The 72089-nt window shown below is 38.6% G+C and overlaps 5 protein-coding genes, 1 long non-coding RNA gene, 1 other non-coding gene and 1 pseudogene across 7 annotated transcripts; 3 read left to right on the top strand and 5 right to left on the bottom strand.

The window, feature by feature from the left end:
- Window positions 1–6793: 6793 nt before the first annotated feature.
- Window positions 6794–8184, bottom strand: LOC148296350 (putative dynamin-related protein 4A). The gene has a single exon (XM_088248890.1). It carries the CDS (start codon window positions 8060–8062, stop codon window positions 6929–6931), a length of 1134 nt encoding a protein of 377 aa, XP_088105016.1. The 5' UTR covers window positions 8063–8184; the 3' UTR covers window positions 6794–6928.
- Window positions 8185–14706: 6522 nt separating this feature from the next.
- Window positions 14707–16374, bottom strand: LOC110764141 (transposon Ty3-G Gag-Pol polyprotein). The gene has a single exon (XM_088248494.1). It carries the CDS (start codon window positions 16372–16374, stop codon window positions 14707–14709), a length of 1668 nt encoding a protein of 555 aa, XP_088104620.1.
- A 10927-nt stretch (window positions 16375–27301) lies between these two features.
- Window positions 27302–27416, top strand: LOC148296349 (small nucleolar RNA Z278). The gene has a single exon (XR_015834236.1). It is a non-coding gene; the product is annotated as a small nucleolar RNA Z278 (small nucleolar RNA).
- Window positions 27417–30748: 3332 nt separating this feature from the next.
- On the bottom strand, window positions 30749–33202 carry LOC110764147 (dynamin-related protein 4C pseudogene; annotated as a pseudogene).
- An 11548-nt stretch (window positions 33203–44750) lies between these two features.
- Window positions 44751–47183, top strand: LOC148296348 (uncharacterized). Its single transcript, XM_088249429.1, has 5 exons — window positions 44751–45848; window positions 45933–46017; window positions 46089–46184; window positions 46283–46689; window positions 46785–47183. The coding sequence occupies exons 1-5, from the start codon at window positions 44881–44883 to the stop codon at window positions 46927–46929; spliced, it is 1701 nt and encodes a 566-aa protein (XP_088105555.1). The 5' UTR covers window positions 44751–44880; the 3' UTR covers window positions 46930–47183.
- Window positions 47184–50016: 2833 nt separating this feature from the next.
- Window positions 50017–50742, top strand: LOC148296347 (uncharacterized). The gene has a single exon (XM_088248493.1). It carries the CDS (start codon window positions 50017–50019, stop codon window positions 50740–50742), a length of 726 nt encoding a protein of 241 aa, XP_088104619.1.
- A 4307-nt stretch (window positions 50743–55049) lies between these two features.
- On the bottom strand, window positions 55050–56946 carry LOC110760258 (protein FAR1-RELATED SEQUENCE 5-like). The gene is made up of 3 exons (XM_088248492.1): window positions 56327–56946; window positions 55390–56221; window positions 55050–55064 (listed from the first exon to the last, which is right to left on the bottom strand). The coding sequence occupies exons 1-3, from the start codon at window positions 56944–56946 to the stop codon at window positions 55050–55052; spliced, it is 1467 nt and encodes a 488-aa protein (XP_088104618.1).
- Window positions 56947–68923: 11977 nt separating this feature from the next.
- Window positions 68924–71844, bottom strand: LOC148296346 (uncharacterized). The gene is made up of 3 exons (XR_015833474.1): window positions 71297–71844; window positions 70734–71018; window positions 68924–69220 (listed from the first exon to the last, which is right to left on the bottom strand). It is a non-coding gene; the product is annotated as an uncharacterized LOC148296346 (long non-coding RNA).
- Between the last annotated feature and the right edge of the window lie 245 nt (window positions 71845–72089).

Below are 72089 nucleotides of genomic sequence, written 5' to 3'. Positions count from 1 at the left end.
GTGGTGGTGGATTATAATATTGGGGTTGACCATAAGGTGGACAAGTATTATGTTGGCCTTGATATGGTTGATATGACCCTTGTTGAAAATTTGGATTGTCGGTCCACCAGAAGTTTGAATTATTTCTCCACTCCGAATTGTATGTTTGTCGGAAATATTCATTCATAGGCAATTCATTATGAAATGAGCCAAAAACATTTGCTTCTTCCATCACAAATTTATTGGAGTATTCTTACATAGTAAGTTCCACAATTTCAGTTGCGGCTGCCATTGGAGATGGTGGAGGTGACTCCTCGGATGTTCCTGTAAGAAAAAGAAACAAAAATAAATCAAGATAAAATGAAACAACAATCAATAAACAAAAATAAAACTAAGTACTCTAAACATACTCAAACAAAACAAATAAGCAACCGTGCCAGTTCCCCGGCAACGGCGCCAAAAATTGTTGCATTCCTAAAAGGACACAAATTAATGTGCAAACAACCAATTAAAAATACCCGCAAGTGCACGAATCTAATGAAGTATAGATTATGTAAGTACGGGGTCGATCCCACGAAGAACTTGTCGGTTTCCTATAAGTTCTAATTTGAGTACGTAAAGAACACTAATTTTACACAACACACAAACACAATACAAATTGGAAACTAAAAATGAAGTAAGGAAGATAAAAGAAATGAAACAACACAAGAAAACAAAGAAAAACACAAACAGCACTTTCTATCACCCGTTTATCACCATTTGGACAGATTCGTTTCTCTGTTTTTCAGTTTCGACCTCTGTCCAGTTTTTGACCTATAACTTTCCAACCGTTTATCCAAAATTCACGTTCTTTATACGGTTGGAATCAGCACAGAAAATGCAAGAACACAACGCGGACCAAAAGTCCAAAACAATTACGAAACAAACAAAATTCAGTGACAAAGACACAAAACGTGTCAAACACGCAACTCACACACACATTGGGGGGGTTTTTTGATTTGGTTCAAGTGACCTATTTCTATTGCATGAAAGTAAATGGACTTTGAATTTAAATGTGAATGGCAGAGATGAATTATCAAAATGTGAAATTAAAATGTAACAAACACTAGGGTTTCGGAATCCACCCTAAACAATTCTACCCATGTTCATGGATACTCAAGTGATGAACTCTAAATGTATTGATGAAGATGTTCGCAATCAAGACCATGGGTCGTGGCTCAAGACGCATTGATTCTCTCTAATATACGTAAAGTGCATGGTTCGTGCTACAATACTTGTGCCCTCCTCATAACCGAACCTAGGTATGGTTCGTACTTCGATTCGATTGCAAGGAAAACCCATTAAGTTCAAAGAGAATATGAACATCACAAGAACCCTAATAGCATGGTGTTTACATTAGGTATTCAAGAAACCAATTCACATGGATGGTTCTTACTCCATCCATCTATTGCTTAGGAAAACATGAAGATACACATAATCCCAACAACCTCAAGAAGCATGCTTTCAAAGGTAATCAACCAAGGAAAACACACATCAAGGATAGATTAATTTGGTGAATTGGAATTCATCAATTGTTGTCAAGAAACCAATTCACATGATGCTCACTTAAACAAGTTCAATCATTTGTTGCTAATTAGAAATTGTGTTCTTGGTTATCTTACACAACTTCTCAACTTTAGCTACATGCATACAACCTAAGGTGATTAAGCAAAGGAAGCAAACACATATCATAAAATTCAATTAGTGAATGGGGTTCATCAACAACATCTAGAAATTCATACACTCAAGCATCAAAACAATAAGGTAATCATGTTTAGGGCTTCAACCTAAGCCCTAGCTATGGAGTTTAGTTCCTCATAATCATTTCAAACACAAATTCAAAATGAAATTAGAAAGAGTTTACAGATTTTCAGAAAATGATGAAAGCTTCAAGATCATCAATGGTGGAAGTCTTCTTCTCCACTTTTCTTGACTGCACCTTGTCTTTCTCCTAGCTCCAAGCTCCAAAATCTGCTCTCAATTGTGTAGAATGGTGGAATACCCTCTCTCCCGTTGCAAAAACTCCCCCAAATCTGATTGCAATCCCTTTTGACTTCTCTCTCTCCTCCTTTCCAGCTTTTCTTTTAGTATAAAACTTATTCTTTCTCTAAAGCTATTGCCCATTGTCCCCTTGCAAATGATGAAACATTGTTTTAAGGTATAATCCAAGGCTCCAATTGACTCAGGAAATGCCACTCAAATGCAATCCATTGTTACCAAAAGGTGTGGTAACAAGTAGAAATAAAATGCTATTAAGTGGGGGTGAAAACTGGGCCAAAACAAACATCCAGAGCCAGCGTCAATTGTCCGATCAGCTGGATAGGCTACACTTGCCCAATGGAGCTCAAATTTGGATATGTTGTAGTTAACATCCATTGGAACAAGTCTTATGAAGATCATCACCTCATCCAAGGACCGGAACATGCTGATCCAAGGCCACGAAGTTGACCTACGAAAATGAACAAAAACAGAATTTATATCAAATAATGCACTTTTAGCTCATTTTCATACAAACCAAGGTAAAACCTATTAAAACACAAAAAAGAAGTAAAAAGCTATAAAATGTCAAGAACTAACTCAAAATAGTGGGTGAATAACATGAAAAATCATGTGTAAAAATGAACCGAACAACAGTTACAAGGTGTGCAACCTCTCAGGAGGTGTGGCAGTCTTTGCAACGTCGGTATTCTTCTCAGTCTCGATCTCGAGTACACCAATTAAAGCATCAGCTACAAACAACAAAGAGGGGTAATTTATCCATTACCGCCTATATAGATAAGATGCGCAACATCGCTGATAAACTTGTCCTTGCAGGCAAGCCAGTTGATGATGAGGACTTCATCGACCTTATACTTAATGGTGTTGGTGCTGCATTTGAAAGCACTGTCAATTCAATTTTAAGTCGGGAAAAAGCTGCGACACTTGATGATGTAACAGCTTTATTACTTAACGCAGAAACCCGAATGGAAGATTATCATTCTTCCCTTCCTTCTGATGGCACCTCTAATGCTTTATTTGCCTCCCAACCACACAGTTCTTATCAAGGACGCGGTCGTGGTGGTTCCTTTGTTTCTAGGGGCCGCGCAGGCTCTTCCTCTGGCAATCGCAGTGGTTTTACCAACTCTGGCCCAACAGTCAATCGTGGTGGCAGTTCGTTTTCTGCAAGTCGTGGTTCCAATTCCTTTCGGAGTAATTTCAATTCCTCCCGACCAGGTGCTCTTTCTCAAGGTCGTGGTGGAACTTATGGCTCATTCTTAGCTCCTTCTACGAACCAGGTTCGATGCCAGTTTTGTGGTGGCTTTCGCCATACTGCGATTAATTGTCATCGCTTGACTAATCTGTTAGAAGGTCGTATGCCTCCTCAACAACTTTCCTCTACTGCATTGGTTGCTGCATCTCCATCTGGACTTGAGAAAACAGATACATGGTATGCTGACAGTGGTGCCTCAACCCATGTTACTGCTGATTTAGGCAATCTTCAACTTCACACTCCATACCCGGGTTCGGATCAAGTGGCTGTTGGTAATGGTGCAGGTTTGGCCATTTCAAATATTGGTTCAACTAGTCTATCTGGTTTTAAACTGAATCATGTGTTACATTGTCCCTCTGTGTCTGCCAACTTGTTAAGTGTTAACCAATTTGCAAAAGATAACAATTGTTATTTTATCCTTACTTCTGATTCCTTTTTTGTGAAGGACACGCTAACGGGGAAGACGCTTTTCCAAGGCAAGAGTGAAAATGGATTGTATCCATTTCGTCCGTCACTGCCAGTTTTTAAAGCATTTGCTGTGATTGGTGAACGTACATCCTCATTTGTTTGGCATCAACGTCTAGGTCATCCTTCAGGTATTGTTTTTCAGAAAATTGCTTCCTGTGTTCCACTTAGTCATTCTGAGTCTAAATTTTGTTCTTATTGCCCTATGGGCAAAAGTACAAAGCTTCCATTCTCTTTGTCTAGTTCTGTTTCGGTATTGCCTCTGCAATTGATACATTGCGATATTTGGACTTCTCCAGTTGTGTCAAATAAAGGATCCAAGTATTTTATCTTATTTCTAGATGATTGTACTCGATATACATGGATTTTTCCTATGCGCTACAAATCTGAAGCTTTATCCTATTTTCAAAAATTTAAAACTAATGTGGAAAATTTGTTGTCTGTTAGCCAGGTGCTTCGTATTAAATCTTTGCAAACTGATGGTGGTACAGAATTTTTAAGCAATTCTTTCCAAGATTTTTTACAAACACATGGCATTACTCACCGTATTTCTGTGCCATACACTCCCGAACAAAATGGGGCAGCTGAGCGCAAACAGCGTCACATAGTTGATATGGGTCTCACACTTCTTGCAACCGCTGGCATGTCTAATAATTTTTGGGTTGATGCATTTAATACCTCTGTTTATCTCATTAACCGATTGCCTGCTCGTCAATTAAACTATATCTCACCTTATCAAAAGTTGTTTGGTCGTCCTCCTTCCTATTCATATTTACGCGTGTTTGGTTGTGCATGTTACCCATACTTGCGTCCATATAATAAACACAAACTTCAATTTCGCTCCAAGCAGTGTGTCTTTATTGGTTATTCTCTGCATCATCAAGGTTACAGGTGTTATGATTCGCAGAATGGTCGTGTTTATCTTTCCCGCCATGTCGTTTTTGATGAAAATACATTCCCTTTTCAGCAGCGGTGCGCCTCATCTCTCTTGCCTTCGGATGTGTCTCCCACGGTGGTTCTTCCTTCTCCCCCACTTATTTCTTCCCCTCAGGTAACTGATTCTCCTCCTCTTTCTACTAATACGATGTCTAATTTCCCTTCTTCTTCTAGCTCCTCTCACTTATCTGATCAAAATTTGTTATCTTCTCCACTATATGATAACCTCCTTGCTTCCTCTTCGTCTCCGCCACCAACCATCCAACCTCCTTCAGTCGTGTCCAACACACAATCTTCACCTCTTCTCCCAGCTCACAGTACTCCTTCTCCCATACCTCCTCTATCTCCATCTGGTTCCATTCCAGTTCCCCCTTCTTCCTCGCATATTGGTCATCCAATGGTTACCCGATCCAAATCAGGTATTGTCAAACCAAATCCAAAATATGCTATGCTAACCATGCCACAGGTACATGACACAGAACCCCGTACATTTGCCCAAGCCAATAGGACCCACATTGGCGTCGTGCCATGTCTCTTGAATTCCAGGCGCTACAGGATGCTGGCACATGGACACTAGTTCCCCGATCTTCTTCAATGCATGTTCTTCCTTGCAAATGGGTATTTAAAATTAAGCAGAATTCTGATGGGTCAGTCGAACGTTATAAGGCACGCTTAGTTGCCAATGGTTTTCATCAACAATCTGGCTTGGATTACACAGAAACATTTAGTCCAGTCGTGAAGCACGTTACTATACGTCTTGTTTTGGCTTTGGCTGTCTCCAACAATTGGACAATCCGCCAGTTGGATGTTCAAAATGCCTTTTTACATGGACAACTTACTGAGGAGGTTTATATGCAGCAGCCCCGAGGGTTTGAGGATCCCATATATCCACAATATGTGTGCCACTTACATAAGTCCCTGTATGGCTTGAAACAAGCTCCACGAGCCTGGTTTCAACGTTTCTCTCAATATCTTACTGATCTCGGTTTCTTTGGCTCCCAGGCAGATCATTCATTATTTATCTATAATATTGACGGTGTTCTTCTCATCCTTTTAATCTATGTTGATGACATCTTGATTACAGGGAATAATTCTTCTCGTGTTGATTGGCTTATATCCTCCCTTAGTACAATTTTTGCCATGAAGGATTTAGGCCCTCTTCACTATTTCCTTGGTCTTGAAGCCTCTCGCACATCTCGTGGGTTATATTTGACCCAAACTAAGTATGCTTCTGAGCTCCTCAAGCGTATGAATTTGTTAGCTGCTAAACCATGTGTTACTCCTGTTGGTTCTGGTTCCAAACTCAGTTTGTATGATGGTGAATCTCTTCCAAATCCAACCGAATATCGCAGCATCGTTGGAGCCTTGCAATACCTTACACTCACCAGGCCTGACATCACCTTTGCAGTCAACCAAGTGTGCCAATTCATGCATAAGCCTAGCACTAGTCATTGGTCTGCTGTCAAACGCATCTTACGTTATATCAAGGGTACCTTGCATGAAGGCTTATTTTTTCAACCAGGTGATACTCATTTGACTGCCTTTTCTGACTCCGACTATGCTGGTGATCCCGACACACGTCGCTCCACAGGTGGTTTTTGCATATTTTTTGGGCCCAATTTAGTGTCCTGGAGTTCTAAAAAGCACCACACGGTTTCCCGTTCTAGTACTGAATCTGAGTACAGGCAACTTGCTATTACAGCTGCTGACTTGTATTGGGTTCGTCTCTTACTCCGCGATCTTCAGGTCACTTCTGTGCATCCTCCTGTGCTTTGGTGTGACAATATTAGCTCTCTAGCTTTGGCTTCCAATCCTGTTTTTCATGCTCGCTCTAAACATGTGGAGGTGGATTATCATTATGTGCGTAATCAAGTTGTTGATCGCTTTCTTGATGTCCGCTATGTTTCCACACATCACCAGCTTGCAGACATTTTTACCAAAGGCTTGTCTCTGCCACAATTCCAGTTTTTGAAGTCCAAGCTCATCCGTCCTAGGCCGCTGAGCTTGCGGGGGGATGATAGACAGAACACACGTGATAAAATGATGGGAAATGATGACACCCAACATTCTCTGGTCAAAGCCATAATGCCCACTTAAAATATCTTTCCAACATACTCAATGGTGTCTCCAACATACTCAATGATCTCTACCGTGATTGGTGGATGATATTTGTATATTATTTCTCATTGTAATATAATATAAATGATAGAATACAAACGGCAAAACTCAAGTTGCTCAAACATAGATTATTGTTATCTTTCACTCTTTCACTTTGGATGTTCCAATGATCTGCGTAACAGCAGTCATGGCCTCAGCAACAGATGACAGCTTTTTCGGCATTTTGTTGAGCTCTGAAAGGTAAGAATTCAGCTTGTCGTTGATCTTCTTTACAATATCAGGCAAGTTTCTAGCTATGCTAGCAGCTTGAATTTGGACCAACTTGTCAGCCAAAACCTGAATTCCAACCATAGACTTATCAATCTTCGAAAGAAAAGGATCAGTTTCAAATAATCGATCCGCAATAGCCCTCGCCTCCTCATACGTTTCATCTCGAATCCGGTTCCTTACGCAGACATAGCCAAGACCAATATGCACATCATCAGCTGTAACCTTCTCCAGCAGTCCCTCTGGTGCCATATCAACCTTTGTAACCACAGCCAGAGTCCTCTCACCAGTTTTGTCCACACTCCGCGACATACTAATTGACTCACATGTGCTAAAATCAGCAGAAGCAGATAACACATTCAAAATGATGCTCTCTTCGGGCTTTATATACTTCATGATTATATCTTTGATTTGATCGTAGATATTCTCAGGCTGGCCACGAACTGGAACCCTAGTGATTCCAGGGAGGTCAACCATGGTCAAATCAGGCACACCATTCTTCTTCACCAACAAGGTCAATGGGGTGTCTGAAATTCCTTTACTGTCCCCAGCAATCAGATTGGTGGCATTCACAATGTCCTCCGAAATATTGTCCTCATCAGTGTGCTCAACTCTGCCATTGTACTCCAGTGAAAGCTCTGGTTCAGGATCAGAGTGGTGCTGAAGCCTCATTACGAGAGGAACCCTTGTGCAGATGCCTTGTCCACGCGGCAGGCTGATGCCGGCGAGGGACTCAAGAACACTGGATTTGCCAGATGACTGGTCTCCCACAACAACAATGGTGGGCAGCTGGATGCCTTCATCCATAACCATGAGGTTGCGGAGCTTGTCAATGGCATCAAGCATGGGGCGGATTCTCTCATTGTAGGAGGAGACAATTGGTGCGTTTTGGACAAGTACCAGTGCGTTTGATGAGGTTGGTGAAAAGCCTTCTTGATCATCTTGTAAAATGGATAAGCTTGACGATCTGCTTCCTGAATCAGTTTGAGTTCTCTTTATTTCTCCCATTTTCTGAGACTCAGATGTAATTGAAAGACAAAAAAAAAACAAAGAAGACGGGGTCCTCTGCTCTCCAACGAAGGTTGCTAGTTTGTTGTAGGTAAAAGCAAACCCCACCTCTGAATAACATAGAAAGAGGGGAGAAAAAGGAGCAAGACACAATGACATGAACATGACATCGTGATAGATACGTTTCAGAAACATATAATTCAATCTTTTTTTGTTTTTATTTAAAGAACCAAACAAAAAAGCAGTCCTTATTTAAAGGTAAAGTGTTGTACGGCGCCCTTAGTTGATTAAGACCAAAACCAGACAGTACAATAATTTTTCCACTAAACGAAATATATAGTCTTCATTTGTCAAATGAGGTTTAAATATATTTTGTTGTCGTCAAATGAATTTCTCCACATGAATTATTGGTGTAATTATACCATCAAAAATAATAAAAGAGTTAGATAATTACAACAACAAAAAATAGAGTTAGACAAAATCCAAGAGACTTAGGCGAGCCAATCAACATATAATGATTTGGTCGTCGAACTAATTAAGTAGCATACATTCCTCCCGTTATGAGCGATTAGGATGTTCAAATCCTTATGCTAATGTCATCACTGATTGATCCAAGTGTATAATTACCCGATACAATAAATTCATCACCAATCATTGCATAAAATTGATAATCATGTACCTGAAAATAATTAACATTACGAATGGATAAACTGGCAAAGTAATTATTATTATTATTATTATTATTATTTTTTGGGTGGAAACCAAGGTATCCCCGCGCGATTGCGGGGACTAACCCTCGAGGTACTGTCGGGCGCAAAGCGGGGACCTCTCCCAACAAAGTCTGCTCTATTCGCAAGCTCCTGGGATCGAACCCAGGACCTCTTGTTTAAAGGATCCAAGACCCTTCCACTTGGACCAACTCCTGTTGGTGCAAAGTAATTATTTACACTACTAGAAAACGGACTAATAAGCTACAGATTATCTGGGGCCACAACCAACCTTGTAGCTTGTACTATGGTTGATTTGTTTTGTGTAATTGATTCTGTAGGACATGGATGTCCTATCCTATAATCATATTGGCCACACCTTCGTCAGTGGAAAGCGTCATAGCTTCGTACCACACCCCACACAGATTTGTTTTATTGGAAAAAAGTAAAAGAGAAAGTTAACAGCCCTCCTCATGCTCAACTTTCGGTGGTTTTTATTCTTCCAAAACTTTTTGAAAGTTCCAATGTGCCCCTATCGTCTATCTCGTCTTTGTTTGAAATGGTGACCAGAGAAGGAATTGCGAATAGGGATTGAGTTTAGTGGAGGAACGAACAAAAAAAGTCTCTCAAAAGAAAGCTATGTCATGTGTGCGTGATTAAATTAAGGGAGTTTCACTAAAATACCCAAAATGGGGGCTGAAATTATAAAAATACCCAACACCCAAAACACTTTATAAACATACCCAAAACTCATCATTACACACACTCAAAACCCATTTATAAACATACCCAAAACCCATCATTACACACATACCCAAAACCCATTTTGGGTATGTTTCTATGTTTAAATAATGCTTGGGTATTTTTATAAATACATGTCTAGGATTGGGTATTTTTATAAATATCTATTAAAGTAATAGAAATTGTTACAAAAGTAGATCATGAGTTTCTATAGGTGTTTAATTAGAGGTGTCAAATGGGCCGTGTTGGACCGGCCCAGTTTGTTTAGAGCCTATTTAATAAATGGGCCGTGCTGGGCTCGTCGATATAAGTTTAATAGTGAAATGATATTATTTTGTGAATGAGTATGAATAAGCCGAAGGCAAACAAAAGAAAAGTCCAAAAGACACAATCACCTTTGGGCCCATTTGGTTCACGATTGTACTTTTTAGGAATAAATTTCTCATATCTAATCCCACGAGATGGGAATGGTGGGAAATGAGAACTAGGAAATGAAACTATTTCACATTTCCATGTTTGGTTAGTGCAATATTATGAATAAAAAGTTATTAAGTTTCCAACACAACCCTTAATTTTTTAATAATTAAAGGTTAATATATGAAGAGTTTTTTTAAGGGTGTAAAAGTGGTATTTAAAAATAATAACATGGGTAAGTTAGTCCAAAAAAACTGTATTAAATGCTTTCCTAAGTGGGGGGAAAAAGTTTCCTGTGGTGAGCCAAGGGCATGAACTTCGCCCCTACATGAGAAGTCCTTATCTATGAGTCCATAATTGCATTCCCAATAGTGCACTTACCAAACATGGGAATGCAATTTGAAACACACTCCCAAGCTCCTAAGCATCCACAATGGTTGTTCAATAGTTCAACGCAATAGTTTAATTTATGGCTTACTATCACAAACCGTCCCTAAGGTTTATGAAACTATCAGATTGCATCCTTAATGTTTTTTTGTGTCATTCGTGGTCCTCAAGGTTATTATGTGTGATCACAAATGGTCCCTGCCGTTAGGTTCCTTCAAAAACTCCGTTAGTTTGCTGAAATGACATATATATATATATAAATCACAAAACATCCCTGAGATTTACGCACCCATCACAAATGGTCCCTGTGAAATTTTTTTAATTTTTTCGTCATAAAATTTTGGTTTTCTTTCTAAAATTTTATGAATTTTAAATTATTTTTGAAAATATATATTATATTTTAAATACATATGACACTATATTATTGTAGATGTGGGCTCCATATATATATGCCACATCAACAAACTAGTGGAGTTTTTAAAAAATAATTTAAAATTCCTAAAATTTAAAAATGAAAAAACTAAAGGGTTCATAAATGGCCCTGAAGATTAAAATCCTTATATAAATGGTTTTTTCATTTATAAATAATTTAACAAAGAAAACCAAAATGTTATGAATTTTAAATTAAAAAACAAAAAAAATTCGTAGGGACCATTTGTGACAGGTGTGTGAACCACGGGGATGTTTTGTGATATATATATATATATATATGTGCCACGTCAACAAACTAACAGAGTTTTTGACAGAACCTAACGGTAGGAACCATTTGTGATCACACATACTAACCTTGAGGACCACGAGTGACAAAAAAAATAAAATATTAAGCATGCAATCTGATAGTTTCGTAAACCTTAGGGACGTTTTGTGATATTAAGCCTTAATTTATTGAACAATTTTGGCTTCTATGAAATTGAACTACATTTTTACTTGCAATGGTACAGTTCAATAGCTTCATATCAATAGTTATATCTAGGGGTGGGTATCGAGATCGGAAAACTGGAACACCTAGCCGGACCGGCAATTGCAATTAACGTTTTCTTCCCCTCCAATAAAATTATGGGCCTTTTGGGTAGTTTGGGTAGTGCTGCTGCCACTGAGTTTGAGAATTGAGATCATCAAGTACATACATCTTTCTCTTGTAGATATCGGAGTTCAGATCTTCACCATTGATATGCTCAGATATCCAGCTAGGTCAGTTTACACCTTAGCCTTGGGCTCTTACTATTTCTTCATTCTTGATTATATTATATAATTGTTCTGTATGTTAAACTTTGTTGTCTATCATAATGATATAAATAATTAAGTTATATATATAATGTTAGAAGAAAATTGAGTATTAATTATAATGCATATATTTCACAAATAGCTTGTTGGATCGTATGTATTGAAGTCCAAATGTATAAAGCTATATGGGCCTTCTTATATTGTAAGATATCCATGAATTATGGCATAAGATTAGCAATCCCTAAAATATAATAGGAAAGTTAGGGTATTGTTATCAATATAAAAGGGCTAGTCCCTATTCTTACAATTACACGCTAAGATATTATTAGCCCTATTGAGATATTAGCATTTCGTATTGCAAAGAATAGAAGATAGCTCATGCAGACCTTCACGTCTTCTTCTTCTAATCCAGGTTAGTGTTCTCGATTTGTTATTAAGTTTATTGGCTTATTCTAATGTGATTCATGGTGGTGTTGTTCTATTGATTTCATTTCATGAAATTTTTAACATGTGGTATTAGAGCTCACTCAACAGACCATGTTTCAATTGAATAATAACATTAAATTAATAACAGATAAAATAAAAGGATTATTTTATTATCTATGCTTTTCACTTTGGGCCTTTTTCTATTCCGTCAAGAATTGCATTGAGATTTAGGCTTTCTCTTTTTCCTTTTGATATTCAATTGTTTGAACCTAATTGCTTCCTCTGAATTGATTTCATCTATGAGTTTCTTTGAAACCCAAAATATGCTGATTGAAAATCATGAGCCAATCAAGGTATGGGTTTTTCCTTTAAATGAGTATTTTCTGTAGGCCAGTTTTGTTTTCTATGTGATTAAGATCAAGATTAATTGCTTTGTTGATGATGTTGGTTTTGTTGAGGGTTGGTTAAATCCTGTAAGATCATCTTTAGACATTGAATTTGATAGGACTCTATCTTTCAACCTTAGAATATTAACCAAGAACAGAGAGAACCCAAAGAATGTTTTCTGTATATTTCTCAACATGCCGTACAATGGCTCCTCCAATTGGTAATAAAGCCACCCTAGAGGATACAACAGTAATTGTAACAAATTCCCAACTAAAACTTGACACGTGGCTAACTGACTAACCAAAACTGTTTTACAGTTTTGCCTCCAACTCCTAATTCCTATCATTACCCCTCCCTTTGAAACTAAGTTTACAAGTATTGAAAACTCAGTACAACGAAAACAGAGGTGCTACAAAAAACGCAACTTGAGTCATCTGGAATTGAAAGCAGCTTCAACCTGGGCAATGAAATCTGGAAATCTGGCCTTGAGGTCATTGTAGTCCTCCCAAGTGGCATCCTCTAGTGTGTGACTCTTCCAATGCACTAAGACATCCACCCCTGCAGCATTTCCACGTTTGACGAGCTTCCTTTCTAGAATAGCCAGTGGCTCATCTTGCACAATACCATCTTCAGTAATTCGAGGTAATGTTAAAGAATGAGTCACGTGAGTTCCCAAATGCTTCTTCAAACAAGACACATGAAATACGGGGTGGATCTTACAACCAGCAGGCAATTTGAGTTTGTAAGCCACTAGTCCCAACTTCTCCAGTATCTCATAAGGTCCATAAAATTTGGGTAAAAGTTTATGGTAGGAGTGAGACGCCAAGGATTGTAACCTGTAAGGTACCAATCGCAAATACACCATATCCCCAACCTGAAATTCCCTTTCTGATTGATGTTTATCAGCTTGAGTCTTCATTCGATTATGTGCTGTAAGGAGATTAGATTTTAGCAAGGTCAACATTCTGTCCCTTGCAGCCAAGCTTCTGTCAACATTGGCAAATCTTGTAATGCCTGGCTCATATGGTGTAACAGTGGGTGGGGTCTGACCATAAACAACTTCAAATGGGGTTAACTTGGTTGATGTATGATAGGCTGTATTATAGCTAAATTCTGCCCAAGACAACCAAAGCAACCATTTTTTGGGTTGAGCTGCAGCAAAGCACCTCAAATAGGTCTCCAAACACCGATTAACTACTTCAGTTTGGCCATCAGTCTGTGGATTGTAACCAGAGCTCATCCGTAATGCTACATCAAGCAAGTTGAAGAATTCTTTCCAGAAGTCACTAACAAATATTGGATCTCTGTCACAAACAATAAAGCTAGGCATACCATGTAACCTAAACACATGATCCACAAAGATCTGAGCAATGGTAGCAGTTGAATAAGGATGGGATAAAGCAATGAAATGGGCATACTTGCTCAGACGATCTACTACCACAAAAATGACAGATTTCCCTTGGCAAGGGGGCAACCCAACAATAAAATCCATTGAGATGTCAGTCCACACCTGATTTGGTATAGGCAGGGGTTGCAATAATCCAGCAAGAGACACAGTTTCATACTTGTGTTGCTGGCAGGTGTGACATTTAGCCACCATTCGCTGCACATCATGTTTCATACTCGGCCAATAAAAACTCCGAGATAATCTTTGATAAGTCTTTAAGAAACCAGCATGACCAGCTGTAGGAACTGAGTGATGAGCATCAAAAACTTTGGCCTTCCAAATTGAATCAGGACTGAGGACTATTCTGGAGTTATATTTGAGGAGACCATTATCAATGTGAAATTTGAGTAAATGATTTGCTGTTGAAAGAGAATGTGAAGGAGATAATTGTGTAGGACTAGCAACAGCTAGAAGTTGTTGCTTTTTACTGATAATCCAAGGATCACCCTCATTGTACCTTCGTAAATCATCCATCCAACTGTGATAAGGATATGTAATTGCCAAATTTTCAATATTCTGCTTAGCAACATCATTTCCAGTGGCCACAGTGTCTATGGCAAAGACTTGGACTGTGTCAGTAGAAGAACTGTGACTGATAGGAAATCTAGACAAAGCATCAGCTGCTTTATTATCACTCCCTTGTCTATATTGTATCTCATAATCATAGCCCAAAAGCTTAGTGACCCATTTTTGCTGAAAAGGAGTGTGAGCCTTATGGTTGAGAAAGTATTTAAGACTATGGTGATCAGTCTTAATGATAAAGTGTCTTCCTTGCAAGTAATGATGCCACTTCTTAATGGCATGAACAATTGCCATCATTTCCCTCTCGTAAGTAGAAAGGGCCTAGTTTCTAGGACCAAGAGTCTTGCTGGTAAAAGCAATAGGCCTTCCCTCCTGTTGTAACACAGCTCCTATACCATAACCAGAAGCATCACTCTCAATGATAAAAGGTTTTGTAAAATCTGACAAGGCAAGAACCATGGGAGACAACATGAGTTCCTTGAGTTTGTGAAAGCAGTAGTAGCCTCTAGAGACCAAACAAAGCCATCCTTCTTGGTTAACTGAGTCAAAGGGAAACTTTCCCTACCATAGTGAGGAATAAATTTCCGATAATAGCCTGTGAGACCCAAAAAACCTCTCAAACTCTTCACAAAAGTAGGGACAGGCCACTCTGCAACGGCCTTTAATTTGGAAGGATCAGCTGCAACTCCTTGCCTAGAGACGATGTGGCCCAAATACTCAATAGTAGAAAGTCCAAAGGCACACTTGGACATCTTGACAAAAAGTTGATGATGCTTCAGAATTTCCAAAACAGTATGTAAATGCCTCAAATGATCTGACCATGAAGTACTGTAAACTAGAATATCATCAAAAAATACCAAGACAAACCTCCTTAAACAATTTCGGAAAATCTCATTCATCAAACCTTGAAATGTGGCTGGAGCATTTGTCAATCCAAAGGGCATAACAAGGAATTCATAATGTCCCTCATGAGTCCGAAAAGCTGTCTTTTCAATATCCTCTGGATGAACTCTAATATGATGATAGCCGCTCCTCAAGTCCAATTTGGAAAAATACTTAGCCCCATGCAATTCATCCAACAGATCATCAATAAGTGGAATTGGATATTTGTCCTTTATAGTTAACTCATTTAATTGTCTGTAATCCATGCACATTCTCCATGTGCTATCCTTCTTCTTGACCAACAAAACAGGAGAAGAAAAAGGACTATGACAGTTCCTTATAAAACCAGAATCCATCAGCTCTTTGACACATTTTTCAATTTCTGACTTTTGAAGTTGTCCATAAGCATATGGTCTAATGCTTGGTGGTTTACAACCATCAACCAATGGTATCCGATGATCATGGTCTCTCACAGGAGGTAGAGTTGTTGGTGTGCCAAAAACTGCAGAAAAAGAATCCAACAAGGCGTGCAATTCATGCTGTTGTGGTGAAGATAAATCATCTGCAGGTGCGGTCATATTTTCACATTCCACAGCACAGAGAATCAGTCCATAACATCCTGAATGCAACAACTTGTCCATCTGATGACAAGAAATAGGCTGTGGAGGCTGAGGCTTGGAACTGGACAAACAAATCTGCTCCTCCCCATACCAAAATTTCATAGTTAATTTCTCAAAGTCCCACAAGATTGGACCAAGAGTTCGCAACCATTGAACCCCTAACACAATGTCACAGCCTCCCAATGGCAAAGCAAACATATCGGAAGTATACACATAATTCCCTATGGTTAAAGGAATAGCAGCACAACAACCCTTACATTGAACTTGTCCACCATCAGCTATCATGACATCACAAATATGAGACTGATCTAACTTCCAACCCAACTTCTTAACCATGCCAATATGGATGAAATTATGAGAGCTTCCAGAGTCTAACAATACCACAACAGGACAATTCTTTATTACCGCAGTGAGTTTCATAGTCTTAATAGCAGTAGGGGCAGGAGTACCATACAAAGCACAAGCTGTGATACAACAAGCATTCACCTCAGCTACTTGTTCAAGTTGGTGTAATTCATGAACTATTTCCTCCTCCTCAGAACTATTATAACCCATATCCAACAACAAGATTTGCTTCCTTGCACACTTATGACCCCTCACAAATTTTTCATCAAAATAAAAACAAAGATTATTCTGCCTTTTATATTAGATTTCCTCAGGGGTTAATTTCTTGATAGGCATATCCTTCCTAGGAGCAATTTCAGTTTTAGCAGGAACTAAATCATTTTGTATTGGTAAAAGAGGCAATCTTGACTTAGAAATTCCAGAAGAATGTGCAAACCTCAACCTTTGGAGCTTAGCATCCACTTCATGAGCAAAATTCATGGCCTCATGAACTGTAGCAGGACGAAGCAACTTGACATCATGCTTGAGTTCTTCTCGTAATCCTCCAATGAAACAACTCAATCGAAAAGTTGGACTAAGATCACGAATTCGAGTTGCCAAGCGTCTGAATTCAGCGATATAATCCTTCAAAGGACCTGTTTGACGAAGCTTAAAGAGCGACTCTGCAAAATCCTCAAACCCATGAGAGCCAAATTCTTTGCAAAATGCCTTGGTAAAATCTTCCCATTTGGAGAAAGAAGAAGCACATTCCTCCCATTGATACCATTGCAAGGCCTCACGATCCAGATGGAAAGAAACCATTTTGACCTTTTTGTCGGACGGCACCGAAAAATAATCAAAATACTGCTCCGCCTTGTAAATCCATTCAATTGGATCATCCCCATCGTTGAATCTGGGAAAATCCATCTTAACAAAGGGCATACGATTCTCAGAAGGAAAACCCCTTTCCCTCTCTCGATGATCCCTCTCTCCTCGCCGCCGAAAGCCGTCACCATCGTCGTCATCAGATGGAGGCGGGAATGGCTGATCAGAACCCTCACGACGAGAGTCAATTGAATCGAGGCGTTTGTCGATGGATGCGAACTTATCCTCAAGATGACGCTGAATCGATTCCAAAATGAGTTGGTTCTTGGAATTAGAGGCTTCAAGCGCAGCATCACGAGCGTCCATTGTTAACGAATGAGTACGAACACGAGCACGGGTCATACACTAAAGGAACAGCTTAGAGGATCAATGGCCTGATACCAATGATAGGACTCTATCTTTCAACCTTAGAATATTAACCAAGAACAGAGAGAACCCAAAGAATGTTTTCTATATATTTCTCAACATGTCGTACAATGGCTCCTCCAATTGGTAATAAAGCCACCCTAGAGGATACAACAGTAATTGTAACAAATTCCCAACTAAAACTTGACACGTGGCTAACTGAATAACCAAAAATGTTTTACAGTTTTGCCTCCAACTCCTAATTCCTATCAAAATTTTGGCAATAAAGTTCATTTTGTTCGCTAGTTAAAACACTAGCTTCAAGATGATATCAGAATGCACAAATTGGATATTTTGATAAATTCAATTAGTCTTATATTCAGTTTTCTATATTAGAAAACAATAAAGAATCATGTCCAAAAAAAAAAAGGACTTGGTTATCTGGTGGAATCCTTGTGAGAATGAATTGGAATGTCCTTAACAAATTGGATGGTTTACACTTATTCTACAAGAGATTTTTCTGAACAAACCAGAAAAGTAATTCATGAGTTATGATGAGTTGTCTAAAGGTGTTATTACTGCTTGATCCAAATATGAATTAGTGTGCTGCAATTAATGTGATACTTGTGTCTTATATTTCTTCTTGCCTAAAGGCGTTGTTAATATATCATTGCAAATATTTAATGTTTTGGCTATGCAATTTAATGTATATGGCTGTGTCTTGGCCAAACCTGAAACTAATTGAGCCTATGCATTTTCAAGTTACAACATAAACTAATGTACTCAACCTACTGTGATTTGTAAGTAATTAAAAATCCAATTTGTTGCTCTTTTTGATAATCCAGCTCTAGGAATGACTTTCATGAATTTCTCAAGCATTGAGACATTGACTAGAAGCAACTACTAAAGCTAGAAACAAGACATTGAGATATTGTTGGGGCTCATGGACTATGATCTTGCTATTCGAGAAGATGAACCTACTACACTTACTGAAGCGAGCACAACAACGTAGAGGACCAAGCATGAGAAATGGGAAAAATCAAATAGGATGGCATTAAATGTCATGAGGAAGGCTTTGACCTCGGCTGTGAGAAGGGGGATTCCAGTTTGTGATAAGGCTAAGAATTTCCTCAAAGCAATTGAGATGAAATTTAAGGAGTCAGAAAAGGTTGAGACTGATTTGATGCCTGATCTACAAATACCACTTCAATTTCAAGATTCTACAAGTGTTTCAATACGTCCATAGATTGGTAATGTACGAAATGAGGCTGATTTGATGCCTAATCAGCAGCTATTTCCACATATTTTTTATTCTAGTGTAGACACCATGATGAATCAGCCAAAAACAAGAGTTGACACAACACCAAGAAAGGAAGAACAGGTTGATCATGTCATTCGACTTAATGAACCAGAACCTGTGAGAAGATCCCAAAGGTCACGCAAGCCTGCTATACCTGAAGACTATGTTGTCTATTTGCAAGAGTCAGATTCTGGAATTGAACTTGATGAAGATTCCCTTACTTATGCTCAGGCTATGGGAAGTGAACAAGCAGTTTTGTGGAATGAAGCTATGAAGGAAGAGTTAAAATCCATGGACAAAAACCATGTTTGGACACGTGTGCAACCAAGTTCAAATGCTAAACCCATTGGATGCAAATGGGTTTACAAAACCAAGAGAGATTCTAAGGGGCAATTTGAGAGGCTGAAAGCTAGACTACTATAGGCAAAAGGTTTCACACAAAGAGAACGTTTTGAGTACACAGAGACTTTTTCTCCAGTTTCCTCCAAGGATTCCTTTAGAATAATTATGGCCCTCACAGCACACTTCAACTTAGAGCTCTACCAGATGGATGTGAGGACTGCTTTCCTCAATGGTGATTTACATGAGGAAATTTTTATGCAGTAGCCTCCAAGATTTGTTGAAAGGGGGATGGAAAGCATGATTTGCAGATTAAATAAGTCAATCTATGGTTTAAAGCAAGCATCAAGGTAATGGTACCTCAAATTCGATAAAGTCATCACTGCTTTCGGCTTTGCAAAAAACAAGTTTGATGAGTGCATCTACTTAAAAGTGAGTGGTTCCAAATTCATTTTCCTTGTACTTTATGTAGATGATATTTTTCTTGCAAGCTCAGATTTTCAGTCGCTTAAAAGTACCAAGGAAATGCTTTCTAAATTTTTTGACGTGAAAGATATGGGAGAAGCTCGTTTTGTTTTAGGTATAGAAATTTTGAGAGACAGATCAAGATGTCTTTTGGGGCTGTCTCAGAAAACCTATATTGAAAAGGTACTTAAACGATTTAAAACAGAGAAATGCTCAAAAGTACAACTTCCTATAGGAAAGGGTGACAAGTTGAATAAAAGTCAATCTCCTACAAATGAATTAGTGAATGAGCAAATGAAACTCAGACCTTATGCTTCATTAGTTGGAAGCATAATGTATGCACAAGTATGCACAAGACTTGATTTAGCCTTTGTTGTGAGTGTGCTTGGAAGATTTCAAGCAAATCCTGGAGAACCTCACTGGGTGGCTGCCAAGAAGGTGTTGAGGTATTTGCAAGGGACTAAGTCACATATGCTGATTTATAGCAAAGTGGAGAAGCTTGAGATAGTAGCCTATACAGATTCGGATTTGGCTGGTTGCACGGATGACAAAAAATCTACAGCAGGTTATGTTTTTGTTCTTGCTGGTGGTGTTGTTTCATGGATAAGTGCCAAACAAACTGTTGTAGCTACATCAACTATGGAAGCAGAGTTCAAAGGCTGTTTTGAGGCCACTAAGAGCAGTTCCAGCAGGTCAGGCTGGGGGGGGTTTGGGCCAAAAACATGTTTCCAGCTGCAAAATGCAGCCCGGGCAGGAGGTGGGACCCAGCGAACTGGGCTGGCTTGAGGGCAAGTCCAGCCCCAGGTCCAAAACGAGGGCGAGCTGACATCATGATGACGACGTCAGTGCTACAGTGCATTGCTACAGTACTACTCTGCCATGTGTCGCGTTCTGGGCTGTCTGATCAGAATTTTTCCTCAAATCCAACGGCAGCCAATTTTTGTGCAGTAAAAAAATGAAAAAAAATCAAAATTTTTTTAAAAAAATAATGAATTTTTTTTTCTATAAATACCAACCAATACTCTTCACTTTTAACACCAAATCCTCGTACATTTTATTCTTCTTTCTACTATTATTCAAGTTTTGAAATGTATCTTAAATTTGAAATTTGAAATTTATCTGAAATTTGATTTTTGAAATTTATCTTAAATTTGAAACCGAAAATCTTATCCGATATGAATAGTATTGACATGTAGGAACCCAAAAATCTTACCCGAAAATATTATCCAAAATAATTGTTTAAGTAAAAAAAGTTGTGAAAAAAACAAAAAAATGAATAGTAGTTGCCATGGCAAGGGTTTGACTGCTGGAAACACACATAGCTTAATATGGCAAGGGCAGCCACTATTCATGTGAATAGTGTCAGCCCTAGCCCCCCCCTTGCCATGGCAAGGGTTTGACTGCTGGAAACACACATAGCTTAATATGGCAAGGGCAGCCACTATTCACGTGAATAGTGTCAGCTCTAGCCCCCCCTTGCCATGGCGGGGGGGAGGGGGGGCTAGGGCAGCCACTATTCACGTGAATAGTGGCTGCCCTTGGAAAAAACAATGTTGGTTTCCATCAGTTGCCCTAGTTTAGGGCAAACACTATTTAGTTTTTTGTTTTTTTCACATATTTGTTTACCTAAACAATTAATTTGGACAATATTTTTTTAAAAGATTTTTGGTGTGGGAAGTGAAAAATATGACTAAGGGCCAGTTTGGCATTGCTGTGCTGTGAAAATAATCGCTGTCAGATTTGCTGTCAGAGAAATCAACTGTGAGAGAAAGCAGTTTGGCGTTTGGTAAACTTTTTATTAAAAGTGTTGTTGGTATTGATTCCCGCATAATTAGGAAAAAAAAAATTGCAGCATAATCATTAAACCCAGCACCTCTTCGAAACTGATTCCTGCATAATCAGAAAATGAAAGCACCTCATTAGCTGCTTTCCCTTATAGCTTTCTCTCACATCAATTTTTAACAATAAGTGATTTTGTCATAGTTTACCAAACGGGCTGGGCTTCACAAATTTTAAAAAAAATCACTTATCACCACAAATAAGCAATGCCAAACGGGCACTAAGTATTTATTTGTAAAACATCTGAATTTTTTTGTATTTTTTTCGATTTTTTTAAAGATTTTTTTGTTGCTGACGTCAGCCCCCCTCGTTTTGGATCTAGGGCTGAACCTGCCCTCGGGCCAGCCTTAGCTGATGGAGCCCGTTTTTTGCCCAAAACCCCTCCTAACCCGAGTACAAAACTAGTTGCTGGAAATGCTTTAAACAGGCTGTTTGGATTAAGAATTTCATTACAAATTTCAAGATTGTGGACTCTATTGCAAGGCCATTGAAGATATATTGTGACAACAAAGCTACTGTTTTCTTCTCTAGAAACAACAAGAGAACTCCATCTTCTCGATTGATGGAGATCAAATATTTGCTAGTCAGAGACAAGGTCAAGGAATAGGTGATCGATGTAATACACATTGGTACTGAATCCATGGTGGTTGATCCTCTTACGAAGCCATTACCAGTGAGAGTGTTCAAAATACATGTGGCAAAAATGGGAGTTCATGAAAATTTTGATTCTCTTTATCTGTGGGAGTAAGTCAAAACTTTATGCACTTTGTCATGTTTTTTTTGGACTTATGAATAAAGTACTGCATTGTATTTTTGTTTTGACAATGATTTTGATACAGTATTTGATTTCTATTAAGAATCTGTTTGTGCCTAATAAATGTCGGCCGATGAAGCTGACCGAAGGAGCTTCCCCTCGGCCCTAGTGCCTACCCACGGCCGAACGTTGCAAGTCGTTGTTCGCTTTCTTTCGTTAAAAGCAAAGGTGAGCTTGTAAGGCAAAGTCGTCACGGCCTCGACGATACTGGCCGAGGACGAAGGGAGCGACTCCTCAGAAACACGGCCAAGATAGGAAAGCCAAGTGGCGTCGCCACGTGGCGACAAGGTCCCACGCATCATTTAATGAAGTAACGCCTCTGATTACAGCAGAAGACCCACGTCATGAAAGAACATTTAATGTGCAAAAGAAGAGAGGAAGTGATTGAAGTCAGGATATGGCGAGTACAATTTGGGATTAGGTGCGAAAATCTCACAACTTGTGAGATTAAGTCACCAACCATCAAATTAGGGCATTAAATGCTCCTCCAAGGTCCGAGACGCAGAGCCCACCGTCAGGGCGGCGGTCGGGATTTATGGAGGTCACACCACCATGCTTCACATTCCCAAATGTCGACTCGACTACCCACTAGCTCTGATCAACCTCGCCATGCAGATTTTCAGCCCCATTGTCTTCTCAGGACCTTCCCTATAAATACCGGGCTCCAACTACATTTAAAGGGTTCAAAACACCACCACAAGCCTCCCACTGAGCATATTATATTTTCCTGTCATTTACCTTCTGTCATTTATCTTCTTGTACTGCACTTTCAATACATTTACTTGTTTTCCTAGGAGTAGTGACATTTTGTAGGAAAATCCATTCATCAATATATCATACGACCCTTGATTCTCAAGGCGCCGGAGCACCATCTTTGTTACTCTCTCGTTCATTCCACATATCATACGACCGTCGCTACCCATCAATGCGCCGGAGCACCACCTAAAAACCCACCATCGACACCACCATTAACGGCCTTGTAGCTTAGGCCATGAACCGAACGGCCGAGATCAGTTCCTCTCTCGGCCACAATCGCTCTGATTAGAAGTCAGACTCAAACAGGCGCACAACTCATTTATTCACCTAATCGCATCATCCTCAAACGCACGGTAAACCGTGCTGGCACGCCCGCACACAAGCTCACCGCACCAAAGAAGGACGACCTTTGTTGACGCAGATCCCCTCGGCCCGGAGCACCAGGCCGTGAGATTTGCGAAGCCAACATAATCTTTATAGAAGACAACTTTTGTTTATACTGCCTTATTGGTTTTAATCTCTCTGGCTAAGATGATTGAAACACTATTGTTGTTATGAGAATATTGACTTCCTTAGGCATTTAGAAATTCTCAGAACTTATTGATAGGACTAATATGTGGGAGTTGAAAACCTTATGGTTCACACTCATTATGTCATAATATCTGCAACATTGTGATGTTAAGTCTTGTGTATGCAATTTCTGGAAACCAAGACTAAATTAACTTGTCTTGTGTGTCCTTAGGTTATGCACTATGATTTGACATAGACATTTGCTTGAGAAGGAAGCTTATGTTAGATATATGCCTTAGAAGCCAATATAAAATTGATAATTCTAAGGAAATAATATATAATAGTAAAGGGGCAAGAACATTGCTTTAGATACATAACATACACAAAGTAACAAGTCCATGGATTAAGATATAAATGGAAAGTGGTCCAAAGAAGTTAGATGCATGAGACCTTTCCATACATATAAATATTGTATCCTAAAATGGTCATGGTCATAGGATCACCAATTGGACAATGTTGACCCGCAAAGACTGGTACACATTATGTCTACTCAATTGGGAGGATGACTAGTCTCAAGTTGTGTAGAGACACTGAGACATATGTGTAGGTGCTCTATAGAAGATGGAGTCCACTGAACGCGATCAACTCTAGAATTCTTGTATGGAAGTCTTACTCACAAGTGTCAAACAAAGAATTCTAAGTTGTGATAATGCAAATTAATCCTTATACCTGAGACATCACAGTTGTCTTGTGTATATGTTGTTTCTCTTTGAGAGCACTATATGGTCGTATCAAAATTCTGTGACTTAAAGGTGTTCCTCAGGATTCCCAGCATGTACGCAGAGACAGGTGAATGTACAACAATGAATCTCTGCTCTTAGTAAGAAGAGAGAATACTCTAAAGATATGATTCGTGAATCTTTGGCCAAAGTATAGGATGGAAATTGAAACAAGAACATTTGCAATTTCATCAAATTGAATCATACAATCAAGAGATGTCATATTAGGGATTTTGATACAAGTTTACTATATCCCCAAAATATGACATAGAGTATTGAATTAGAGAAGGATCGAATTGCATTTTAATCACAAACTGACTAGGTTTTCTAAATGAATTCTTTTTAGTTTGGGTAGCACATGACATACTGCTAGGTGTCACTCATGGCTTGTGGAAGCCCTGTAATGACTAATTATAATTAGCATTCACCAATAAAGAGAATTGTATGGAGGGATACAATTCACATTTGTTTAAGAGTGAATCATTCATACCCACTACCTCGCTAATTAGAACCTATAAGATTGCACACCAAAAAGGAATCGATTGGGAAATTATGAAGAGAATTAATGATTTTGTGACTTGGTCAAAGTCAATGTGAAAGTCAAAGGTCAAAGTCAAAAGTCAAATGGTTGACCCGACACTTGACATGGTCATCTAAGGATGACCGGGACCAACACTCGTTAGACAAGTGAGTGATTAAATTAGTTAAGTCATTAGAGTAATTAAATTGATTAGATTAATTTAATTATTCAATTAAAGTTATGAAACTTTAATTAAAGGTCCCATATGAGTTGGAAATTCAAAAGGGATTTGACTATATGGACTTAGGCACATATGTGACACATTATAGGATTAATGTGTTGGACCAAGATAGCAAAAGATGACACAGAAAAAGGGGATATGGCTACACTAGGGTTTGGGGGCATTTTTGTCACTCTTGTGACATTTTTGAACCTATAAGTGTGTAGCTATGGAATCCTATCATCCTAGGGTTTTTCAAGTTGGTGAAATTGGAAGACAGAAAACGTCAAACTCTCTCTCCCTAACCCCTTGAATCTATCACATCAAGTGAAGGTGCTAGCACCACTCTTCACTTGTTGTCTACTCATTCTCTCATGCCATTCAATCCTTGGTGAAGAGCTTTGGGGAGGTGCATATTTTTGTACCTATTTGGAGAGCTACAAGGTGGAGAATCAACATCAAAGAGAGAGCCAACAACAAAGGGACCACTCCCTCTACTTGAACACCATTCTTGGTTTCAAGATTCGCTCCAAGGGTATGAACATCTTATCTTTCTCTCAAATAGGATTTAGAGAGTATTTAGTGCACACTTTCATAGACTTATAAAGATTGGGACCAAATGAGACTTGCATGAATCCCTAGTTTATTTAATGCTTCCACTCTTACTTTGATTTCATATTAGGTATGGCATGCTAGGTGATTCATACTCTCAAAGTTTGGTTGTAGAGTTTTTAAGAAATCTCTACACAACACCATTCCCACAATATTCCCTTCAGCTTATTACTTTAGGATTAAGTGATCACTTTTACTACTGGATTGATAAGCTATGATATGTATTGTAATTATACTCAGTGGGAGAATGTTGGAAGAAAATTGAGTATTAATTATAATACATATATTTCACATAGCTTGGACCGTATGTGGAGTCCAATATGTATAAAGCTATATGTGCTTTCTTATATTGTAAGAAATCCATGAATTATGGCATAAGATTAGCAATCCCAAAAATATAATAGGAAAGTTAGGGTGTTGTTATCAATATAAAAGGGCTAGTCCTATTCTTACAATTACACACTAAGATATTATCAGCCCTATTGAGATATTAGCATTTGGTATTTCAAAGAATAGAAGACGGCTCCTACAGACCTTCATGTCTTTTTCTTCTAATCCAGGTTAGTGTTCTTGATTTGTTATTAAGTTTATTGGCTTACTCTAATGTGATTCATGGTGGTGTTGTTCTATTGGTTTCATTTCATGAAATATTTAACATATAACACCTTCTTGTTATTAAATTACCATTATTTCTTGTGTTTTTCCTTTTTCAATTTGTCAAGATCATTAATTTGCTTAGGGAATTTAAAAGCAGGAAAACATCTCTGTGAAAATGCTTTGAAATAATTGGAAACATATTTTTAGATTAATCTTTTTGGTTCCCATTCACACACCACCACAGGAACAGAATCTCATATTAATCTTTTTGGTTCCCAAATGTTCTCTCTCTCTCTCTCTCTCTCTCTCTCTCTCTCTCTCTCTCTCTCTTTGTGGACAGATTGTTATGCATATATTTAGTATAAGGTTTCCTGCCCTTTTTTCTTCCCAAAAATGATGTAGTGATTTGTACGTTCTTCTTTCTCAAGGCCATGGTTGCGGCTATCAGCTATTTCATACCAGAAGTATTGGATCTTGAGCAAGCAGTGAAAGGGCTATCTAGTAATCTAATACTATTAGTTGGATATTATGTATGTTTTCTCTTCAAAATTCCAGATTTAGTTGGGTTGGCATAGACTATCATGGCCTAATATATTTTCAGAGTGTTTTAATTACTGGCTATTAGGGTGTGGTTTGAAACTTTGACTGATGGGGTGGGGGAGCTTGGACTTGGAGTTTTCTTGTTTTTGTGAAATGGGTTTCGGAGGATTAGGGTTTTTAGGGGAGTGTGTGAGTTTGCTGTTTTGGTGGAAGATATATGCAGAAGGGTTATGATGATGATGGGGGTGGGTTTTTGTGTTTTGTTAATTCTTTTGTTTGTTGGAAGAAGAATGGGATATTGTGAACAAATCTTCTAGGGTTTAGTGTTGGACCAACAAGTCTGAATTTTGGGTTCGCACTATGCATTTTGAATGTGCCAGCAAAGACTGCATGTTAGCTATTTTTTGGGGTGATTAATTGGAGATTATGAACATCAGTTTCAAGTATTGGTCCTTATTACTATCAGTTTAAAATATTTTTTCAAGTCTTATGAGTGAGTTGGGTTCAAAAGCAATTTTCTAAAGTCATATTTTTATTTTTTAATTATGAAAAGTTTTTGTGTCAGTTGCTTGATCTGCTGTTTTATGTTTTGAAAATCTTCTTGTTACAATTTTGATTTGAATATTTTGTTGTTCTGACCTAGGATGATTGCATCCGCTTGTTTGAGGTGTAGTGGAACTGAGACCCTGTTTTCAGGGAGAACCCCTCGGTGAAGCTACATTTCATATGACATCAATGGATTTAACTAAGGTTTTTAATCTGAATTATTGCATCAGAATTCAGTGTTTGTGTGTTTGGTTTGTATGATAAGATTAGGTGCTAAAGATGTTACAATCCAACGTGTTTGAGGTGTAGAGGAAGCGAGATATGAGGTTCATATTTGTCTTACCGGGTTGGGAGGGTTCTGCATTAGACTCTAGAGTACTTCGAGATGCGATATATAGGCCACTTGGGTTAAAGGTTCCGACTAGTAAGATTAATGTAGATACCATATAGTGTGGGTGTAAATCATCCTAAATTTGAATTTATTTTTTAATTAGCTCCTATTTATTGTTTAGATTATTATTACCTTGTGAATGCTGGTTACACAAATTGTGAGGGATTTTTTGCACCATACAGAGGAACGAGATATCACTTATCGGAATGGAGAGATGGGTGTGCACTTTTGAACTATCGAGAATACTTTAACATGAAACATGCATCAGTAAGAAACGTGGTGGAACGTTGTTTTGGACTTCTTAAGATGCGTTGGGCAATGTTAAGGAGTCCATCGTTCTATCCAATACAAACACAATGCCGAATAATAACGGGTTGTTGTCTTTTACACAACTTAATTAGGAGAGAGATGTCGATCATGGCACTATTGATACCATTGCCGCATTCGACCAATGGTCTGCATGGAGGGATAATTTGGCTACTGAGATGTTTAATGAGTGGATGGCAAATAGAGCAACATAACATAAGTATTTGTTGATCATTTGAACGTACTTAAAAGAATTTTTGTGTTATTATTAATTTTGTGAATTTTTGGACTATTTTTATGGTATCTTCATGTGATTTCTTATTTTTAATTTTGTGTACATGTTTTTTTTTTAATTAAATGTAATTATTTTTATCTATATATATATAAAGCAAACGGCAGAGAATGGTTCAACATTCAAAAAACTAGAAAATATCCTTGGTTAATTCAAACATTGAGAATTAAAATTATTAATTAAATAAGGATAATATGGTAAATTCACACGTTTTCATATTTAAAAAAATTAAAATTAAAAGAAAAATAAGATAATAGATCATATTTTTATGGAACACAACTATCCATTATCTTTTTCAAGTGTAAAATAAATTTAAATTTTTTTATAAAAAAAAAAAAAAAACCTCTCACAAGGCAGAAGTGCATGCAGAGAGGCTAGTATTAAATAATTTAATAAACATTAAAATAATTTTTAAAATAATTGTTTTTTTAAAGTCCAATGCAGTCCAGCCTATATTTGTACCAAAGAACGAACTGAACTTTAGTCCAGTTTAGTTTAGCCCAACTTAATGTACCAAAGAACTTATTAAAGTCCAACCCAATCCAACACTCTAAGCCCAATCCTAACAGTCCAGTTCAACCCACAAAACAGAGCTATAAATCCAATCAACCAAATTGTTTTTTTTTTTTTTGTTAACTTGTAACCAAAAACAATAATAACTACAAATTTTTTGGGTATAAAATAATTATTTTGATTACCCAAAATTTTTTTAAAAACTAAAAGAACTAAAGACAAACTCATAGAACACCACTACAACTGTTCACAGTCCCATGGTGTTGTGGTTTTCCTGTTTTTTTTTATTAATGTAATACTGAAAATTTTAAAACAATATTTTTATAATGAACGAATTTGTAATTTTTTTTTTTATAAAAGAAACACTGTTGTTTTTTTTTTTGGGATAAAAGAAACATTGGTCGTAGACTTGTAAATGGGTCAGATTCAGATCGGACATACCTCGATCTATATCCAAATTCATTTATAATCATATTATCGGATTCAGATCATATTTGTACTAACGGATTGCACCTATCAATCCATATTCGTTACGCATCGAATTTAGATCGGATCAGATTATTATCTGATTTATTTTGTGATGTACAAAAAATCAAAATTTCATTAGTAGCCTCGTTCTTTAATTGTATTTATCTACTTTTTTTTTTAATATCAATTTTTAATATTTTATCATAAAAATTAGATTTAACTGTATTATTAGTGCATATAAAACTAAAATTACTCATTTACACATATAAAATATTAATATAAAGCCTAGAAAAACTAAATTATACTTCATACTAAGTCATATCGGATTATTATCAGATATGATCAATTATAATCCATATCCGTATCCATTTATAATCGGATTATCGGATTGTAATCAGATTATCAGATTGAGAAGTCCAATCCATCTCCTATTAATTACATCAAATTCCAATTGGATTCGATTCAAAATCCTATCCATTGACATGTCTACTTGGTTGAGTTTACTTATAAAATAATTGAGTTCAAATAAAAACTTACCTAAAAATTTTTAATCACCAAATGGACTAGAGTTAAAAATTGATTAAGATCGATCTATTGTACAATCATAGAAAAACATCTTTTGTACATAAAATGCAATTGCAGTCCAATAAGCACTTCATTTATGCAATTACTATCTCCATGTTTGGTAATTGTAGAAGTAAGGGTGGACCTTACATAAGTAAATGTGGTCCTCATTCTTGTAAACACAAGGGTTTACAATATTAAGGACCTTTCTTACCATTTTTTAGACCTCAACATTCCATGAACTTGTAAGTGTATCCATAATCTTGTGATACTATGATTTACAATAGAAAGGATCCCCATAACAAGGCTGAGGAAAGAGTTAGCCATGGAGTAAAGGTGGTCGTTATTCTTGTAAACACAAGGGTTTACAATATTAAGAAATCGTATCACAATGCTTTGAACATCAACATTCCATAAACTTGTAAAGTGTATACATAATGTTTTAATACTGTTTGAATCCTACGTATGGATGAAAAGTTGTATTTCTGGAGGTGAAATTTGGGGTTTGAGTCTTTTACCTTTGGAGATGGTCTAAAAGTCTTCACTCTAGTGATGGGTTCTGGAGCAGCTCTTATTCTGGAATGGTGTCCAATACCCATATCCAATCCATGATATATTTTAAGTCCACCAAACAATAGTTAGGATCCATGTTCATTTTAATTGAATCTATCTAATCCAATCCAGCCCATCAAACAGGGCCTATAAACATTCTAAAGAACAATTGCCTAGAAGGCCAGAGCTCCATTGGGGAAGTGATTAATTATTCCCATTGAGCTTGGCAAGAGCAAATGCCAATAGATTCCCATTGACCAAATGGAAGACAAACGAGGGTCCCAACTCAAAGAGAAAAGCCCCCAAAAGGTTCAAATTGTGATAATGACAAAGGAAGGTGTTTCTACCATCACCCTCAGGGTCATGAATTAGAGATCTAGGAAGTAACAGAGGATAGAAATTTCCTCCTATTCCAGGAACAAGCCTGGGAAGGTTTAGCAACCCAGAAGACAAAAACAGAACGTGCTTATAATTAAGTAGAAACAGAACATCCACACAAGAACATCAACCAACCAGGTACATGATAAACAAAATGCAGATCCGTAATTAAGTGCAAACAGATCAACCACACATCATTGGCAAAAAGCCTTCTTTCACACGAAACATACCATAATTTAACTGGACTCCTTAGTTATCTATCACACAAGGTAATCAGCGTGAGTAAACCTGTCGTCCATGATCTTACACACAACCTCTTTAGACTCCTTTAGCTTTTTGATGCTCTTGATGAGCTTCTGGCGCTTCACTGCAATTGATGGAGGTTCCTCCAGCATCCTCTCAATCCCACCACCATGGTTAGGTTCCAGTAGTTCATTCATAATCTCAATCTCCATGTCCTTGTTCACAAGGTTTGAAACACTCAGCTGCAAATGCAAAGCCATGATATCAATCAACCTTTTCAGCACAACATTCCAATACGCAGTCATCCGCATTTTCAAGTCGAAAGCTTGAGACAATAAGACTTGTGGGTACTTCCTTAGACCTCCAACTTCAACCATCCCAATTCCCTCTACATTTATGTTTATCTTAGCGTCGCGTCCAAGTATCTGATAATCCTGCAAGACCTTTTTGATGAATGTTTCTTGTTCAGTCATGAGCCTATGCCATTCGGATATATATTCTGGATTACATGTATAATCAGTTAGTTTCTCCATTTCCACTATCTCCATCATCCAATTAATCGACCTTTCTTTCTTCTTTTCAATAAGATTATGGCCTGCTCTTCTGGCACACAATTGAACATGGTAATAGTTTTCTGTATTTCTCATTAACACAGACAAAACCACATCCTCAATATAACTCCAAACCTTCTCAACAAACCCAATAGGTATGCTCGAAATCCCCTTAACTTTACCCTGCAAGACTAAAAGAAAAGCATTGCGCGGAACAAAATTGGGAAGGGTTATACCTTTTGCCTCCTCCAAAATCGCAATCTCCTCCTTTAAGAAATTACTTTTGGGGTCACTCTCATTGCACTCGTGAAGCTGATCTGAGCACTTATTGAGCATCTCAACAAGCCTAGCCGTGCAATGCATGTGTTTGTCATCCGGGAACTCATCAAATTCTCCCCTCACAAGAATTTTCTTAAGTGATTCTTTGGATGTTCCAATGATCTGCATAACAGCAGTCATGGCCTCAGCAACAGATGACAGCTTTTTCGGCATTTTGTTGAGCTCTGAAAGGTAAGAATTCAGCTTGTCATTGATCTTCTTTACAATATCAGGCAAGTTTCTAGCTATGCTAGCAGCTTGAATTTGGACCAACTTGTCAGCCAAAACCTGAATTCCAACCATAGACTTATCAATCTTCGAAAGAAAAGGATCAGTTTCAAATAATCGATCTGCAATAGTCCTCGCCTCCTCATACGTTTCATCTCGAATCCGGTTCCTTAAGCAGACATAGCCAAGACCAATATGCACATCATCAGCTGTAACCTTCTCCAGCAGTCCCTCTGGTGCCATATCAACCTTTGTAACCACAGCCAGAGTCCTCTCACCAATTTTATCCACACTCCGCGACAAACTAATTGACTCACATGTGCTAAAATCAGCAGAAGCAGATAACACATTCAAAATGATGCTTTCTTCGGGCTTTATATACTTCCTGATCATATCTTTGATTTGATCATAGATATTCTCAGGCTGGCCACGAACTGGAACCCTAGTGATTCCAGGGAGGTCAACCATGGTCAAATCAGGCACACCATTCTTCTTTACCAACAAGGTCAATGGGGTGTCTGAAATTCCCTTACTATCCCCAGCAATCAGATTGGTGGCATTCACAATGTCATCAGAAATATTGTCCTCATCAGTGTGCTCAACTCTGCCATTGTACTCCAGTGAAAGCTCTGGTTCAGGATCAGAGTGGTGCTGAAGCCTCATTATGAGAGGAACCCTTGTGCAGATTCCCCATCCACGCGGAAGGTTGATGCCGGCGAGGGACTCAAGAACACTGGATTTGCCAGATGACTGGTCTCCCACAACAACAATGGTGGGCAGCTGTATGCCTTCCTCCATAACCATGAGGTTGCGGAGCTTGTCAATGGCATCAAGCATGGGGCGGATTCTCTCATTGTAGGAGGAGACAATTGGTGCGTTTTGGACAAGTACCAGTGCGTTTGATGAGGTTGGTGAAAAGCCTTCTTGATCATCTTGTAAAATGGATGAGCTTGACGATCTGCTTCCTGAATCAGTTTGAGTTCTCTTTCCTCCCATTTTCTGAGAGTCAGATATAATTGAAAGACAAAAAAAGACAAAGAAGGAGGAGTCTTCTGCTCTCCAACGAAGGTAGCTAGTTTGTTGTAGGTAAAGGCAAACCTCACCTCTGCCTAACAGAGAAAGACTGGTAAATCATAGAAAAACAGAGGGGGGAAAAAGGAGCAAGACACAAGGACATGAACATGACATCATGATAAATACGTTTCAAGAAACATAAAATTCAGTCTCTTTTTTTTTGTTTAAAGAACCAAACAAAAAAGCGTTCTTTAGTAAAAGGTAAAGTGTTGTACGGCGCACTGAGTTGATTTTTTTTTGTTTAAAGAACCAAAAGTAGACAGTACAATAATTTTTCCACTAAACGAAATATATAGTCTTCATTTGTCAAATGAGTTTTAAATAAAAAAATTTTGTTGTCAAATGAATTTCTCCACATGAATTATTGGTGTAATTATACATGTTATGCACGTACGAAGGTGTTGATGGTATCAATTTTTTTAAAAAAAAAAAAAAAACCAACGGTGATAGGATATTAATAATAAACAACCAATACAAATAGAGTTAGACAAAATTCGAGAGAATTAGGCGAGCCAATCAACATATAATCTTGGAAAAGATAGCAGAGAAGAACCTAAGGAGAAGAAGATGAAAATAATGTCCTCGGATTTTTCATGCGAACGTGTGTGTTCTTTTTCCTTAGTTGTATAATTAAGCGTGTATTATCTAAATCGAGGTGTGTGTGTTGTATTAATTAGTCGGGTAAGGAGAATATTAAAAGTCCAATTTGTTTAAAATAGTCAGGTAATTAAATAATACAAGCTGACATCAAACACCTGACATGGACTATTTACTCTTATTCATAGTCTAATATGATTTACCAAACGAGCCCATAATAACTTGCTATGAGCGATTAGGTTCAAATACTCATGCTAATCTGATTGATCCATGTGTAAAATTACCTAATACAATAGATTCGTCACCAATCAGTGCATATACTATGGTTTTCTTGTAGCGTTTTCTAGTAGTGTTATGATCTATTTGATTTGTTTTGTGTAATTGATTCTGTAGGATATGGTAATTCAGATCATATCTTGGAATTTAGATAACCACCATTGCTCTTCTATCACAACTAATTTTCCATCTACTACTTAGTATCTAAAAAATGCCAATCACAAAATCAATACTAACACCCATCCTTTATGTAAGAAAATAATTGTGGCACCTATCCACAACAGCATTTGTTTGACTAGACGTCAGCCCTTCGTCAGTGGAAAGCGTCATAGCTTCGAACCACAACCCCACACAGATTTGTTTTATTAGAAAAAAGGAAAAGAAAAGGTTAACAGTTCATGCTCAACTTTCGGTTTGGTTTTTACGATAGTTCTTCCAAAACTTTTTGAAAGCTCTAATGCGCCCCTATCGTCTATCTCGTCTATCTTTGTTTGAAATAGCTAGGCATTGTGACCAGAGAAAAGGAAAGGAAGGAAGAGAGAGAAAAAGAAATGGAATTGCGAATAGGGTTTGAGTTTTAGAACGAACAAAAAAAGTCTCTCAAAAGAAAGCTATGTCATGTGTGTGTGATTAAATTAATAGAAATTGTTGCAAAAGTAGATCATGAGTTTCTATAGGTGTTCAATTAGATGTGTCAAATGGGCCGTGTTGGGCAGGCCCAGTCTGTTTAGAGTCAGCCCATTTAATAAACAGATCGCGCTAGGCTCGCCCATCTAAGTTTAATGGTGAAAAAATGATATTATTTTGTGAATAAGTATGAATAAGCCGAAGGCAAACAAAAGCAAAATCCAAAAGACACAATCAACTTAGGGCCCGTTTGGTCATTGAACTTCTTAGGAATAAATTTCCCATATCTAATCCTACGAGATGGGAATGAAGGATGTTCATTCTCACGTTTGGGAACGGTGGGAAATGAGGACATGGGTATTAGGAATGAAAAGTTATTAAGTTTCCAACAATACCCTTGATTTTTTTAATTATTAAAGGTTAATATATGAAGAGTTTTTTTAAGGGTGTAAAAAGTGGTATTTAAAAATAATAACATGGGTAAGTTACTCCAAAGAAATTGTATTAAATGCTTTCCCAAGTGGGGGGAAAAAGTTTACAATGTGAGCCGAGGGCACGTGAACTTCGCCCCAACATGGGAAGTCCTTATTTATGAGTCCATAATTGCATTCCCAAGAGTGCACTTACCAAACATGGGAATGCAATTTGAAACACATTCCCAAGCTCCTAAGCATCCACAATGGTTGTTCAATAGTTCAACGCAATAGTTTAATTTATTAAACTATTTTGACATCTATTAAATTGAACTACAGTTTTACTTGCAATGGCACAGTTCAATAGCTTCATATCAATAGTTATATCTAGGGGTGGGCATCGAGATTGAAAAACCGGAACACCTAGCCGGTCCGAATGGAAAAAATCCAAAAAAAAATAATCGGTTGACTAAAAAAGTCAACAAACTGACACAGAACTAGACCGGACCAGTTCAAACTGGCTTTGGTTTCAGTTTCACACCTTACCAAACCGGACCAGACCGGTTGTGTATATTTTTATTTTATTTACAAAATTATTTAAATCCAATACTACCTTTTTAATCCTATAACTAATATTTCCCAAAACTCGACTTCAAAACATCACTCTTTTCTAGGCCCAATATCTCTCTTTGCATGAAATTTGATCATTTGTAAATTTTCAAGCCCAAAAAATAAAATTTTAGTCGGAATTTGTATAAAAAAAACAAATAATTTGAAAAAAATAATCCTATAACTAATATTTCCCAAAACTCAACTTCAAAACATCACTCTTTTCTAGGCCCAATATCTCTCTTTGCATGAAATTTGATCATTTGTAAATTTTCAAGCCCAAAAAATAAAATTTTAGTTGGAATTTGTAAATAAAAAATAATAATTTGAAAAAATAATAATAATCCAGTCCAAAACCCAAAAAACTGGAAACCAGACCGAAACCAGTTCAAACCAAATTTCTATTGGTTAAGTACTTTACCAAATGGAGAGAAGCTGAAACCGTATATTGCAATTACAATAGAGGGTTCATCACATAGCGCCCTCTATTGCAATTGCATCTATTGTAATGAACTAAATCACACCATTGCAAGTGAGATTTTACTGTTTTAATTCAATTTTATGCAATAAAATTGCATTGATCCTAACTATTGTAGATGCTCTAACCTTGAAATCATTTATTTTAATACAGGAATCATTTGGACTTCAAAAGAAGAAATTATAGAATGATACGGTATCACCACGTCAGCTGGTGATACTTCCATTTAGAATTTGCCACGTGTATTTTTTAAAAGAAAATTTATAATGCTTTTTTAGGTAAACATTGGATTCCAGTTTTACCCTTCATAAAAATTAAAAGAGAAAAAAAACTGTGCCACAGCCTCCCACCTTTTGTCCAGTTCGCAGCCCCCTCCGCCACTTCGTCCCTCCCACCTCCGTCCAGTTCACAGTCCCTCTCTGTAGCACCCTCCCTCCCTGTTTGTATTCCTTTCCCCAATCCTTCAATCTCCTCATCTAGGTTGCCTTCATCTCCCTCAAAACCTCCAGATCCGAGTTCTCTTTATCCAAGTTTGATCTCAATCCCACATGGCCTTGACAAGAGATGATAAGATAAATGCATTCAGAAAGATGTGCAAAGCAAACTTAACCTAAAAGGCCCCAAGAAATTTTTGATTCGCAGAGATAAGGTTTTGGACCCCATGGAATGTGATGATAAAAGCCAACTAAATAAAGTAAATATAGTGATTCTGAGAGAGAGAGAGAGAGAGAGAGAGAGAGAGAGATATATATATATATATATATATATATATATGAAGGAAAAGAAGGGGAGGGGACCGCAGCAAGGGGGTAGAGGCACTTGCAGACCTTGGTTGCCGACGTCTTCTTTCTTTTTTTGTATTAATTTTGTTCTAAAGGGTAAAATTGAAACCTAATGTCTAGCTCGAAAATAATTTAATTAGTGGAGGGTAAAAAGACACGTGTCAATATATGAGTGGAAGTATCACCAGCTGACGTGGTGATACCATACTATTCTATAATTTCTCCTTCAAAAGGACTTGAGACAGTACTCTTATGCTTTTGGACATCATATACTGTATATGAACCAGGTCACTTCATAATACAACACAAAATGGCCAGCTGCAAGTGCCCACATTATCTTATGTTGAGCCCTCTTATTCACGCTCTTGTTTGCAAATGCCCATATTATCTTAAGTTGAGCCTCTTATTCAAGCTCTTGTTTGATCCATCATGTTTCGTGATGAATTATTTGGTGACGTGAGTTAATTTAACAAATCAAGGAGAATTATTTCCTTTATTTCATATAGTTGACAATCCTTATATAATTAGGAGATATTTTCCTAATTAATTACTGTATCTATTTCCTTGTAAATCACCCTTGCAAACTCCTATGTATTCCTCCTTACGGAGAAGAATACAATTAACCTGAAGTATTCAAATCATATTCATATTTTAGCATGGTATTAGAGTGGCTGATCCTATGTCGCCTCTAAGCCCTCAAATCATATCCTCAAATTCAAACACAAACCCTAAATCAAATCCCTTAACTCTCAAATCAAATTCTCTTATCAAAATCCCTAAACACATACCCTTATCTAAATCTCATATCGTTCCACTGTAATGGGTGACGTATCGCTTCCGCGCACAGAAGGATCTTCCACCTCCACCCCTTAAATCGTCACCATTTAGAATGACAACTCCCCACTCCCTACTTGTGTCACCCTGACTGAGACTAGCTATGCCTTATGATCTCGGGTGACACTTTAAAATCCCCTAAGCTCTCTCCCACCTACAACAAATGGTGTACTGAGAATTTTCGGGTCAACGGGTGGTTAATCGACTCCATATCTCCCGACTTAATGAGTCGTTTCATCCGGTTAAGTACCACCAAAGATATCTAAGTTGCCATCAAGAAGACCTACTACAATGGTGGCGATGAATCTGATCTTTTTTACCTGAACAAACAGGCGTTTACTGAGCGCTAGACTGAACTTGATCGCAATCGCCGTCTGAAATTTCAGAATCAAAACGGAGAGAGAGAGAGAGAGAGAGAGAGAGAGAGAGAGAGAGAGAGAGAGAGAGAGAGAGAGAGAGAGATCTGGTTTGATTTTAAAACCCAACTTTGAAAAATTTATGATTATGCCACTGCATTTTCGTTGACCATAACTTCCTCGTTAAAACTCTGATTTGAGCCCACTACGTGTCTACAAACTCGTATCGACGCACTCTATGCAATGGTGTTACTCAAATCTCCAAATTCTTTCCAGAACAAAAAGTCAATTTAAAACCCATTAAAATACTTTCGGGGTAAAATTGTCTTTTACTTGAATAATTTAAGAATTAAATATTAATTTAGGAACAGGATATCACACCTACTATGATGGTGGCGATGAATCTTATCTTTTTCACCTGAACAAACGGGCGTTAACTATCAAACCGAATGGTGCACCAGTTCATAAATACTACAGCCAGTTGCATGGCATCTTTCAAGAAATTGATCATCGGAGTCCCATCCGCATACACTGCGCTGCCGACCTTACTGAGTGCCAGACAGAACTTGATCATCTTCGCGTTGTTGACGCGAAAAAGTGGTTCTCTGACTTTGAGGGTCAACTTAGTAATTTTATGCCTTCGGTATCCTTGATGCCTCGGTAGTCTGCGTGATCTGCAATATGAGCAAACGCACGGTAAGACCTAGGGCACCGGTGTGGTACCGGCCGAAGGCTCTCCGATGCTTAAGTAAGTTCGGGAATAGAAAGTTTAACTGACAGATCAATAGGCTTGTATGCCGTTAGTTCTGATTACCTCTATTTTGGGATAGTTGGCCTCCTTTTATAGGCCTTGGGAGGTGTGCATTTTGTTGATAATTTCGATGTGGGATTGTGGACGTTGCTTGGGAGCGTGCCACGTGTCCCAGGAGAGGGCGTTGCCCTAATGGAGAGATCGGTAGGTAGAGTGCCGAGGGCGCCTCTGACCAAGCCCAGTTTCCTCCACGTGTCTTGCTCTTATTGGCTGTTTATTCTGAGTGTAAACACGCGTCATTCACCTTTTTCTTGCAGGTCTTGACCTTGAGTTTGATCAAGTCTGTGGGGAAATCCTACACAAAGATACTAAGTAAGACATTCATCAAACTTTTGCTTATGTTCGTAGAAATGCTCATCAAAGAATGTTCATTGATAGACTCTTATTTCTCACTATTTTTCTCCCTAAAACTTTATTTGTTAGCATGTAATTTATTATATTTTGGAATTATTGGCTTATATTTGCACATTTGCGAGTGTTGGGCTCTAGTGAATTAAAAACGCTGAAAATGAACTATTTCTACACTTCTATGTGCCGATGGCTGTAGCAAGAGAAATGAAGGTGCTGGACGTGTTGTGAATTAATTAAATTAATGGCACCTTGAATTACATGTGTAACAGCCGCACGTTGAAGACCAAATGGAAGCCTACGGAAATCTGTACAGCAACAAAGACTGAAAAGCAATGAGAAATGAAAGATAGGCATACACGTGATGAGCAGAGCCAGCAAATGAAAAGAAAGGAATAAAATATTGCAAACCATGGAGGTCATCTTGATGTAGCAGCCGCCCAAAAGAAGAAAGAATAATGCAAAAATGAATGATGGGATGTTTATCGTAAAATCTCGATATTTTTGGCTTTCTTGCTCCGATTCTACCTCCTTTGTTTCGCGCCCGAGCAGTTCTCATGTAGTGCATAAGGATGTGTGGAGGGCTATATGGGGCAACAGGGTAACTCATAAGGTTAACAATTTCCTCTAGAGAGTAATCACTAACTCTCTTCCTACATAATGGAATCTATTCAAGAGAAAGTTGGCCCCTACCCCCACCTGCAGAATCTACGACAAACAGCCAGAAACTGTTGAGCACTTGCTTTTACTGTGCCCTTGGACTAGCAGAGTTTGGTTTTTCAGTCCCTTGGGCTCTTCGCCAAATCTGGGTTCTTTTGCCACTTTGGATGAGTGGATTACTTGCTTCATAAAGGGGCCTTTTACTGACCTTTCCCACAAAACATGGTGTCTTTCCTTTATCAATTGATGTTGTTGAGAAATTTGGATGCAAGGTGCCAAGAAGTGTATTGTGGATCCTCTCCCTCTCCCATGCGCGTTCTAGATCTTGCATCCCGGTTCACTGCAGAATTTGAGATCTCTCAGTCCCTGTCGATTAATTCCTCCTCATGCATTGAGCTCCCTTCCCATCATCCTAATGCTACCTGGTGTCGCACCTCTCCCCAATGTTACAAGGTAAACATTGATGGCGCCTTCTCTTCTGCTAATCTTGCTGGGAATTGGGGTGGTCATTGGAGACTGGCGTGGCTCTTTTGTTGCTGCTGCTGCAAGCCGTACCTATTCCTCTAGCGCGAAGATGGAAGATGCTTCTGCCATTGAGGGTTTGAAGCTTGCCAAATCCTTGGGACTCCAAGATATCATCATTGAAAATGACTGCCAGAAGCTTGTGCATGCATGTGGGAGAAATCCTGATTTGGGGGTTTGAAAAATTTACCCTTTTCTCGTGGAAATTAAAAATATGAGTACGAGTTTTAATCTTTTGAATTGGTCCTGGATTCGTCGTGAAGCTAACGGTGTTGCCGATGCCGCCGCTAATCTTGCCAAACGGAGGTTGTGCTCTAGTAATTGGGTGAATACACCCCCACCCACTCTCCTTGGTCCTGATCCTCTCTCGTGGCGGTTGCCCTGGCCCCCTAGCGTGGTCATGGCCTACTGGAGGGTGCTTCGTTTTGGTAGCTATTTGCTTCTGCGTTTGTTTATTTCTTTATGTTTGGTCTCTGTAGTTCGTTCTCTCTGTTTTTTCCCTTTGCCTTATGCTGGCTTTTTGTATTTCTATTTGGCCCTTTGGTGGCTCTGTTTCTTTGAAGTGATCTTTCTGACCCAAAAAAAAAAAAAAACCCTCTTTATAGAAACTATAAAACTAAAAGGTGCATTTCCACAAAAGTATGTGAAAACTTTTCCCTTTCTACATGTCCATTTTTAGCATCATAACTCCGTTTTTTCATATATGGGTGCAAAGGAGTGGGCTTATTGTCCTAACTAACTAGCCTAACTCACGTGTGCACATAAGAACTCCATTAAATATAGTAAACGTGTATGCTGTTTTTTAATTAAAAATTGAGCCAGTTGCTCTCTTAAGCTTTTAAAAAAAATTTGAATCAGTACATACGATATGCATGGCTCAGTTATTGCTTAGTTTTGAGAACTAGGATAGTGAGAATATGGAGACTAGACTTTACATATATACATCTTTAATCATGTATGCAAGTCCCCTAGGTAATTGAGGAAGTTGCCATAGTGTTTGGATTTGTACTCAATATTTGTACAAATAATTTCCGGGAGAATATTTGTGGGTGATCCTCTTCTCTCTCGATCCTCTTCTTCCTCAAACCCTACAAAATAAATGGCAGTCAATGGAGAACACCCGGAGGGTGTTGGCCAAAGACCCTTCGATGCCTAAATAAATAAATGGTCTCGAGGAAATGCATATTAACTAAAAGGATGGAGCTACGCGGATCCGTGAGAGAGGGAGAGAGAAAGAGTGGTGTGAGCCTTTACGCTTTTGGCTAGGGTTTTTGGAATTACCTCATATGTGTTGTGATACCATCTTTATATAGGGTGTCCATCTTTGGTATGGTTTGTGGAAAATAATCCCTATATGGAAGGGAATTATTCTGTCTCTTGAATAAGGAGGTGGAGTGAATCGAGGAGATTTTATGAAAATGAGATCCTTGATTTGGGGAAGATAATCCTATTTGAAGTCTTTATAATTGGCTAATAAAATGGTAGCCGAAAGTATGTGGTCTCACAAATGCCCTCCAACTTCTGCATTTCTCGAGTAGGTCATGGCCATTATCTGCTGTCTGTTTGACCAACGATCTCGGCCAATAATATCGTGACTGTGACTAACGACCACGACCAGGCAAAATGCTCGATATGGGCCGAGACTTAGCTGTCATGCTGAATATTAAGCCAATTTATCACCAAATGGGCCGAGGACGGCCTTGGGTTGGAAAGACTCTGACAGTCTTGACTTGACTTGAGGTCAGACTATAATGAGTGGAAAGTTATAAGTGGTAAGTTATAAGGGGTTCACTTTATAGCCATCAGATCAATCCAAAGGCTAGGGAGAATTGAGATAAAGTTTTGCAATCGGGTCGGTGAGGAACCCAAACCCGAATTTAATATCCAGCATTGAAGTTGGTCCCAAAAAAAAAAAAAAAGAGGCAAGTTCGAAGTTTGAACAGAAAAAATCAGTTCGAAGTTTGAACAGAAAAAACCCATCACTCTAAAACCCATAGCTCTGAGAAACTGCTAAGCTCTGAGAAAAGGTTGAAGGCAACGGTTAACGACGGTTGAAGGCAACGGTTGAACGCAACGCAACTCCCTTCTCTAAACCCTGAAAAAGTATTTATTTTGAGTGGAAGGGACAAAGGCGTGGATTCCGAAACAGTGAAGTGGCGAAGCAGTGGAAGGGGAAGGAGAGAAGCCGTATTTGTTGGAAGTGAAAGGTTCCATTTGTGGAGCAAAGCCGCACAAAGACCCCGCACAGACACCTTGCGATTGTTCAATAACCAGCATTTGGTGAGTAATTTATGGAATTTGAGTTTAGGGTTAGAGTAAAGGTTTTCCCCAATTTGTACCATCAATGTTGTTGGATTTGGCATCTCTTCCTTGTGCTTCACTTGCATGTTAATTTTTGCTTGTGTATATGTTAAAAAATGAATGAAAATCAAGTCAACAACATGTACATAACATGTCAATAACATATCAATAATTATATGAATAAGATAATGGTGTTGAATTGGAGGAGACCCTCAAGTCAATAACATGTCAATAACATATCTCTAGCGCTAGAATATATATATATTTTGAAATAAATATTATTTCCCTTGTTGCTAAATTTGCCTGTGAAAAATGAGTAGATATAATAATAAAGTCATGAATAAAAGTGCAAAGCATTTGAAATGAAGGTTGATCCATGATCATAGTGGCTGACTGAAGAAAAAGCTAGAAAGAAAGAAGGATGTGGCAATGGCTTAGCAAGCAGATGCTTTGCTTTGCTTCCTTCCACTATCTTTCTTATTTATTTATTTATTTTGTGTTGTGTATGAGATGACAATAATTGTCATGTGTGTGAAGTGCAGAACTTGCCTAGATTGCACTCACACTCACTCATGCATCAACCATTGATTGGAGTTTGTATCCAAAAATAAAACACATGCTATTGGTTGTAATTCACAGAATCATTGCATTAACAGGTATTTGCACAAAATTTGTCATATTGCTTTGATGATGTTAAAGGCTGTGATCAGTAATCCCTATGCGCATGTACTTCATAAAATTTGTAATGTGCCTGGTTGACTAGTTATGTAAATACTAAATACCAATATGATTGTGCAAATACGTGGTGGTAGTATATGTGTTAACGTTATTTCATCTTGTATTTTAGGAAATGGGATCCAATGTGCAGCTGGTATGGCCAGAGTCAGAGGCATATGCGTCACGGGTGAACAACTGCTCACATGCAAATTCAACCCTAGCTGCAATTCGAGCGAAGTTGAGTGCGGAACAATTAGAACAATTCAAGACATCATGCTTTGGCCATCTTCTGAATATAGACAAGATTCAGTTTAGCGGGCAGATTGTGCATGGAGTTGTGTTGCGTCGAGTCGCGGGGCAGGGTGTGAAAGACTTGGATGGACTGAGTTTCTTAATAGGGTGCGACGTTGCTCAGTTTACTCGTCAGGATTTCTGTTTGATCTCGGGGCTTCGTTTTGGGGAAGTGACTGAAGTTTCCAGTGGAGAAAGTGCTGAAATTAGACTTCAGAAAAGATATTTTATAGACGAAGGAATTACATGCAATGCTTTAGAAGAAGCATTTATGAGGTGCAAAGAGAGAGATGACGTCTACAAGCTAGCTCTTGTTTACTTTGCTGAGTTAGTGGTTTTGGGAAGGGACAAGCATTTGAACATCAATGTAAATTACCTGACCCTTGTAGAGGACTTGGATGCGTTCAACAGGTATCCGTGGGGTTCGGTGTCGTTTGACAAAACCCAAGACAGTCTATTTTCTGCACCAACAAAGTATACGAAAAGCTTTGAAAATGAAGAGGGAAGAGAGAAGGGGAAAAGTAAGGTAACGGGAACAAGCCGGAAAAATGAGAAGGGCAAGAAGCATAAGCATGGTGAAGTGCAAAGGGGTGGGTGGAGTTTTAAAGGTTTCACGTATGCTTTCCAGGTACATGGTAATAATGTTCATGTCAGTTATGCTTTGTGAACTTTAAAACTTAAATAATGATTTTTGTCCTGTGAATTGTGTAGATTTGGGTATATGAATTAATTCCTAGAATGGTGGACCTGAATTACTGCAAGGTTGTTGATCCAACAGCTGTCCCGCGTATTTTGCGATGGAGAACGACTACGTCTATGCCCGAGATGAGGAAGTTGAAAAATTATTTTTTCCAGAGCAAAGAGGTTTGGTTTGCAGCCCTTGAAACTGTTTATAAGATTCAATGAAATTATTAAGTAGAATGATTGAATATGAATATTGTCTGTATTCTGAAACAGTCAGTTCAGTTGCGGGCACTACGTCCTAGTGAAGAGGAAATGAGACAATCATATTGGAGTTGGCCACAGGATCGCCTTGCTGTTGTCTCGGCAGAGTCAATTCCTTCTTCATGTGCTGATCTTGATGAGTTGAACAAGCTGGTAAGCTTGTTGAGGTCCGAGTTGTTTCAAGTAAAGCGGGAAAATGACGTCCTTGAGTTAAAGGTCATACGGATGGAAAAACTTTTGAACCACTGTTTAGGTCCTCAGTTTGAGCAGGAAGTAAGGAGGGACCTAGCTTTACTGAAAGAGAGGACGAATCGTTGTGCCATCTCACATCTATTTAAGGGATCTAACGAAATGGATGATAGTGAATGGGATGAAGGGCCAAGTAACAGATATGAGGGAGAGGAAAAGGACGAGGAGGGGATTGAAGGGGGTGAAGTGCAAAGAAAACCAAGTGAGGTAGAGGAAGCGCAAAGGAAAAGAAGAGAGGGAGAGCAAGTGAAAATAAAAAGCAGCAAGGGAGAGGAAGCGCAAAGAAAGAGCAGTGAGGGAGAGGAAGTGAAAAGAAAAAGCAATGAGGGAGAGGAACTGCAAAGAAAGAGCAGTGAGGGAGAGGAAGTGAAAAGAAAAAGCAATGAGGGAGAGGAACTGCAAAGAAAGAGCTGTGAGGGAGAGGAAGTGAAAAGAAAAAACAGTGAGGGAGAGGAACTGCAAAGAAAAAGCAGTGACGGAGGGGAACTGCAAAGAAAAAGTAGTGATGGAGAGGATCTGCAAAGAAAAAGAAGGGAGGGCAAGGAAGTGAAAAGAAAAAAAAGTGAGGAAAAGGAAGTGCAAATAAAGGAATGTGAGGAAGCGGATGATGAAGTTGTTTTGGTTTGTGATGACATTGGTGAGAGCACGGCGGGGACAACTGTTGAGTTGACTCTTGGGGATATTGATTTGGATCAACCTACAGCTGTGCTATCTGAGTTGAACGTTTGGTTGAATGATAAAGGTAAAGCTGTGGAACAAGGGGTCCAATTACGAAAGAGAAAGAGGATTATTCCTATGTGGAAGATCATTGAAGCTAGTGAATTGGTGAAAAAAACTGTGCCAGAGACAACCCGACTTCGGATGTTAGACCCAATGAAGGCGATTCCGCATGATGATATGGTGAAATTGCTAAAACTTTGTTGGGAATGGCGCCATAACCCAAAGTAAGTCCCTTGTTTTTTAAGATAGAAGGCATTAGTGTATATATTTTTAAATTGTTGTGATCTAAAACTTTGTTATATTCACAGTTTAGTGATGCAATTTGGCCACGTGGAAGCTGAGATTGAATTCTTCGCTTCCCTCGTAAAAGCTGACGGTTGGCTGACAGGAGATGTAAGTTTAATTGATTATGCATTTGTTTTAATGTACATAGATTATGAGATTGACCAGAAAAACATGTGCAGCACATTGATTTGGGGTTGTATCTCATCCGGAAGCGACAACAAGATTTGGAGGTTGTAGAAATATCGAACTGGACAACGACCGATGTATTTTTCATGGTATGTCATAGGGCTTGACCAAGTGCAGTTAATAATTACAAATTATCCATACTTGCTTTGTGGAGGTGTTTAACCATTGATTGTTTTCTATTTCACAGAATCACATCCATACTTGCTTTGTGGATAATAAAAGAAAAAAAGAGCAGGCTGGGTGGAAAATTAGAAACAGTTTAGTGAACGTTGTAAATGGCAAGGTTCCTGCGTGTGGGGCGGATTGGCAGAACGTGTATAAGGTGTATGCCCCTTGTATGTTGACGAAGCATAAGCATTGGGTGGCTCTAATGATTGATCTGGTTAAGTGTGAAATCAAAGTGTACGATTCAATGGTTTCACTTATTCCAGATGAGATGTTAAAGGAAGAACTCGCCCCGCTTTCAATTACGATTCCAAATCTTCTCAACTCCATCGACTTTTATGAAGAAGGTGTTTACACAAACGACTGCAGCAGAGATTGGTGGTGTCCATGGCCAATAGAACGTGTGGATGTTCCACAACAATCTAATCAGTGAGCACAACTTTTTCTTTAATTTTATTACTTGAAATTGTCAATTACGTTACAATGTCATTACTTGAATTGATCGAGTTCTTGATTTGCTTCAGAGGCGATTGTGGCATGTTTGTGTTGAAGTACATTGAGCTTTTGAGCTCTGAGATTCTGTTAGCTACTTGCACCGCGCAGAACATGCCCTTTTTCCGGTTGAAGTTGGGTGCAGAGATATTACGGGGAGATGCTTACATGCCATGATAGTGGTTGAAATGGGTTCAGGTACGTGATGATTAAATTGGTTTTGGAAATCTCCAATTTGAAAGTCATGTAAATACACAATACAGATCCACGGCTCCTTTTCGAATTCTACCTCTGCTCCTCAATTCTTCTTCGTCTTTCTCAATCTTAGTGTATTTTTGTACATAATTTTAAGTTTAAGTTATTGGACAACAATTAGAACCAAAATATTATTATAGCGGATGCATGCTTTCATTTTGATTAGTGTGATACTACGCTATGTTTATTCTCATATTATGCTAAATGTATATAGTAGCTGGATGCAGAGCATAGACAGAAAAATGAAGAATCTGAAATGGAGATGCAGAGGCTTAGTGAGGAGAAAAGTAAATGGATCTGTAAATCTAGTGCACGTGGGCAAATGTAAATGGATAGGCATATGCGTTTTTGAAGTTAGGCACATGCCATTCCCATACATAGAATGTGCATCTGGAGTGTAAAGTTTTTTTGGATTTAATGAAACAAACATCTCTGTAATATTGCCCTAACTCCTTCACGACATTTACATAACCTTAACCAAACTGCATTGAATTGGGATTGGAAGACTGCATATGTGAACAATGACTGATGGCTTTTTAAAGTGTATTACATTATTGCAAAGTAATATGTCATGATTTATCCAAGCCACCATTCCAAATATCAGATCCCAATCTTTAAGCCGTTCACCATGCCTTAACTTAATCGCAATGGGTTGCATGTGTATTGATTGTAATTCTGTAAGGGAAATAGGCGGCTATGCCCTCGCCTCCAATGTTTTATTCAACCATGCCCTCTTTATAGAAACACATGCGATATACATGCAGTAAACCTTCAGTAAACATTCAGTAAACTGTCAATAAACCTCAATAAAACTTCAATAAACATTTCCCATTTGCAATGCTATAAAAACTTCTTATTGGTTCCGTACCGCCCATCGGGTTTGAATCCCTCTTTCCTTTATAATCGGTTAATAAATTCGTTGATTTTCTTTATTTTATTGGTCTTGGGCAGCTCAGTAGCATAAAAGTAATGTATATTGGTGCATCTATATTGCTTGTCTATTGCGTCTATATTGCTTGTCTATTGCGTGCATAGCGTACATTTATTGCGTGTGTATTGATTGTTTATTGCTTACGAAGGAAATAAACAACAATACACAGGCAACAGACAAGCAATATACACGCAATACACATGCAATCTATATGCAATAGACATGCAATATACATCAGCCCCTAATTTCACCATCCATAAGGGAGTCGTATCGATTAGGAAATTCTACTTAATAGTTGTTCTTCCTACTAATAAACAATCAATAAACCTTCAATAAACATTCAATATCAGACAATAACATGCGAAATACATGCAGTAAACAATCAATAAACCTTCAATAAACATCCAATATCCGATAAATAACATGCGATACAGATGCAGTAAACAATCAATAAACCTTCAATAAACATCCAATATCCGATAAATAACATGCGATACACATGCAGTACACAATCAATAAACCTTCAATAAACATCCAATATCCGATAAATAACATGCGAAACACATGCAGTAAACAATCAATAAACCTTCAATATACATCCAATATCCGAGCAATAACATGCAATATACATACAGTAAACAATCAATAAACCTTCATTAAACATCCAATATCCGCGCTATAACATGCGATATACATGCAGTAAACAATCAATAAACCTTTAGTATACGCCAATAAACAATCTACCTATTTCAAGAACAATAATTTAAACTCAATGCCAATCCACCTATTTCAAGAACAAATATTACAAAATGGGTTTGAAAACTCATTGGTGGTGCGTGCAACATGTCTTTTTGGGGAGAACTTTTACAATCCTTGAAACTGTGCACTTAATTGGTCATTAAAAGAACAAATAATATTAAAATTGATAAAAGTAATAAAACTAATACCAAATCCTTAATGGACTTCAGCATATTCAGCACCGTAGCATCATACGTATCATCTGGCTGTTCTGCTTGAGCGGAAGTTACATCAACCCATTCAAATCCATTGCAACTGGTGGCTCCCTAATTGGAGGCATCATATATGCAAAATAATTGCGTCAGAGTTAGACCAAGGTTTTTTTCACCCACATACATATTCTGGAAATGAAAACTTACATAGGAGGTTAGGCACTTCCAAAATGGCTTCCCTCGATTTTTTTTCTGATTTTGAAACCCGAAGCACCATTGCAGCTCCACAGTACGGACACCTCTTTGTTTGAGCGGGAGATGAAGACGAAGACATGTTGAATCTTCTCACTTGTACCTTTTCTCACTCAGATCTTCTCACTGAAACCTCTTCGGACTCATACCTTCTCACTCAGATCTTCTCACTCAAACCTCTTCGGACTCAGAGCTCTCTCATCTCTGCCCAAATGCGATTATATCCTCTTTTCTGTCTGTGGGTGGGTTGGGCATGCTTTCGACACATGTATCGTCAGATATGGGGCACCGTTTACCCCATAAACCAATATAATATTTAACTACCAAAACCCAATATGAAAATTGAGGGAAAACTGCCCTAAACCCTATATTATTTTCATTATATTTCATTAAACCAACTAGTTGGATAAACATCCATCACATTTTAATAACATTACTACTATATTTCGGTGTGGGAAAATGAAAAGTTATGTGATGGGACGTTCTGTGACTAGTCAGTAATCCGTCACATTTGTTTCATTGACATAAAAAGGGCGGGAAAATCCTAAAAATGGCTATGCATATAGGTTCTTAATTTACTTTTTGACTGTCTGACTTTGCATTTCGATGATATTTTCCTTCTCTTCTGTTTTTCTCTAGTTTTAGGGTGTTGGTTCAGTTTCTTTAAAAAGGGTCAAGTGAGAAAAACCTCAAGTGGAAACACATTTTCCAAACGGTACAACAAACACACCCTATAACAGAACCAAAACCCCATCTATTCTCATTTCTCCCCTCTTCCACTCCTCAAATCATTCCATTCCAAAAAAATAGAAACACATGAATTCCAAATATTTCACTACAGTCGGAGGAAAGAGAAGGAAGCATATCCATTTGGAGATGCCCCAAGCCTTCATCCCGGAGTTGGCTTGGTTTAAAGTGATGTTATACGTGGCAACCCAATCTTCAGAAGATCTCTTCCGTATGGCATCTGTGTGCCCATTATTCCGGACGTTGGCAAACACTCCACAAGTGTGGAACACCATTTCAATGGCTAAGTACCCAGATCATCCTAGCTGGTACCACGCTAATCCTGCGGTCCAGCTTTTCTTGCAACAATGCAGAGCTTGCGAGAACCCTGAGTCGATATTTAGAGAGGCGTTCGAAGTGTTTTTCATGCATGGTAACGTGGAAGCGTTGTATGGGATGCGCATCGCAGCCACGGCAGGCCATATGGAAGCGACATATATAGTTGGACTTCTTGGCATGTCTGGAATTGGTCAGTCAAAAGAGGATGCATTAGAATTTTTGTGTTCTTTGAATCAACGTAACAACATTGATATGAAAGGAACCAGGGATGCTTTGAGACGAAGATTAAGCCGAGTTTGGAATGTTGCAAGACATATCGTAGATATGTTTTACTATGGGAACATTAAGTTCAATCATTGCAGCGCTTGTAACAACAACGAATGGTGTTTTGTTATTGAAGGCTGGCCTACTGAAGCAAAGATAAATCCTTCGTTCTGGACTTGTTGCAATCGATGCAAATGGCACCGTGAGAGTGTTTTTTGGTTCAAGGTAATGCGTGTGTATGTTGTGCCAGGGAATCCATACCCTTATAATTAGTTGTAGTATGTTTTTAAGGTTTTTATGCTTTCTGGACTTGCTTCTCTTCAGTTCTACGTTGGCTGGCTACGTTGGCCAAATGTTGGGTTTTAATGTATTTTGTCTGGTGTTTGTGCAGTCATAAACCGTTTTATATATAAATCTACGTATATATATTTGTATACTTGAATGCTTACTGACATCAGAGATGGGTAATATGATATTTTACTGACATAGATATTTTGCCCAACTACAATCTTAATATTTGGTAAACGAAAAGGCGTGCATGGAGTGAGCTGTCTGTTCACCAGTGCTTGGAAAAGACATTTTCCCACTTATCATATCCTAAACTAATTTTTTTCTGATGCCATACAATGGTTGACATGTATTTTTTTCATTTACTTTTTCAAAACATCCCTTAACCCTAATAAAAATTAGAAGTTAAGAAATTGAAGAAGAGAGAAACTAATTGGCACCTGAAATGGTCTTTTCGCATAACAAAATTACAAAAAAAAAAAAATTAAGGGTCAATAAAATTAATAAATATAGAAGGTAAAAAGTCATATAATAATAATTTAGGGTAAACAACAATATCCTAATAATTTAGCGTCACCACGAAACAGGGGATTCAGTTAGAAAGATGAAGCCTCAATGAATTCGTAGCAATTTTCGGAAGTTTTTTTTTATCATTTTTGTGTTTTTAGTTATGAATTTTGTAAGGCAAAACAATAAAATAAGAATTTAGGGTAAAAAGCAAGAATGTTTGGTTGCAACTGACGTACACTTGTGCAAGTGGTGAAAGGTATGCACTGAGATCGCACCATATGTCAACTTGCGATTATTTGGGGTTTTTTAGTGCAAACAACTTGAACAAATTGTAATAAATAGTCGGAAAATCGTAAAAATGCCCCGAAAATTACTCCGGCCTCCTTGTGACGTTATAAAACTAGAGGAACCTATAAAGCATCCATTTCGCAATGAAAAAATCCAAATTGTTTCAGAGAACTGACTTTCCTCTTAACCCTAAGTATATATGTTTGTTCACTTTAACAAGTATATTTCCTTAATATTCGTTATATAATTTGTAATAAGACAAGAAATAGTTTCCTTTCAAATATAAGGATGTAACATAATCTGTTTTTGTTTTGTTATAATAATGTACATATATAATAATTGCACACTGCTTTGAAGCCATCATTGCAACTGCGCCTAGGGCTTTGAACATGTCAGAGGTATTCAATAAGTAGTCCATATGCAACTGCGTCTAGAGTTATGAACCGTCACAGGTATTCAATAAGTAGTCCATCGGGAATCAGTACAAAATATCCATCATGTCCAATCACATAAAATAATGCCATACTTTTTTGAAAAACCTCACACCACTCAAGCAATTTTAAAATATTAGTGAATATTTGTCCTAGTCTATATAAGTGATTATATATTCACTCTGCATTTTTTTCACAGTATATGTTAACTTTGAGGGATTCCACAAACATATAATATAAAGGAAGAAAACAATAGTAGGAGATGAACCAGTACAAAAAAACAATAACATAACCTTGTCACAAACGCACTCACAAATGCTTTTCCATAAACCTTGCCCTAACATATAATAAATAAAGGCAACATTGCATATGATGCAACCATGTCCAAATCTGATACGTGATCACACAAAAATGGACATGGCAGCAACATATGACTGAAGTAGATGGCCACGTTGCATCACGTGTTCTCATCATTAAAGACACCAAAATATGAAGGTTGAAATCTTCCATAATAGTAAGCATCAAAATAGGTTTGAAGCAGAGTTGAACGAAAATTCCAATTCCACTGATTTGCCTCTGCTCAAACACGATAACCAAAATGGTTACTTCCCTTGGTGAGTATATTTGTTAACGTCGGAAAAGGTAATAGATGACCAATCAAACCCGGGTACGACGAGTTTTGCATAGGACCGGAAGTAGTCGAATCCAGCTTGCATCACACGCTTCTTTGACTCCACTGCATTAGATGAGTTCTTGTATTTTTGAACAGCTACACTCCGAAGTCGTTTGTGTCTACGCTTCATGCGCTGCAACTTCGCCCTATCCAGATTGGCCTGCCTTTTGTCATCTTCAATTTGGCCTTCAACAAATTCCAAACGTGCCCGTGCCCTTTGGATTTCATCACCAAGTTGAAGATGCCTCTCCTTCCAGAATCCAAGAACCCTTTCAGACTCAAAACTTCCAACAAAATGGTCATTCTGTCTAGGAATGTGACACTGCTTATCTGGTGACTCACTTGCGTGTCGAAGGCGGTCTTTGTTTGGAGGGGTGTTTATTATGCTTACATCAAACTTGGTTAGTAAATCCATTCTATGGAGGGAGAGAGTTTCTGTGGAGGAGAGAGTTTCAGTCGATGGAGAGAGATTCGGTGGAGGAGTCAGTTTTTCGTGGAGGGAGAGTTTCTATGAAGGATGTGATAGTAATACAAATAAAAAGGTTCCCGCCAAAAAATATTTGGTTGACAATGTATAAATTAATTTTTTGTCTGATACAATCTAAGTTTAATCCTAACCACTGTGGTTGGGTTCACTAACTAGATGTCACTTCCATTGAGTTTCTTTCAACCACTAACAGTGGTGTAATGAGGTTGACATGCTTGAAAAGCAAAACCTGACACCTCTTTTTAAAAATTGAAATAAAGTACATATGTTGACTACACGCAAGCTTTAGTATGTTGGTCTATAAAGCTATGTCCCCTTCCTCAAACGAAATTGCATATGCAATCCTCATCCTCTAAAAACAAATAGGATTATTCAAGCATGTCATCCTCTTCAGGCGCTAACAACACAGTCGAATATGAAAAATTGGAGTTGCAGGCTCCATTTCCACGTTGTACTCGTCGACCCCTTCCATTTTCAACATCATTTGGGAGTGAGGGGGACTCCGATGATCCATTAGAGGCAATACATGCTGTCAGTAGCAAGCTAGATTATAATTCCAGACTGATCAATTCGTGGCACGAGAAATGTGTTGAAGACGAGGCCATTCTGGCTGATCTTAACATTAGAGTTAACAAAGCGTTCTCCCAAAAGAACAAGTACTTGAAGTTGAGTCATACAAGGAAGTTGAAAGCAGAGGAGTTGGATACAGTAATGAATGATGAAATTAAAGGTTGTTTGATGGACCATATGCGATGCGAAGAGCACCATAGTGAACTGGAGATGGCATTCAACGAAGGATTCGAAAATTTCCGAGCATTTGCGGCAACTACTCATACAAGTTATAATTGGGACTATGTATCCCCTGATGCTGTGAGAGAGATACTAGACGATGGTGGTGACATGAGTGAGCATAAGCACGTCAAAGCTGCTCGGAAGAAGCCGACCAATACGACTGACTAATTGCGGCTACGGCTGTTCAGTTGGTTGGGGTGATCGTGGTATTGCTAACAGGGACCAAATAATATGCTTTGCAATGTAAAACTATCTTATGGGACCATTATGTCAGTCGTCAGTAATTCGTCAATTTTGTATGAATGAATGAAATGTTTGGATGCAGTAAATTAAGCTATACAAATAATGGGTTATTCATGGACTTTTTTCTGATGTTATACAATACTTGGAATGTAATTTGTTCTTTTTATTTTTCAAAACATCCCTTCACCCTAATAAAGGAAAAAAAATTAACAAATTGAAGAAGAGAGAAACTGATTAACACCAGAAATGGTCTATTCTCACTCAAAATAACAATAAAAATAATAATTTCGAGTAAATATAATTAACAAATGTAGAGGCTAAAAAGTAATATAATAATAATGTAGGGTAAATAATAATAAAATACTAATATAGCGTAACCATGAAACAGGGAATTCAGTAAGGAAGATGAAGTGTCAATGAGTTCGTATCAATTTTCGAAACATTTTTATCATTTTTGTGTATTTAGTTATGAATTTCATAAGAAAAAACAATAAAATAAGAATTTAGGGTAAAAACCAAGGATGTGGCCATGTGTATTGACGTACACTTGTGCAAGTGGTGAAAGGTGATGCGCTCAGATCGTGCCAGGTGTCAACTTCCGATTATTTCGGCTTTTTTTAGTGCAAAAATCTTGAAAAAAGTTAAATAAATTGTAGGAAAATTGGAAAAATGCCCCGAAAATTACTCCGGCCTCCTTGTGATGTTATACAACTGGGGGAAGCTAGAAATCATCAATTTCATAAAGAAAAAATTTGAATGCCTTTAGATAACTCACTTTCCTCTTAACCCTAGCTATCAACTTCGTTATTACTTGGTCCATCCTTCAACAACTTCAACTTCACCCGCAAACTTTTTAGAGTCTCTGACACTAGCTCACATCCTTCTTCACACATTAATGCATCCTCAACCACATCTGAAGTAAGTCGGGACATTGTACTCCGCTTTATTAAAAGACCAGGATCTGCAGAGTCTTTAATTTCGTTGCCATTTGCATTTGACACCAATACAGCTTTCGCAGTTTTCTTCCACCTTTTCAAAATATATTTATCGGGCATATATTCAATCTGGTCCCTTCTGAACAATGCTAGGATGTGCTTGCAAATAATCCCAACAAATTCAAATTTTTTGCAGCTACACGATGCGTGGTCAGAATCTTTGACATATACGACTTCTGCCACTCTTGTTTGCCAATTTTTCCTTTCGCTCACATTAAAGACAACTTTTAAAGCATCCTCTGTTTTGAGCTCTAGGAAACATGCTGTACTTTGTATTAGTTCTTTCTCAAACTTTTGAAACATTGCCCTTGTGTACAAGGTAGCCATTTGTTTGTTCATTGGCATTGGTAGAATACATTGAGCCACTTCAAATGCATCTACGTGATCAGCAGCTAACTCTTTTTGACGTTGATGGGAAAGTGCCCTCTCAAATCGTATTATGAAATCCATCAACGAATTTCTCCTTGATATGTATTGCTTGAAGAAAGCATGAGAACCTTCCGCTCTTTGGCTGCTTGACATTCCAGCGGCAAAAAAGTCTCGTGCGTAGGCTGGAACCCAAGATTCCCTTAAATCAAACATTGAACTTAGCCATTGATGGTCAGTCAAACCAGCCTTTGTAACCACAATATTCCACTTTGCATCAAACTCATCCTTATTGTCAGTATCCCATATGGCTTTCTGAAATTCACGCCAATACTCCTTATAAGCAGAATGTGGTAACTTAACATGGAACTTTGATGTGATGTGCCATATGCAAAGCCGATGAAATGTAGTCGGGAAGGCTATTGAAATCGCTCTGGTGATGGCCGCATCTTGATCTGTAATGATCGTTTTAGGTTCGCCACCTTGCATGGCTTTCTTAAACTCCTCAAACATCCAAATAAACGACTCAGTCGTTTCCTTGCTAAAAAATGTGCATGCTAAGACAATTGTCTGACCATGGTTATTAACTCCCAATATTGGTGCAAATGTCAAGTCGTATCGATTCGTGTTGAATGTGGTATCGAATACAACAACATCTCCATACAACCGGTATGCCCGTCTAGAAGTTGCATCTGCCCAAAAACATCGACTAAACCTGTCTTCGCCATCTCCCTCAATCTTGAAATAAAAAGCCTCATTTTTTTTCTGTTCAGCCATAAAATACTCGGTCACTAGTTCAACATCGTGGTTCCTCAGCTTCCCATTCACACTACATTCAAGATTGTAAATATCCTTTTTGATAAAACCGATTTTATCCATTCCTCCGGATTGCACCTCGAAAATACTTACCTTCTGATGAATGGGGATATTAACCGAACCCAACTGTTTTGTAAGTACTTTTGTAGAATCCGAAATACGACGGTGTGATCTCAATAAATGCACTCTTTCTGAGGCTGTCATCTTATGATTGTGTCCCTCTGCAAAAAGAGAGATGGCATACTTCTTGCTCCCATTTGTCTTCACAACCACAATCTTAGCTTTGCAATTGCATCTACTTATTCCCCGCTGTCTTTTTCTCTCCCGAGTTTCATCTTTCCTGTATGCACCTTGTTTGCAACAAACAAATTCTTTCCTCAGAATCTCTTTCTTATTTGTCCCCCGAAAGCTGGAATGAAGTCGAATACCAAACCCAGCCAAGAATGCATATCTGTTATAGAAATTATAAGTGAGGTCAAGCGAGTCGAACTTCATCCCAACCGTTGGTGTTTCCTCATTTCTTACTTCAGGAATGTAAACCATCCCATTAGCTGTTACACAGTCATCACTCTCTGAGCCCCCAGACATTTTACCCACATATATTTTTGAACTACTTCTATATCACTGCATAGCAAATATTAATTCATTAATCAATCATTACTGCATTACAACATATCAATGCATTCCACTTACACAAAACATTGCCCAAATTGACACAAAAAAGACGCATAGCCTAGCTTGTTTGTAAGAGCCATTATTACACAAAATTTAATAATAGTTACGTCATCTCTTGTGCAATAATCTGGAAAAAATAACATTAGAACCAACATGTTCAACTAAGAACACAAATGTAATTCAAACCAGCAATTACAGAACTTCTCCCAATATCCTCTCCAAATGCTTACTTCTAATGCCATTAAGCCTAAGTTTAGGATCTTTTACCTACATTTTATAATTTCCCACCCCCACCAAAAACAATCAACTAAATATATTAAATATTCATATGGAAATTACGCATTATTGACAGAAAACTGACGCATTATTGACGGCAAAATAACACATTATTGACACCAGAAATGACGCATTATTGATGCCACAAATGACGAATTTCTCACCCTCACAAAAAACAAACCAAACCCAATAAAATCAATCCAGCAACAGTAAACTTACCTCTCAAACTCAAGCGGGAGCTCCGAAGTCAATCAGCTTAAGAGAATGTGGTGGACATTAGAGAAGACTCTTTGGTAGTGGAGACTCCATCTCTACCACAATCGAGGAACAAATGCTGCTGCGGCGTCTAGCTACAGAACCAGATATGCTACTTTGCTTTCATCTGCAATCTCGTGTGCTGAACGAAAAAGAGAAGGGGTTTTCACTTCAGCCATAGAATCAAAACAGGGCAATAGCTAGATAAGAGCCATTAATCGTCATACCGAGGATGCCATAGATCGCAGGCCTCCCAAGGAGCTGATGACAATGGAGCGACTATAGGGTTTGGGAGCTTTGGATCTTTCTAATTCTGGGTTTGCGTTACATTCAAAAACAGAGGATTGTGTTCTTGAATTTTTCAGAGAGGGAAATATCTTCAACTGAAGTTGGGTTTCCAACGGGTCAGATTTCAACCCGGTTCTACATGCACCCTCTTTTAAAAACTCACCGTTGGATGAAATCCAACGGCTCTAACATACCCCTAAAAAAAACCCCTTATAACTTTCCCCTCACTATAGAAGCTCCCCTTGACTTGTGCCTTGGAATTTGGGCCAAAAACCTAGCCAAAGGCTAGTGATACGTCAGCAATTCTAATGGGGCATGGGCTGAGAATTTCATATATAAACAATTTCGCTCTCCACACTTCAGCCAATTTACTCGTGACCTTTGCCGCCCATAAATCCCATCCAATTCCAAGTGGATAAATGCTTGACACAGATAGAAATATTAGTAGTAGGTGGTACCGTACTTCGCCACCCCTCCTTAATGATGGTGGCACAGTCATCATCTGTTGTCCATTGCTCTTCAAATTGGAAATGACTTGGTCCCTTACGACGCCTGTCATCATCACCAGGCTGCGAATCTGGCACAAGTAAAATAGGTTGATGATTAGAGCAATATACCACAAGGTGATAAGTAGTAAATTGCCAAAACCCCGATCCAACCGCGAATGCACATTGGCTTCATATTTTCAATTATTCTCCAAGTAAACGAATATCCCACAAAATCAAACTGTATCAAGTTATTGTCCCCCACTGTGTTCTGAAAGTTCGCTATGGGCTCATGGACCACTTTTTTCATCAACAACTAGAATTTCATTAAAATCACCACATCACATCCATGGACTGTAGTCCACCTCACTCAAACGACACAGAAGTTCTCAAGAATGAGGTCGTTGACTGGGATCGGGGTGTCCATATAACCCTGTCACTCTAGTGACATACATATTAGGCTAAGTAACTTTAACATCAATTTGATCTGTAGTTGTAGAGGAGAAGAAAAAGACCACATGTAATGTAATCCTTGCTTCCATAGTATACATAATCCACTAGAAATATCATCGCAGGGGACAAACAGCACACTGCCAACGCCTAATCTCTTAGCCAAACCTCCCATTTAAATAGCAATCATTCGAGTTTCAACAAGAAAAACTATATCTGGCCTTTTATCCTGAAGAAGACTCTTTAGATCACAGAACGTTTATTAGTTGCCAAGCCCCTAAACATTCCGACTCAACATTATCATAGGGACTGCAGAGGGGGCGAAAGAAGAGCTGCCTCCCCTGTAGTAGCATAAAGCAATATTGCAGCATGCGAAATTTCCAGGGAGCTCATTCAATGCCTAACTAGTGCTACAATGCTAATCAAAGGCCAAAACTTCCCACCGAACCCCCACAAAAACCACCAGCATGCCCCATTCAATGATAGAGCTACGCACCTCTCCCCAGATTCAGCGAAGACAACCACCCTTTTATCACAATTAGATTAGGAGGAAATGCTAACGGCAAAGGACACACGAAATGGGGAGAAGACATGCAAACTAAGAAACCCTAGCTATTACACACACGAGAGTGCGACTCTAGTTAAGGTTGGACCTTAAACAAAAAAAATTATTCCTTATTCTTGTAAAAACAAGGTTTTATAACATTATAAGTGTTCCATAACATTGTAAAGTTTATGCCTAATCTTGGCTATTGGCTTAGTGGGTCCCATGCCACCTACTACTTTACCAAATGTAGAGAAGCTGAAGCTGTCTCCTCTACTAAGGAAGTTGGTGAGGAAAGATTCATTTGGAAAAATATCATCTACCGCTTTGGTTGCGCATAATCGTTGGTCATCGACAATGGACCATAATTTATTGGTGTAGGGGTCTTTTCCTTCCAGCAGCAAATGGGCTGGGCTGCTGCAAGGAGCAATCTGATGCAAGTGTCCCCTTTGTATCTGAGTTCGAAGATTAAGCCCTAAAGATGTCTCGAAAGGGTGATGACGCCTTAGGAAACTCCTTGGTTATCTTTACCAATGAAAACAACACCGAATTGCAAATAAATCTTCTAGCTTGGCATGAGTGATTTATGGCATGGGAGCAAAAATTATCATGGGTTTAGCACTTTAGAAGAGAGAGAGCTGTGGGTTCCTATGAAGGACAAAGGTTATAATGGAAGGAGAAATGAGTTCTAAGGAGGTTTGATGAAGAGGGAGAAGGATTGTGAAGAGTTTTGGGTGACTTTCGCAGTTTCCGGCAGCTTGGCAGTGACTCTGTCAAAGCTTCTGCCAATCTGGCAAAACAGGGGAAATAAAGGAAAATGGAGAATGATAGCACGAAAATTCCTGAGATTGCAAGTGAGAGAGAAAGCTTGCTCTCTGAAGGTTGTGGGTTGTGTTTATTTGTTGGGTAGAAGAAGCCCTATTTATAGCTGCTGGGATTTGTTCTTCTCCAAGAAACCCTAATGGTTTCTTCCCCATCTAGCTAAGCTTTCATCTTCCTTTCTTCTCCTCCTTCTTGACTTACCTCATGGTGGCAAAATCAGCTTTGCCCAATCCCACAAAATCAGAGATTTTTGGGAGCTCAATGTTTCTTCCTGCGACTGCTTCAGAGGGGAGCTTCCATTTTCACCCATCTCCTTTCTCTTCTTTCTTCCTCTTTCCATGGCCAAATCTGATGAAGGAAAGAAAATGGGTGCGCCTGCTGGTTTAAGGGCTAGCATCCTTCCCTGCGTGCCAATACCCCTTGGTCTCTTGGATGCTTGCACTTGGAACTTGTTCCTTAGCCTCCCAGCAGCCCTTCACATGTGGATTCCCCAAGCCCCTGCGTGATTTTGTCTTTCAGACGAATGCCAAGGCTGGTGTTGCTTTTTTATTCTAATTATATGGGCTTTTTAAGACAACCACATGATCTATCCAATGGATGAGATGGCTTTATCGAATGTTGGGCTTTTTTGGTTGGCTTATTCTAATTGGAGTAATGAGCTATTTTGGTTGGGCTACTCTAGTTGAAGCAATGGGCTATTTTCCCTCTTGTGCTTACCCATGTTTGGGCCTAAGAAAATGGGCTTGAGTCCCGAGGCCCCCAAGCGACCCGGGACTTCCATTTCTTGACCCATCAATGGGCCCCATGACAATTTGTTACCATCCATACCACAACCCACTCAAGCAAGCCCCGAGCATTCGAGTGGCTTGGGCCCACTTAAGCTTGTAGTGCGATTGGGTGTGAAATAATAATTTCCCGCTTGGCATGACATGTCGCTTGGCATGCTTTTAATTATGACGCTTGATAGGATAATTGGCATGGATTTGCAGAGCTAAATGCATCTTTATAATTTTAATCTCAATTTCTAGCATGACAGATTTTTATTTGGCAAAGCATGCATGGTGTGGCTTGTGCATGGCAGACTTTCGTGTACTCCAAATCGGGTCTTTTTCCAATAATATATCGTTTTGGGCTAGTAATTTATTCGGGCCCAACCATGGATTTTTTGGGCCTCAACAATTGGCAAGCAGGTCACTGGATTCTTTGGAAAGTATGGTACAAAATAACATTTATCAACTCCGAGATATCCATAAGGCAACGGCCAAGTAGAGGCCTCCAACAAAATAGTGCTCGACTGCTTGAAAAAGCGATTGGAAGGAGCCAAAGGAAAATGGGTAGATGAGTTGCCCAGAGTACTATGGTTTTACCGTTCCACCAAGAGGAGGTCAACTGGTGAAACACCATTTTCCTTAGCCTTCGAAACAGAAGCAATCATTCCTCCTCACATTACTGTCCCACCTATGTGCATTGAGGTGGGTAGCATTGATAGACATGCTTGAAGAGGAACGAGAAAAATCTATTATAAGAGTCGCAGCTTATCAGCAACTGTTGATGTTCTACTATAACAGAAAAGCCAAGATCTGACAATTTCAACTTGGAGATCTTGTCCTAAGAAAAGTCTTCATTACAATACGTAGAGAATGATCAAAAAAGATAAAGCCCGATTGGGAAGGCCCATACGTGTTCAATAGATTAGGGGCAAAGGAAGCTACACATTGGAAACTTTAGAGGGAAAGGAAATACCAAGATAGTGGAACGCTTATCACCTCTGAAACTACTATGCTTGAAGTCAATACTCAGCAGCTTAGTCCTTAGCTAAAGACTAAGTTCATCTATCCCACCTCTCTTCAGTCAAAGAAGATAACAAAGTTATCAAGATGTTTCAAGTTGTTCATCCAATTGGGTCATTTCAATAAAGCGATGTAATCATCTGAACATCAATGCAAGTTTGAATTTTCATTCAAGAAGTATTCATTCCTCAGTAGAGGACAACACCCTTTTCAGGGTGGGTAAATCATAAGCATTCACAAGGGAACTTAACTCAGTGACTACTTAATCCGTTAAGTTAGTCACGTGGTTAGCATATCACAAAAAGATAAATTCGAGAAGTTCTTCAACTTTGAATATTTATCTTTCCATACGATTTCCAAGGATAACATATTTTAACTCCAGTTAATTAATTTCTAATCCCACTAAGTATGTATATGTTCCGACTTAACATATTAGAAATTCATGAAGGAGGCCAATCGAGCTTTTGGACCCTCAAGTCAAAGACTCAACCCAAATTTTGGTTAAGGAATTAATTAAATTTCCAAAGCAAAGCTCCAGCAAGCCACATAAAGTGGTCAGCTGACCCAAAGTTCCACAAAGATAAACATAAACGGCTTAAGTTCAGTAGAACATATAAAGGTGGTCAACCAAGACCAATACTTGGCAAAATAAAAGCTAGCAACCTGCAAAAGGAGAAATTCTTGTTCTACTTCGGGACTTCAGCAGGATACTCCCCTTGTCGACGTCATCTTCAACTCATTCTCATCAGCTCATTCTCTGCGGCTCCATTCTCATCAGCTACATTCACCTCAGCTGCATCTTTGTCTGCAACAGTATCCTACTCATCACCAACAGGGGACTCCTCTTGGGAAATCATTTCAGCTTCTTCGTCACTGATAGAGTAAAAAGGAGTGACCCCTTTCTTGCAATCCAAATACCCCAACTTGTAAGCATCAACAACAGTTTAGATTCTTAAGTGGTCATCCAAAAAGCATCAACACCGGTGTTCATCCGATTGATTTCTATTATTTTGCAGGTAATTTTCGAGGATCATTTTAATTGGACTGAAGTTCTTCATTTATTTCACCCACGAAGAAATTTGCTACCACATATGTTGGGAGTTAATGGTTTTGTTAATTTCATGTGGAGAATGACATGGTTTAAGGAAGGGTAATGCCAGACTTACTACATTTTTATACCACATTGTGTACCACCTCTCTAATGGAGGTGGAGCCCACCAATATAATGGGGCCTACCTCTCTAATAGAGGGGATAAACAATGTGACATAAAAATATGATAAGCGTTGCATTTTCCTTTAAGGGAATGTGTAGGTTGTGCATGTAATTTCTTTTTATCTTGGATATTGAAGGGAACTGAACCCAGCCCAATCCTAAATTGGGAATAACAGCAAGGCACAGCACGGTCAGATTAGGCCAACCCATCCTAATCCTAATCTAATTTTAACCAATTTATATATTTTTTAATATATAGGAACAAAAATAATGAAATCTTAAAATTAAACGGCCCAAATTACATGGTATTAATTAAAATAATACTTTTTTGGTAAATACCATAAGGTGTCTCTGTTGGCGAGATATATCCTATTCTATTAGGGTTTTATTTATTTTTCCTTTTTGTATAGATATTATATAATTAGGATTCCTCTTATTTCCTAATTCAACCCTACTAGGGTTTGTAATCTTGTATTATAAATACCTCCTTTCGGAGAATGAAATAAGATCTGAAAATATTCTACCATATTGTTTGACTTGGCATCAGAGCCGACTTTCTGGTGACCTGTGTGTGTTGTGCCCACCCGTGTTCTACTGTGTGCCCTAATTTCTTTTAGGGTTCTTGTGCCTGTGCTGGTGCCTGTGCTGTGTTTGTGCTTCGTGTTGTGTTTGTTTCCGCTGCTATCATGGGTGATGATTCCAAGGTTGTGGTTGGTACTAGTGTGTCTACACCGAAGGAGGCACGTCCGTCGCGTGATTACTCTACCCCGATTACTTCTGACAAATTGGATGGCTCCAATTATGCCTCTTGGTCTCGTGGTGCGCGTATTACGATTACTAGTCGTCGTATGGCAAGTTGGATCAATAGGAAGAAGCCTGCTCCGTCTCTAGAGTCCGATGCCTATGCCGAATGGGAAGAAGATAATTGTCTGGTGCAGTCATGGCTTCTCAATTCCATGACTAAACCAGTTCGTGCCTTGTTTGAACATGGTGATACTGCTTTTGATATATGGGAGGCTGCTCGGAAGACCTATACTGTGACTCAAAATAGTTCTCGTTTGTTTCAACTCCGACGGCAGTCCATACTTACAGGTCAGAATGGTGAATCTGTAAAAGTGTTCTATGAAAAACTCCATGCTATCTAGCAAGAGATTGATTGCCTGCGTCCGCATTACTTTAGTTGTTCTACTGATGGGGCTCGTCGTCTGAAAGAGATTGAAGCCGATCGAGTTTATGATTTTCTTGGCGGACTTGATCCACCGTATGATGGTGTCCGTAGCCGTATTCTTGCTCTTAGTCCTGTCCCGCCTCCTCTCGAAGCCTATGCTATGGTTATGGAGGAAGACACCCGTCAGTCCGCTATACTTGGAGGAGGATCGCTGGCTCTCAAGGTTGACCCAGCTCGTCAACGACCGGTCGCCCAGCACGACGCGACCGGTCGCTCTCCGTCCAGAAAATTTGGTTCTTCTATTGGGTCTCGTCCTTTTGGCTCTACTCCTAGCTCTCTTGAAGGTCCGCCTAAATGTCGCCATTGTAATGGGAATCATTACTCTGAGAAGTGTTTTAAGGAGCATGGTTACCCTGATTGGTTTGCTGACTACAAAGCTCGTATGTATGGCCCCAAGGCCACTTACACTGTGACTCCTGATGAGGCCCGTCCTTTGGCTCCATCTGCAAATCTGTGTGCTTCCGATACTATGCCAGGTATGGGTTCTACTACTTGGATAATTGACACTGGTGCTTCTGATCATATGACTTATAATGATAATATGTTTGATGAGTTGTCGCATAACCCTCGTGACCCCTATATTACTAGTGCTAATGGTTTACCTTCCCCAGTTACCGGTGAAGGTACCATCCATCTCACTCCTTCTTTACCTCTGTCTCATGCACTCTTAGTCCCCAATATTCATTGCAATTTGTTATCTGTTGGGCGTTTACTTGATACACTTAACGCGTCTGCTACCTTCTATTCTACCCATTGTTTTTTCCAGGATCTCAGGACTCACGAGAAGATTGGGCATGGTAAACGGATAGGGGGGTTGTATTACTTACAGTTGCCGGCTGCAGCAGTTCACGGTTGTGTCGCTAATAAAGCTCCGAGTGGCAGTGTCAAAGACAAGCAACAACTTTGGTTATGACATCGTCGCTTAGGACATCCGTCGTTTGGTTATCTTAGACATTTGTTTCCTTCGTTATTTAGTTCGTGTGATGAGTCTAGTTTCAAATGTGAGACTTGTGTAATGGCCAAGAGCCACCGTACTGTTTTTCCCTTAAGTAATAATAAAGCTGCTTTGCCTTTTGAGTTAGTACATTCTGATGTCTGGGGTCCTGCTCGTATGACTTCTCATGGTTTCCGTTGGTTTGTTACGTTTATTGATGACTGCACTCGCTTAACATGGGTGTATTTGATGAAGAATAAACATGATGTTGCCTCTATTCTTCCTGACTTTTGTGCCATGGTGTCTACTCAGTTTCATGCTCGTGTTAAAGTATTTCGGACTGATAATGGCGGTGAATATGTGAATCATACCTTGACCCAGTTCTTTCGTGATCAAGGTATCATTCACCAAACTACCACTCCATTCACACCTCAACAGAATGGTGTGTCTGAAAGGAAGAATCGTCAGTTACTTGAAGTTGCTCGCTCTCTGATGTTGGATATGTCTGTTCCTCATCATCTTTGGGGACATGGTGTCTTGGCCGCCGCCTACTTGATTAACCGTACTCCTAGTCGGGTTCTTGATTTCAAGACCCCACTTGATGTGTTGTGTGCTCATACTCCTCCGGTTTCGGTCTCTAACTTACCTCCGAAGGTGTTTGGGTGTGTTGTGTATGTTCATGTCTACTCCCATCAACGGAGTAAACTTGATCCTTGTGCTCTCCGTTCCGTCTTCATTGGTTATTCTACTACTCAGAAGGGTTATAAGTGTTATCACCCGCCTACTCAGAAGGTACATGTCACTTTGGATGTCACCTTTCATGAAGAAGTATCCTATTATGTTTCTCCCTCCTCTTCAATTCAGGGGGAGAGGGGGAGAGAATTGAAGAGTTTCGGAGTGGAAAATATGGAAGATCTTGGACCTGAAGAAGGAATTTCTGGCGCACAGGAAGCGACCGGTCGCAAGGATGACACGACCGATCGCGAACGAATCTGTCTGGATACGACCAGTCGCGTAGAAGTGGGCGACCGGTCGCGAATGGATCTGCTTGGAAACGACTGGTCGCCTGCCTCGTCGAGCGACAACAATACCGATACGAGTGACACGACCGGTCCCCAGGAATGTAACGACCGGTCGCCAGATGATATTTTTGGATTTTTTGAGCCTATTTCAGAAGGACATAACAGTGATACTAGCGACTCTCGTGCAGATGAAATTGATACAAGACCCCCCTCTGCCCTGCCATTGCCTCAATCAAGTCGTGATAATGAGGTACTTTCTGGTGATGTGCCTACCTATTCTTTGCCCCCACGTACTACCCGTGGGAAACCTAAAGTGCAATATTCTCCTAATATACATGCCAAGTCTAAATATCCCATTAACCATTATATGTCAACTCATCGTTTATCTAAGTCATATGCATCATATTTGTGTCAATTATCTAGTGTATGTGTGCCAACTAAGTTGCAGGATGCTCTATCTGATTAAAACTGGGTAGATGCAATGCATGTTGAGATGGAAGCCTTTAACAAGAATGCTACTTGGGAGTTAGTTCCTTTACCAAAAGGAAAAAAGGCAGTTGGGTGCAGATGGGTGTTTACTTTGAAGCATAAGGCTGATGGTTCCATTGACCGTTACAAGGCAAGATTGGTAGCAAAAGGGTATACTCAGACATATGGAGTGGATTACACGGAGACTTTTGCTCCAGTAGCTAAGCTCAACACTGTACGAGTACTCTTATCCTTAGCTGCTAATCATGACTGGCCGCTGTTACAATTTGATGTCAAGAATGCGTTCCTCCATGGTGACCTCAAAGAAGAAATATACATGGATCCTCCACCGAGTATCCTTGTGACCGCTAAAGAGGGTATGGTGTGCAAGCTACTGAAATCATTGTATGGATTAAAGCAGTCTCCAAGAGCTTGGTTCGGAAGGTTTGCTGCATCTATGAGGAAGTCTGGGTATGTACAAAGTAATGCAGATCATACTTTGTTTCTGAAACGTCGCAGAGGTAAATTGACAGCTTTAATAATTTATGTTGATGATATGATTGTAACTGGAGATGATCAGGTAGAAATACAGAATCTTCAGAAATATCTTGCGTCTGAATTTGAGATGAAATCATTAGGTGACTTGAAATACTTTCTTAGGATTGAAGTTGCCAGATCTAAGCATGGTATTTTTCTATCCCAAAGAAAATATGTTTTGGACTTGCTTGCAGAAACTGGAATGTTGGATTGTAAACCCATTGATACTCCTAGTGAACAGAATCACAAGTTGGGGTTGTATCCTGATCAAGCCCCTACTGATAAGGAGTGCTATCAACGGCTTGTGGGAAAATTAATTTATTTAGCTCATACACGTCCAGATATTGCATATGCAATGAGTGTAGTGAGTCAGTTTATGCACTCACCGAGTGAAGATCATATGGGTGCCGTGACACGTATTTTGAGATACCTCAAAGGGGCTTCTGGCAAGGGGTTAATGTTTTTCAAGTACGGTCATACAGATGTGGAAGGGTACACAGATGCTGATTGGGCAGGTTCAGCTACAGATAGGCGCTCAACATTTGGGTATTTTATGTTTGTTGGTGGCAATCTTGTTACGTGGAGGAGCAAGAAACAAAAGGTGGTGTCTCGATCTAGTGCTGAGGCCGAGTATCAGGGAATGGCTCATGGTGTATCTGAGTTACTATGGTTGAGGAGATTATTGAGAGACCTTGGTTTTGGGCCTAAGAAACCCATGGATTTATATTGTGACAATACGGCTGCGATTGCAATTGCTCATAACCCGGTTCAACATGATCGTACAAAGCATGTGGAGGTTGATCGAAATTTCATTAAAGAAAAGTTGGATGCGGAGATTGTTTCCTTTCCGTTCATCCGCTCAGAGTATCAGTTAGCCGATGTTCTTACGAAACCTGTTTCTACAAGTATCTTTCGCAACTCGCTTGACAAGTTGGACATGCACTATGCCAAAAAAGGGCTTTAGCAACGGATAAAATCCGTTGCCTATTACAGATAAATACCGTGGTATTCAAGCCTGTTGCCTATTACTATGTAATAGGCAACGGATTTTCTCCGTCGCTGTTTGTCACTTACTGCATCAGATATTTGGTAAACTCCGATGCGTAAATGAATTCCGGGTGCCAAAAAAAAGGTTGACTTCTGACACCTAAACCTGAAACAGCATCGGTAGTTTCAAAAGGGGTGAGGCTAAAGAGATCTAACAGCATCAGTGACATCTACTATGCTGATGCTTATTATCAATTACAACATCGTAGAAAGAAATAATGGTGTTGTGAATTATATTATACATCATCGCTTTTTTAATTTTGCAGAAGTAAAAAGCCTCCCATAGTGTTGGTGATTACATAAATGCTAATGCTACTTCTCGTTGTAGGCATCAGTGATATAGATGTCTGGTGGTTGTTTTTATCTTTCAACTTCAATTATTTCTGGAAAACTGAAGTTGTTACAAACAATAGGCATCACTTATGTAAGAAAAGGGTAGGTATTTTGCTTGTTTCACATCACACTTTACTTAGTTACTGTGTTAGTATTTAAGAAAGGCCTCATTTCCAAATCATGTTGTTTTGCCATTGCTCATAAAAAACATATATATATAAACAGTAATTTAAATATATACATACTTGTCTATATATATAAGCAAAATACTTGAATGATCCACTTGTCACATCCAAATCACAATTTTTCCAGCCCCACACCACAAATTATCCATACTTGTCTATATATACGCAAAATACTAGCTAGAAAGACATGTAAAATGAAGGAGGAATGTTTCGTTCAATTAAAAAGCCATTATAGGACATGAGTTGCCAATTCTTCTCGCACCTCATCCAATTCCATATAGGTGTACGTGTCTTTCCATCTAGCTCTACACTGAAAAAAGAAAAAAAAAAGCATGAAAAATGTAAACACAAACAGCAGAAATATGAACATAAGCTTAAAAAGTGCAAGGTACTAAATTTGCTTAAGATATGTTGTCACTTCAAATTTACCAAATCATATTGGTGAACAAGAAAAATCTAATTTGTCAACCAATCTAATTAGATAACAAGAAGCCATTAAATGGATCTCACTTCATGTTTCAAAAAGGAATTAAATGATTATGTGATGGAGTAGAGAGTAAGCCAAATTTTTCTGTTAAGAGTAAGTAAGATAAGAGTCAATGGTGAACCATATGCAACCAGACCTCAGCATATCAAGTGAGAACAAAAAGAAGAAAAACATAATAAGAAGAATTAGGATATGCATTTAGATATAAAGAGACATAGCATATGCAAATTTGGCACAAAAACAAAAAGAACACACAAATCAATTATAGACACATTTAACTCAAATGCCAACCATAATTAGTCCCCTTGGTGATCTCAAAATGCACAAGTAAATGCCCAAAGTTTCAGGCCAAAACACTTTCCTTTTCGTACCTATTAATATCGGCGATCAAGGGCATGGCATATATGCTAGAACTAACTTCAGTTATATGAATATAAAAAGACAACACTTAGTTTATAAGTTCTTAAATTTTGAAGATAATTACTTACCCAAAAGTTTACAAGTTCTTAACCTTTTGAAGGTAATTACTATCCAAAACGAATATACAAAAAGAAACAATAAAAGTAAAGATATGCCAAAACCTTTGGTTATTTTTCAAAATACCTTTACTCGCTGAAGTATAATAGAATCATTTCTTCTCTTTTTTAATGGGAAAAATGACATTACAAGAGGAAGCTGTATTCAGATTTCTCAAACTTGAATTACCAAAGCAATGATGAGCATACAATAGTAATATAATATGTGTTCAATCTTAAGAAGTTAGCCCATCTTGAACAACATAGAGAAAAAATTAGGTCATTATCTAGATTTGGTATCCTCTTCATGTTTTTGACTCTGGGCAACTTCAACAAAAATCAGCCTCCCATCAACCATCTGGACAAATTTTAACAAAAACTTCGAAAGAGAAAAACAAGACTGAAGGTGTTCACAAAAAAATACAATTTAAAAACATATGACAAAAACAAAAACTAGGAAATTTGATCAACGAAAAACACATATTCAGTACATAAAAGATTAGAATGCGCAAGTATAAGGGGTATATGATCTGCAATTTGGCACAAAAACAATTATAATATGAGTCAATTTACCAAATCAGAACAAAGATGTGTTAGTTGAATGCCAAAATAGTACGATCACCGCACCCTAATGCTTCACTAACAAAATACCAAAATGGCTGTACTTTTAATAATTTAAATGCAGCTCCAAAATGAAATATCCTGCCTTTTCATCTCAAAATTATACAGAAGCTAACAAAACTGGCACATCAAGTGAAAACCAAGTATATTTTTACTCAAACAAAAAGCAACAGAAGAAACAGAAGAGAAAGAAAATAAACCTGTATTGGTAGGAACAGCCCTCCAATTTCCAGGACCATGTTCTTGAATGTAATAGACCAAAATGATATCTTCTTCGGGAGTCCAAGGTCCTTTCTTGACCCCTTCTTTATCACAGCAAGGAGGCCTGCCCATTTATAAAAATAAAATTAAAAATTTTAACCATAGGGAAGAAGGAAATTACCCTGCCATTCATGGCCTTCAAAGCTTTTTGTGCCTCAACATCTGACTTGTAAGTGACAAAACCGAATCCTTTGGGTCTTTGAGTTATACGGTCCACAGCCATTCTAGCAAAATATACAGTTAAACAAAATCATCACAAAGGTAAAAATCAGTCAGTAATTTCCACAAATTACAGAAGAAAAAAAAAAAAATCGGAGCAAATTAATAAGAAACGTAGAAATACCATCTGTAACATCTCCAAAAGAAGAAAACAGTCTCTTGAGTTGTTCATTATTAGTGAACGATGATAATCTTAAGCAACAAACCCAAGAATCAAAACAAGCATTTTAAACAAAAAACCCTAAAAATAGATTTGAGAGAAAGAAAGGGAAAGAGAGAATACTGTTGACGAAGAGCTGCGAAACTCAATCTTTTGGCCATCTCTGTGTCAACCCAAATCCCAGATATCTACTTTTTCTTTGAGCATGCAATCTGAAGAAGCAGATTTAACATTTATAGGAACATATAGGAAGAAAAACGAGATCCAGACTCAGATTGGCTTTTGGCATCGCACCAAAGGTGTCCAGTGGAGAAACTAGAAAGACTCTACTAAAATTTGAAGGTTTCTCATGCACCAAAGGCGACCTTTCGAAGCTCGCCGCGGCTGAGGGATGGGCAGGGGTGGCTGGGCTTTAGCCCTGAGGAAAGCACCGTCCATGGTCGGAACATCTGAGAGAGAAAGAAGCAGTGATGGAGGAGAGAGAAGAAATAGAGAGTTTGAGAGGGAGAGGAGTTAAGGCGAGAGTTTGAGAGGGATTGAAAAAATTGAGAGGGAGATGGAAGTTAGGGCGAGAGTTTGAGAGGGATTGAAAAAATTGAGAGGGAGATGGAAGATAGGGCGAGAGTTTGAGAGGGAGAGGGTGAAAAATTTTGGACTAGAGTTGACTACCCTTTAGGCAACGGTGGCTTTTTAAAAAAAATGTACCTCTTAAAAAAAAAAAAAGAGGCAAATCACTTTAGGCATCTATGATTATGAGAGATGATGCTAAAGGGAATCAAAGGCATCGTCATAAAAAACCAAAACTTCATACTCATGTCTTTGTAGCTGTTTAGTATCGTTATTTATAAAATCGATGCCTGATGTGCTAATAGCATCGATTTTCGTTTTACCGATGCCTATGTAGTGTTGCTGAAAG

The sequence above is a fragment of the Prunus avium genome, chromosome 2 (genome assembly GCF_965620075.1).
Source record: "Prunus avium chromosome 2, drPruAviu1.hap1.1, whole genome shotgun sequence".
NCBI lineage: Eukaryota > Viridiplantae > Streptophyta > Magnoliopsida > Rosales > Rosaceae > Prunus > Prunus avium.
This window is presented reverse-complemented; position numbering and strand designations above follow the sequence as displayed.

Excerpts from the sequence above, each read along its gene's own strand:
- LOC148296350 (XM_088248890.1), bottom strand. The coding sequence starts at position 8,062 with ATGGGAGAAATAAAGAGAACTCAAACTGATTCAGGAAGCAGATCGTCA.
- LOC110764141 (XM_088248494.1), bottom strand. The coding sequence starts at position 16,374 with ATGGGTTATAATAGTTCTGAGGAGGAGGAAATAGTTCATGAATTACAC.
- LOC148296348 (XM_088249429.1), top strand. The coding sequence starts at position 44,881 with ATGGAAAAACTTTTGAACCACTGTTTAGGTCCTCAGTTTGAGCAGGAA. Across the intron at positions 45,849-45,932 it reads GAATGGCGCCATAACCCAAA|TTTAGTGATGCAATTTGGCC; the intron begins GTAAGTCCCTTG and ends TTATATTCACAG. Across the intron at positions 46,690-46,784 it reads GTTCCACAACAATCTAATCA|AGGCGATTGTGGCATGTTTG; the intron begins GTGAGCACAACT and ends GATTTGCTTCAG.
- LOC148296347 (XM_088248493.1), top strand. The coding sequence starts at position 50,017 with ATGCCCCAAGCCTTCATCCCGGAGTTGGCTTGGTTTAAAGTGATGTTA.
- LOC110760258 (XM_088248492.1), bottom strand. The coding sequence starts at position 56,946 with ATGTCTGGGGGCTCAGAGAGTGATGACTGTGTAACAGCTAATGGGATG. Across the intron at positions 56,222-56,326 it reads GATGTTGAACTAGTGACCGA|ACGGGCATACCGGTTGTATG; the intron begins GTATTTTATGGC and ends TGCAACTTCTAG.